Here is a 72089-nt window from a genome sequence, read left to right on the forward strand (position 1 = left end):
TATAGACAATAGCCAAAGTATGGAAGGAGCCCAAATGCCCATCCACGGGTGAATGGATAAAGATGTGGTGTGTATATATATATATATGTATATATATATATATATACCTGGTATACTGGTATATATACCAGGTATATATATATATATATACATATATATATATATGTATATATATATATATATATATATATATATATATATATATATATACAAAACATAAGAGGCTCTTAAATATAGAGAACAAACAGTGTTACTGGAGGGATTGTGGGAGTGGGGATGGGCTTGGCTATTTCCAGCTTGGCTAGAATGAAATTCTCACGTTTTTCTTTAGACTGCTGTTGCCTGTTGGCAGACAACTGACCTCTTCGATAAAGTCTCCAAGGCTTGGAGGAAATTTGATGGTTAGAAACTTCCTTTCCCAAAGAAAGAAGTTGGTCTTTAGCTTTCAGGAGAAGGCCCACGGGAGGCAGCCATTGGGGATGGAGTAATTTTAGGCTCAATGACCCATACTAATTGCCAGAGGCTTTGGTCATAGTATAAAGGAAATGAGAGGCATTTTTAAAGGTGAAGTTCCATCTCAGTGCTAGTTAGAAGTCTCCTATAATCACAATAAAGTCAATCTCCATGTGACCCAGTCTTCACCCAGTGTTGTAGTTTAATAAATTTCTGTATCTAAAAGTAATTTTAAAAACATATAGAGATTAAATTGAGAAAACAACAAAAGAACATTATTTTCCAAATACAAAGAAGAGTTCCTAAAAATTCTATGTCCTCAACTATTTCTCTCAGAATCTGATAGCTGCTTCTTTGAATCCTGTCTTCTTTTGGTAAAATTCCAGAAAATTCTCCATCTTCTTAGCTTGAGTCAAATCTCCTCTCCTTTTTCCAGTCTCCTTTTGGGCACCAGACCCATCAGTGGCTTTCCATATTTTGCAAAAACAAAAACAAAACAAACAAAAACCAAAATGAAGTTGATTTTGTGCCTCTAAAATTTCCTAATCATCACCCTGCTTCTAAACAATGGAGAAACAGAAATTGTGTAGGGATTCAGAATTCTCCTTAGTAGACAAAGAGAAGGGTAAATTCTTTATTTTCTTGTCACACAAGCTAAACCCCAGATTTCTCATTTCTTGAGCAAATGAATATATTGTGTACCTATTGACTCTAAAGTTGCACCAGCCTCATTTGAATTCAGAGCTGCTAATACTGGATATTTGACTTTGGGCAAGTCAGGTAATTTTCTCCTCTCTCAGTGGAGTTATTAATAGCTGCCACACAGGGATGTTGAGAGGATTACATGGAAAATATAGGAAACGATTCTGTTGTAAATGGCACATAGTTAGCTTGCAACAAGAGCTGGTTCCCTTGGAATAGAGTTCTCTGCTTGTGACAGTTGTAACTGGCACAGTAATAATTACTATGAGGGTTAATTTTAACCAAAGTTTGTTTCCGCATATAAGGCAAGTTCAAAAATTTGACCAAAGACATTTCACTTTTACATTTGACCTTGAATTGTATAACACTTATGCTGTAAATAATTTTAAAATTATTAGTATTCAAATACCAGTGGGAAAAACATGGAGAGAATAGATTCTAACATGGTTTTTGGCAAATTGCTTACCATATGTGAAGCTGGATATTTCAATGAGGTGTTTTCTCTTGTTTCATCACACTTACTTGTGTTGACAAGAATCCCTTGAACATGATCAATGCCAAAATCTCACTTTGGATATTAGTTAATATTCTCATGTTCTAAAATTAAAAAATACCTCTATTTCTACTGACATTCATTTGCCTTTGCTTCTTTTTGTAGTTGATTGTAAAAGAGTTACTCTCATAAACATGTCATTACCATTAAGATTATTTGAAAACATTTTTATAAGTGTTTACCTTTGCTTCAAAGGATATAGTCAACTAATTTTCATGTCAGCCTTATCCTCAAGTAGAGTAGTTCCAGGGAACTTTTCACTGAACTTATTTATGTCTAAAAAACAACAACGTGCTGAATCAGTAACAAGAGAAGGAATCCGAAGCTTTTGGAAGTCTTTTTACTGAATTGAAAAATTTACTTTCATTGCATCAGTGTTTTATTAGAATAACTAATCAAATATATAATGCCCAAATTCTTTTATTTATCTATTTATTCATCTACGTATTTCTAAAAATGTTTTATTAGTATTATTTTTTTTTTCTTGAGAAAGAGCATGAGCAAGGGAGGGGAAGAGAGAGAGAGGGAGAAAGAGAATCCCAAGCAGGCTCCATTCTCAGTGTAGAGTCCGATGCAGTGCTCTGTCTCACAACTGTGAGAGCATGGCCTGAGCCGAAATAGAGTTGGATGCTTAACTGACTGAGCCACCCAAGCACCCCAGGAAATTCTTTTAAATCAACGTGTTTGTGTTTTTCTTAAAAAATCATAGTTTGTGTCAAGGTAATTCTAAATTACATTGGATAACCAATTGGGATCAGATGGATTGAATCAGTTTTAGTGTATGTTTCATTCACAAGAACCAATAGCATTCTTCTACTCAGGAATTTAGGGAATGAAGCTATTTGTTTATTAAAACAAAAATAGCAAAAATTTCTCAGAGTAAATACAAACATAAAACAATTTGGAATTGAAAGTGGAAAGTCACTAATAACTTCTTCTTTCCTTCCTTCCTTACTGCCTGCATTCTTTTTTCTCTTTCTTTCTTCTTTCTTTTCCTTCCTTCCTCCTTCCTTCCTTCCTTCCTTCCTTCCTTCCTTCCTTCCTTCCTTCCTTCCTTCCTTCCTTCCTTCCTTTTTCTGTCTTTCTGTCTTTCTTTGTTCTTTCTTTCCCTTTATCCCTTCCTTCCTCCTTCCTTCCTTCCTTCCTTCCTTCCTTCCTTCCTTCCTTCCTTCCTTCCTTCCTTTTCCTGCTTTTATATCTTCCTTCAACTCATGTGAGAAACCCTATCCACAGGGATTTGAGATGGGGAGGTGAGCGGAGAGAGGAAATACATGTAGGCAACTCTTTGCAAATTGTTCTCAGTGGTAGCTTCAGGAGGGGCAGACATGGGCCAAGAAGATTATATTAGAATATACTAGAATATGTTTGTAGGCTACAAGGAAGAAAGAAAAATTAATATTTGTTGATTCACCTAGATTAAACACTTGTCTGACATTTGACATTTAACTGAGGGCAGTATTTCCCTTTGACTGCAGAACTACATGGTAATCTACCCTACACAAACTCCTGTCCTGCCCATAGGTGAAGGAGTGAGAGGAGAGAAAACAGGGGAAATTAGAGTAGCACCTGCAGAACAGTCTGGTGCCTGAATCAGGTATAACTGTTAGTCCTAAAGGGATATACCATCATGTAGCCTGTGTCAGGACTGCTTTCCTTTTTATGGATGAATAATATTCCATTTTATGGATGGACGACATTTAAAAATTTTTATTGATGCAAAGCTTTTTAAAAATTTTAAATTCAAGTTAGTTAATATACAGTGTAGTATTGGTTTTATTTGGGATTGTGTGACTACATAGATCAATTTCAGAAGAATTGACTTGTTAAAAATATTGAGTCTTTAATCCATTACCACAAAATATCTCTTCATTTATTTATGTTGTCTTTGTTTTTTTCCACTTTTTTGAGGTTTTCTGCATATAGATTCTGCATATATTTTGTTAAATTTATACTTAAGTATTTTATTTTTTGAATTGCTATAATATAATGTACATATATTATATTACACAACATATTATATACTAGATTGTATACTATAATATTATACAATATAACCATACTTTGCACCTTTGATATGCTTGCTTTTTTACACAGATTTCTGGGAAGATTTTTTTGGTGAGAGGAATAAATTCTGTAGAATTTTCTTTATAGCCAATTGTATTGTATCTGAGACAGTTTTTTCTTTTTCAATCTATTTATCTTTTATTTCTTTTTTTGTCTTCTTATATTATTCTTTTACTTGTATTATTGTCTTTTTACTTCCAGCACAATGTTGAATATGAATGGAGAGAAAGAACATTCTTCTGTTCCTGATCTTAGAAGGAATATGTTCAGCTTCTCATGATTTAGTATGGTGTTAGCTGTAGGTTTTATGTAGATGTTCTTTATCAAATTGAAGAATTTTTCTTGATTCCTAGTTTTATGTGGGTTTTTACCATGAGTGGATATTGGATTTTGTTAAATGCTTTTCTGAATCAGTTAATATGATCGTAGGATTTTTCTGTTTATGTTAATTATATTGATTAATTCTCAAATGTGAGTTAGCCTTGCACACTTGGAATAAGTTTCACTTGGTTATGGTGTATGACACTTTTTATACATTGATGCATTCAAGTTGATGATATTTTTGAGGATTTTTGTGTCTTTGTTCATGAGAGACCTTGGTTTATAGTGTTCCTTTCTTGTAAAGTCTTTATTTGTTTTGATGTTGGGGCACTGCTATCTCAGAGAAAGAGTTGGGAAGTATCTCCTCTGCATCTTTTTTCTGAAAGAGATTTTAGAGAATTGGTGCCATTTTTTCCTTAAATGTTTGTTAGAATTTACCAATGAAATGATCTGGGTCTGGTGATTTATTGGTTTGGAAGCCTATTGCTTATGATTCAACTTCTTTCATAGATATAGAATCATTCAAGTTTTTGTGTGAATTTTGGTAGTTTGTGTCTTTCAAGGAATTAGTCCATTTTATTTAAATTATCATATTTGTGGCCATAGAACTGTTCATATTATTCCTTTATCATTTTAATCCATGGAATCAGCAGTCATGAGTCCTTTTCAACTCCCATATTAGTAATTTGTGTTTTCTTTCTTTTTTGTATGGTTAGCCTGGATAGAAGTTTATAAATTTTATGGCTGTTTTCAAAGAACTACCTTTTAGTTGTATTTATTTTTTCTATTGTTTTCTTGTTTTCAATTTTATGCTTAGTGCTCTAACTGCATTTTTTTCCTTTTTTCTTGCTTTAGAATTAAACTGATAATCTTTTTATAGTCTTTTAAAGTTGAAGCTGAAGTTAATTGATTTTAGATATTTCTTTTATATCATAAGTGGTAAATGTTACTCATTTCCCTTTAGACACTGCACTGTTTTCACAGCATGACAGTAACTTCAATAAGTTGTATTTTTATTTTCATTTAGTTCAAAATATGTTTTAATTCCTCTTGAGACTCTTATTTAACCCATATATTATTTAGAAATGTTCCATTTAATTTCCAAATACTTGGTGATTTTCTAGCTAAGTTTCTGTTATTGACTTCTAGTTTAATCTCATTGTAGTTGAAGAACATACTTTGTAGTATTTATATACCTTTAAATTTGTTAAGGATGTTTTATGGCCCAGAATGTGGCCTCTTTTGGTTGGTGTTCCATATCAACTTGAGAAGAATGAATATTCAGCTGTTAATGAAGAGAGTATTCTAAAATTATCAATTAGACGAAGATGATTGATATTGCTGTTCGAGTCTATTCTCTCATTGATTTTCTACCTACTTGAACTATCAATTACTAAAGAGGAAGATGTTTTAATTTCCAGCTATAATAGAGGGTTTGCCTATTTCTCTTTTTCATTTCTATTAGTTTTTGCCTCACATATTTTGATGCTCTAGCACTAGGTCATACCCTTTTTGGATTGTTTTGCCTTCTTGGAGAATTAACCCCTTCATCATTGTGTAATGTTCCTCTTTATCACTGGTAATTCTCTTTGTTCTGAGTTTGTCTTGTTGGAAACTAATATTATTCTTCCAGCTTTCTTTTGATGAGTCTTAGTATAATTAGTCTTATCCCTTCCTTTGCATTTATCCTATCAGACTCTTTATATTTGAAATGATTTTGTTTTAGACAAAAATAAGTTGTGTTTTGTTTTTTATCCAGTCTGACAATTTTTATTTTTAATTGCTATATTTAGAATATTTTATTTTATTTTATTTTATTTATTTTAAGATTTTATTTTTTTAAGTAACCTCTATACCCAACATGAGCTCGAATTCACAACTCTGATATCAAGAGTGGTACATTCCACCAACTGAGCCAGCCAGGCGCTCCTTAGAGTATTTTAATTTAAAGTGATTATTGATATGTTTGGATTAATATATTTTTTTAACATTTATTTATTTTTGAGACAGAGAGAGAGCATGAACAGGGGAGGGTCAGAAAAAGAGGGAGACACAGAATCTGAAACATGCTCCAGGCTCTGAGCTGTCAGAACATAGCCTGACGCGGGGCTCGAACTCACAAACCGCGAGATCATGACCTGAGGCGAAGTCGGACGCTTAACCGACTGAGCCACCCAGGCGCCCCATGTTTGGATTAATATTAACCATGTTTGTAAATATTTTTTTATTTCTTGTCAGAGATTTCTTTTTCAGACTTCTTTCATTTTAATTAAGCATATTACACAGTTTCATTTTATGTATCCTCCTAAAATATCAAGGATACATTTTTACAAATATGTTATTGGTTACCTCAGAGTTTACAATACACTTTTTGAGTAACATAAGTCTACCTTCAAATAAAACTATTCTCCTTCTCTTGTAGTGCAAGTATCTTAAGTCCAAGCATTCCCAATCTCTTGCTCCTGCTCCTGATAACATTGGTGTCATTTTACTTTGCTTATGTGTATGCTACTATCACCCAATGCCTTGTTGCTATTATTACTTTAAATACAATTAACTTCTAGATCAATTAAGAAGAAGAAAAGGCCCCTACCTTACAACACTCACAAAAATTAGCTGAAAATGGATTAAAGATTAAGTTAAGACCTGAAACTGTGAAACTCCTACAAGAAAACATAGAGGGAAGGAAAGCTCCTTGTCGTTGGACATCAGCAAGTCAGACTATATGTAACTAAAAAGTTTCTGCACAACAAAAGAGAAAGGGAAGCCTACAAAATGGGAGAAAATATTCTCAAAACATAAATGTGATAAGAGGTTAATATGCAAAATATATAAGGAACCCATATACGTCAATAGCCAAAAGACAAATAATACAGTTAAAAATGTGCAAAGGGGCAACTGGGTGGCTCAGTTGGTTGTGTCTGACTCTTGATTTCAGCTCAGGTCATGATCTCACAGTTTCTGGGTTTGAACCCTGCATCAGGCCCTGTGCTGATGGTGTGGAACCTGCTTGGTATTTTCTTTATTCCCTTTTCTCTCTGCCCCTTGTGTTCTCTCTCTGTCTCTGTCTCTGTCTCTCTCAGAAACAAATATATATTAAAAATAAGAAAATAAAAACAAAAATGGGCAAGGGATCTAAATAGACTTTCCCAGAGAACATATACAAATGGTCAGTGGTGCATGAAAAGGTGCTCAGTATAGCTAATGATGAGGGAAATGCAAATTGAAACCACGATAAGATATCATCACACACCTGTAAGAATGGCCATCAGTGCTGGTGAGGATGTGGAGAAAAAATAATGCTGTGTGCTGTTCATGGAAATGTAAATTTGTATAGCCACTATGGAAATCAGTATGGAGGTTTCTCAAAATATTACAAATATCATATGATTCAGGATTCCACTTCTGGGTATCATCTGAGGGAAATGAAATCGCTATCTTGAAGAGATATCTATACCCCTAATTCACTGCAGTATTGTTATAATAGCCAAGACATAGAAACAGGTGTTCGTCAGTGGATTAATAGATGAAAAAAATGTGATACATATACACGCATGCACACACACACACACACACACACACACACAATGGATGATTATTCCACCATTAAAAAGAAATCCTGCCAGGGGCGCCTGGGTGGTTCAGTCGGTTAAGCGTGCGACTTCAGCTCAGGTCATGATCTCATGGTTCATGAGTTCGAGCCCCACGTCGGGCTCTGTGCTGACAGCTCAGAGCCTGGAGCCTTCTTCGGATTCTGTGTGTGTGTCTCTCTCTCTGCCCTTCCCCTGTTCACACTCTGTCTCTCTCTCTCTCTCAAAAGTGAATAAACTTAAAAAAAAAAGAAAAGAAAAGAAATCCTGCCAGTTAGACAACATGGATCAACCCTGAGGGCATTAAGTTAATTAAAAGAAATCAGACAAATACTGTGTGATCTTACTTATATGTGGAATCTAATAAAACCAAACATGTAGAAACAGAGAGTAAGTTAGTGCTGGCCAGGATCAGGCAGATGGAGGAAATGGGTGAGAGAAGTCAAAGGATACAAACTGCTAGTTATAAGATAAATAAGTTCCGGGGATAATGTACAAAATAATGGCTATAGTTAACAATACTATATGATACACTTGAAAAGTTGCTAAGAGTGTAGATCTCAGAAGTTCTCACCACATACAAACACACAAAAATGGTAACTATTAGGTGGTGGATGTCTTAACTAACCTTATTATGGCAATCCTTTCACAGTATTCTTATATCAAATCATCCCATTATACACCTTAAACCAATCCAATGGTACATGTCAATTATATCCCAATAAAGCTGTAGAAAAAGAAATAAGAAAAATATTTTATTTTATTTTCATTTATTCCTTTCCCACTGTTCTTTTTTTTTTCTTTACATATATCTGTGTTTCTGACTTAATTTTACTTCTCTCTGAATTAACTTCTTTGGGTAGATTTTACAGGGCAGGTCAGCTAGTGATAAATTAATTCTCTGCTTTTTTTTTTGTCTGAGAATCTATTTTTTCTTCACTTTTGAGGATAATTTTGCTAAGTGCAGATTTATAAATTGATTTTTTTTCTTTTAACACTTAAAATATTTTGCTTCGCTGTCCTCATGCTTGTACATTTTCAGAGAAGTCTTCTGTAATTCTTCAAGTTGTTTTCCTGTAGGTAATCCCTCTACCCCTACTTCTTTTAAAGTGGCCCCATAGTCTTTGGTGTTCTGTTGTTTGAATAGGATATACCTCATGTTTTGCTTTTGGTGGGTATTTTTGCTGTTTCTCTGCTGGGTGTTCTCTGGTTTTCCTGTATCTGTGGTTTGATGAGCATCATTAATTTTAGAAAGCTCTTAGCCATTGCTGATTTAAATATTTCTTCTGCTCTGTATATTCTGTCTTCTCTTTCTGGTTTTCCAAATGTTTATATATTAGGTCTTTTGAAATTGCCCTCAAAGTTCTTGGATTTTTTTTCAGGATTTGTTTTTTCTATATTTCCATTTCACTTTTGGAAATTTTTATTGCTATGTATTTAAGCTCACTAATTCTTTCCTTAGCCAATTCAAGTTTATTGATGAGCCCATTAAAGATTTCTTTATTTCTGTATCATGTTTAAAAAAATTTGGTTTCAGCATTTTCTTTTGATTCTAAATTCAAATTCCCATGCCTCTGCTTACAGAATCCATCTGTTATTGTATATGTATCTGTTTTTTTTCCATTAGATCCTTTTAACACATTTATTATAATTATTTTATATTCTTTGTTGGTAACTCCCACATTTTGTCATATCTGAATCTGGCCATGATGTTTTTCCCCATGGTCCATGTTTTTTCTCTTAGTGTGTTTTTCATTTTTTTGGTTTAAATTTGGACTTGTTGTTTTGGGTAATAGGAACTGAGATAAATGAGTCTCTAGTGTGAGGATTTATGTTAATACGGGTAGGTGTTACACTGTATTTTAATTTTGTTGTTGTTGTAGTTGCAAGATATTCTAAATTCCTCTAGTGTCCTTGGTTTTGTCTCTTCATAACTTTGGGCATTTTTAAGTTCTCCTTTCCACAGAGCATTTGCACTTTGCAGGTTTTTCAGCTATAATCCACTCTGATTTAGTATAGTCTCCTGGTATGGTGATAAGGCATAGCGGGGAAGAAGTATTTAATAATCTTATTATTGAATCTCAGCCTTTTAGTGAGCCCATGTCTCTGGTCTGTGACTTTCACATGTCTTTCCTTGTATAAAGTTTCCAAGTAGGGATACCTGGCTTGAGAAGCCCCCCCCCCCATCACCTTTTTCATACAATGCTTATATAGGTAGTTATACTGCCTCTACACAATCCAGTTCATGTCACATAAAGCAATAAATAATAATAGGGAGCAATTTTATAATTTTTACTCTGTGTCAGGGACTAGTCTTAGCCCCTTATATATTTTAACCTAATTGTTCCCCATAAATAAATTATGAAGGGGTACTATAATTATCTGCATTTTGCAGTTGAGGAAACCAAGAGACATGTTAAATGATTTGCCCAGGGTCAGTCGCTAATAAGTGGCAGATCAGGAGTTTGTCACTGAGAAGACTACATCTTGAGTAGTTGGAGACTTGGATGGATGGATGGATGTTGGATAAATGAGCCTTTGTTTTGCCAGATAAAAGCATGATTTTAGCTTGTTAGTTATTACTTTCTTTTGCTCTCATGAAAGGGCATAAAAAGCATAGCGTTTCTACAACCACTTAGTATATTGTTTACCAGTTATTTCTGTGGTTGCTACCTGACAGCAAGTCAATACTTGTTACTTGTGAATGTTTTCATTTCTTTAGTGATCCCCAAATTTATATTCCTCCTGCACTAATCATTGAAGTGTAATCGAGTCTTCACCAGTAAATGAATTAGGTAGGTGAATCTGTAAATGTTTCTGATGAAATTAGGTTTCATTTTCTGTGGAGTCTGGTGGAGTCTAGGCGTTTAATTCAATGAGTTATGAGGACACAGTCTGAGCTTCATTGATTTATTTACCATTATTCCTTTAGTGTGGACTTTGGAAATGTAGTTATAACTATTATATTTCCAATAAAATAGGAAACTGAATTTTCACTACTGGAATGTTGGCATATATTTGGGTTAGTTTCTTTTTAAATGTTCCCTATATTTTATATTTAAAATTGATTAAAATAACCTGTTTTATACATTTATCAACATGATCAAATATATCCTATGCTTTAGGCTAGAAGTTTGGGACGTTTGGCTGCCAACATTTCATCCTGTTCATACCATATTGGCCAACATTATATAAAGCCTAACATTCGCTGGAATTTTAGCAAGTAAAAAGAACCAGGATACAAAAGGTATCTTCTGTAAGCTTAATCTGTAAATTTACCAGATATATTTATTTTCTTTAAGCTCCTGAATAAAGCTTGGATATGAGAATTATGAACCTTTAAAATGTATTTTTATGAAGATAGTCAATTTGGTCAAACAGTTGGGCCCACTGGCCAGCTAACATGAAGAAACATTTTTAGGTAAATATGACGGAATGTAATATCACAGGGAATCTACTCTATGCCTCAAACATATAGAATACATAGCTGGATAAATTAAATGCATAGCTAAACTGGAAATCAAGAATGGAAGAAGCCACAGGCATTTGAAAAGAATCAGAAAAGCAAAGAACACTGAATAGACACCTAGCCAAGATGTCCATAGGGAAAACTAAGGAATATGGGGCTGTACTCCTGATATATACTAATAATCCTGACCCCTGATTCGAAAAGTATAGGAAGCAGGAGTTGAGTTGCCATGAGAAGGCCAGGAACCACACAGGCATATATTGTGAATTGTAACCCAGAAAAATTCCACCCTGGTTGCCACAGGAAAATAGCAAAGGAATTTTCTGTCTGCCATCTGTCTGAATAATATCCTCCCAATTTCATCCTTGTAAACCTTTGTTCTACTTGAAAGGTGAATAAAGGGGACCTTCTCCTGCCACAAGGCCTTTGAATCTATTGTTTCCTCTGCTTTGGATGTTCTTCCAGGGAGCCATGTGTCTCATCACTTTTCTTTGATTGGGTCATTGGTCAAAGATCATTTTGCCAGAATGGCCTTTCCTAAACTGCCTGTCCCCTTTACCTTTCTTTAGATTTCACCATAACACTTATCATCTAAAAGATGACAAGTTGATTTGTTTACTATCAATCTTTGTCTAGTAGAATTAAATGCTATGCTTACAGGGACATGTTTAACCTCTTACTACATAGAAAATCATCTGGCATGCAGAAGATGCTCAGTAGTGGTTGTTATTAAGAATGTGAGGAAGGAAAGGGAAGGGAAGGAGAGGGAAGAAAGAAAGCAATACAAACAGGTAAAGTAAGTAAAAGTTTGCCTCTCTAAAAATAAAGGAGACATAGTTTGGGATTTATTGCTCAGCGAGTTACCAAGCTGTTCTCATTTTTTAAAAAGTTGCAAATATTATGAAGTCATCAGTGATATTGTGTGAGGAAACAGATGTGCATTTGATATTACGAAGAATTAAGACTCAATGTGTTTAAAATGCCAATTTAATAATCATCAGTGCATTACTACCCTCTAATCAAAGATCTAGTTTATGGCAGGAACCATTCTTCTCTATCCTGCTTGAGTTTAAGAAATTTGTCCTCAAGATTGTGCTACTACAGAAGTAGCAAAGAATTTATACCCACATTTCTTTCTCAGTTCATAATCTCTCTTCATGTTTCCTGTATTCTACTCATCTTCACCAATAGATACAATTCTTATAAACTTTATTATATGTCTGATGTCAAGTGGATTTTAAGATCAAAGTAGGCAAATGTGACCCAATGGCCATGTCCAGTCAGTAGAACTCTCCATGGGACAAATGTCTCCATATGGGACAAATACCAAATTTCGAAATCCTTTAGTGCCTTTTCATGATTTTGGTGTATAACTTTATGCCATTCAGGTTAGAAATGCTGACTTCCTATCTAAAAGCGTTAATTTCCCACAATATAAGATGTAAACCTTCATCTGAGTCTTGAAAGGTACTGTGCCTTCTTTGGATCGATCCTGAAGGGAAATATAAAAATCATGACTTTTATCATGTTACCTACTGATTTTTAAGCACTATCCATAAGAATTGCCCTTGGTTATGAATATTTGAAATCTATAGGGCAAACATGAATGACAGTAAAGAGAAAACAGCGTCAAAATGGGCAAAGATTTGTCAGACTGAAGGAGAAGATGTTTTAAGAAAGGTGAAGAAGAAGTTTCTTTGAGAGACCTACAAATGAAATCTAGCATTCTTAAACATTTTATTTATTAACTTGGTTCAGTATCATGAATATTGGATTTGATTCTTTGAGAGGGCCTCTCTTTACATTCCTGTCTTGAATCCAGAAGATGAGCTTAAAGTATAGTGTGGTTACTTACACATCATTATAGGCTTCATATTGTTTTAATGATTCATTTTTTCAGTAAGCATTTATTGTTCATGACTACATGCATAAGCATTTAAGCTGCGGTTGAAATCTATCCCGTTTAATGAATTGATTCAGTATACTACTATTGTGATCCACGTTTATCAGCTTGGGGTCAGAACATCTGGGTAGGCAGAGTTAACAACTGGGAAAGTTAAGACATTCCTCTTCCTTTGCTCTTCATAATAATTCATAGGAGAAATAATGTAGTCATCTCAGTAACTTTTGTTTGTGTGTGGAAGTGGGAGTTGGGGAATGGTGGGTAATAGTGACCATACCCAGATCATCCTCCAGTGTGAAAGAAGCAGGAACAGAACTGAAAGGAAGGCAGAAAGAAGCTCTGTTTCTTTAACCTCCCAGAAGAGTGTGTGATTGGCTAAAAATTTAATTCATTGGCTTACTATAATTACAATTCAAACCAATCTATAAAAACTGGCCACATTTTAATGATGATGGAGCTCTAAAATTATTCTTCTTTAAGAAGACATCATACCTATAACACATGTTAAAATGCTTCTTTGTTATTATCTTAGCCAAAAGTCACACTTGGACACATTTTCTTCCTTTATATTGAGCAACATATGATGGAATGAACCCTTTAAAAGATTCCTTCTGGGCATAATTTAAGACAGAGTTTGTAGGACGTGTGGGTGGCTCAGTAAGTTGAGTGTCTGTCTCTTGATTTCTGCCCAGGTCATGATCCCAGGATCATAGGATCGAGTCCCGGGTTAGTCTCCACACTAAGTGTGAAGCCAACTTTGGATTCTCTCTCTTTCACCCTCTGCCCCTCTCCTCTGCTCATGCTGGATGCAGATTGTCTATGACTAGCATGGTGATTCAATAGTGTTATTAGGGCCCTGTCCTGCTCCTGAGTTTAATTTTCTTCATGTTTAGTGTATGGCTTCCATTTCTGAGGTTTTTCTATGGCCCAATGTAGCTTCTGATGCTCTAGGCAACATATTTATGTCCTGAGCAGCATAAAGGATAAAGATGGAAAGAGAACATGTCAGATACCTCAAGCGGGATACCTCAGAACCTCCGCATTCTCAGCATCCCCACTCATATACCAGTAGTATGCAAGAAATTAGTAACGTAGACATACCTAGTGGGAGGCTAAGAAATTGATCTTGGCTAAAGATCACTCCTGAACAAACGGTAGGATTCTTTTCTGAAAGAAGAGGTAAATGGATACCTGGTATGCAACTAGAGGGTCTGTCACGGAAAGTAGGATGACCAAAAGGGATCACATGTATGCAGGGCTTGCAGTAGCTGGCAGAACATTGAGAGGTCCTTATGTAAATCAGGACCAAAAACGTCATGATTCTTTTATGTCAGACATCAGGAATTCCGTATGAGAAAGGTATACCATTAATAAATAGGGAGGCAGTGGGCTATCATTAAAATCCAATTGGGGATTAAAACAGACTTCTTTCCTGCATTGATGATTTTATATTCTTCATCCTTAAGGAAAATATAATTTCTTTCTTTTTTAAAAAATGTTCATTCACTTTAGAGAGACAAAGTGCATGCACGTGCAAGTGGGGAAGGGTCAGAGAGAGGTGAGGACAGAGGATCTGAAGCAGGCTCTGTGCTGAGAGCAGAGAGCCCAATGTGAGGCTTGAACTCACAAAGAACATGAGATCATGACCTGAGCCGGGCTCAGACACTTAGTCTGCTGAGTCACACAGGTTCCCCAGAAAAATATAATTTTTACGTGGTTAAGAACTGAAGACTTTTAGAAGATTGGCCAGTAAAGATTGAGAATAAAAAGAAGTTTAGCTACAGAGTTTTTTAAAAAAATGCTCATTTCTGGGGCGCCTGGGTGGCTCAGTCAGTTGAGCGTCCGACTTCAGCTCAGATCACGATCTTGCAGTCCGTGGGTTCGAGCCCTGCATCGGGCTCTGGGCTGATGGCCCAGAGCCTGGAGCCTGCTTCCGATTCTGTGCCTCCCTCTCTCTCTGCCCCTGCCCCGTTCATGCTCTGTCTCTCTCTGTCTCAAAAATAAATAAATGTTAAAAAATTTTTTAAAAAAATACTCATTTCTTCTATTTCTTTGATACAGTGGTCAATGAGTCAATGATATGTCCTGTCAAATCTAGTTATTTAATTCTCATGACAGTGAGTTTCTGTTTGTTTGTTTCTTTGTTTGTTCATTTATTGTGTCCAGAGTTTATAATACAAGGACCAGAGCTTTCTCCCCAACTCAGGTTTATAAATTTTTCAATTGGCTTGTGAGGTCAGTAGGGATACTTTTTTTTTTTTGTCTAATTTGGTTTCTGGGAAGACTTTATTCAGGTCCTCAATGCTCATCTGTTCACATGGAATGATGTTCTTCATCTTCTCCAGCTCTTTTTCATATTCCTCATTCCTGGCCTTTGAGGGAGACAAAAACTCAGCACATCTTTTCACATCTTCTTTTTCTTCAGCATCTACCTGGACAGTATATTTACCTCTGGGCATTAAACTTCTCAAAGTCATCTACCAAGCCAGACTTCACCACATTGACCTTGTAGTAAGCCCAGCAAAGGGCTTCTGGCAGGTGGATTCTAGGGGAGAGTAGCCAACCTGGATGGAGGCGAGGGTCTCCTTCCAGGATTTCAGGGAGTTAGCAATGGCCTTTTGGTTTCCAGTTATGGTCTCCCCAAAAGCTACCCAGTCAATGACTTTTAGAGCAAGTTTTTGCCCAGCTATCTTGAGATCTTTCACCTACCCTGGCAGCCCCATGAGTTTCTTATTTTAAGGAGCAATAGTTAAAAATGTGACTCATATCATTTGAGGAACTTAATCCTGGATTTAATAATGCTGGTTGCTGAGCCTGCTCTAGAGATTTGGAGACAGTCTAGCTGTGATGTGGTCTAGGACTTTCTAGTTAGCAAAACCTCAAGGTGGCTCCATCCTGTCTAGAAAGTTTTCTGTTCTTGGTTATTGGATTTTTTGGAGGGAGAGAGAATAGGTCATTGTGGTAGAGAGTAGGCACAGAAGAGTAGAAAGCAATATTGGAAAATTTTCATCAGAGAGATACTGTAATTTGTTTCCCTCAAAGGAGCATGAACCCAGTAATAGCCTGAACAACTTCAAACCACAAACCTTAGTAAACACCTGTTACTTAATTATAAATTTTTACTACTTAAGCTTTCTTTTTGCCTCACTTTCCTCATTTATTAAAAAGCTTATTCAGTTGCATGAGTTTTAAAATATTTTGTATCAGTGAAGTGGTAAAAAGTAAAAGTTACCCATTAAAATGAAAGTATTTGGAATTGGCTGATTTTCTTGTCTTACATACTTATTTGATTTTTCTTATTATTTGCCAACCAGTGTTTTCTAATTTTGGACTTACTGAAGAAAGTCAATAATTTTCTGTGACTTACTGATGGGTCTTTTGTAATTACTGACATATTCAGTCACTGTGAACAATCATTAATTTAATGTTCTCATCATTCCTTATCTAGCCTATTCTACATATTTGATTATTGTTTCCCCTGAGCTCCTCCCCATAGCATATAACATATCCTCAGTGGAATGTAAGCCACATGAAGGTGGCATTTTATATCCATGCAATGCCTTTCTCTTACATATTATAATATCTTGTCATTTTGGAAAATAAAGTAAAAAATGTATCTTTTTTTTTTACTTTTATTTTATTTATTTTTTTATATATATATATGAAATTTATTGACAAATTGGTTTCCATACAACACCCAGTGCTCATCCCAAAAGGTGCCCTCCTCAATACCCATCACCCACCCTCCCCTCCCTCCCACCCCCCATCAACCCTCAGTTTGTTCTCAGTTTAAAAAATGTATCTTAAATGTAGCTGAATTTCAGGGCACCTGGGTGGCCCAGTCAGTTGAGCATCAGACTTCAGCTCAGGTCATGATCTCACGAGGCTTGTGGGTTAGAGTCCCACATCTGGCTCACAGCTGTCAGCCAGGAGCCTGCTTTGGATCCTCTGTCCCTTTCTCTCTCTGCCCCTCCCCCACTCACTCTCTCTCTCTCTCTCTCTCTCTCTCTCTCTCTCTCTCTCTCTCACACACACACACACACACACACACACTTTCTCTCTCAATAATAATAAACATTAAAAATATTTAAAAATGTAATTGATATTATTTTTGCAGTAAGCTAAGTAATATTGTTTAGCTATTCTTCACAGTGGCCTTATAGGCTGGCTGCTATTTATTTAAGGTTAGTTATCTTTCCCCTAGAGAGGATATTACAAAGGGAAGGGCAGATTCTTAAGTTAAAATTGTGTTTCCTGATCAAAAGCACAGGATTTATATGGTTGCTTTACTAAAATTATTGTTGCTGCTTTTTATTTCACTCCCAGGTTATTTGGTAAATAGAAACTAAACTTTCTTGTCAATTTATACTTACCATAATTTCAGAAGCTGTTGAGGTTGAAAGCATGAGCTATATTCCTCTGAATCCAGCAATATGAATTTTTAGTAGAAAGAGAGTAAACAAATTCAAAGAACACATGAACTGTTATTAAAGGTTCCTGTTATCATAGTTGTTAGTTGTAGATTAGCAATGTGGGTTATTTTTAAAAACAACTTTACTCTTAAATAAATCCATAATTATAGAATTAATAAATTTATGTTTATAAAATAAGTTGCCTCAGCTTATTGATCAGCTTACAGAATCATTTTAGAATGTTCACAGGGAAACAATTAGCTTTCCCTTCCCAAAATATATATTCCTTTCTCTCAAAATGTCTTGAGAAGAACATTCCAACTTCTAAAATTTCCATAATTGCTCTTGTCTGTATCTTCTAGTTTACTTTTTTCTAATGACTATATGATTTAGAGAAACTTCATTTCTATAATTCTTAAAATTTCATCAAAACACTTTCCTGAGCTATTCAGGTAAAACAAAAATATATATTTTCTGACTAATTCAAACAATTATTCTAATATTCACTTCATTTTGTGTATACCTACCCTTTTCCTATACATTTTAGACTAAATTTGTTTGATTCTATTCCCTGCTAGTTACAGTTGAGTCTTGAACAAAAGGACTTTGGACTACGTGGGTCCACTTACATGCAGATGTTTTACAGTACCCTACTGTATGTGTATTTTGTTGATGATTTTCTTAACAAGACTTTTTTTTCAAGCTTCCTTTATTCTAAGACTACAGTATATAATACATACAACATACCAAGTATGTGTTAATTGGCTGCTTATGTTATCTTTAAGGCTTCTAGTCAGCAGTAGGCTACTAGTAGTTAAGTTTTGAGGGAGTCAAAAATTATATGTGAATTTTTGACTGCATGGCCCCTAATTGCCCCTAATCATTGCCCCTAATCCCATGTTGTTCTAGGATCAATTGTATTTTCAACTTTTACAACATTAGCCAAGATTTGAGAAAGTGTAGGAAGAAAGAATGTACCTAATCAGTAACCTGAAAGTATAGCTAATGAATATGATCACTACATAAATAGCTGTCAAAACATGGATATTTTTTAAAATGAACGGAGGTGCTAACCAGGCCAGACACAAGGATAACTGTTCAAAATAACTGAGGCTGTCCTGGGAAAACTGAGGCAAATGTTCATACTGGTGATAAATAATTCACCACAAGAACTTGCTAAAATTCCCCACATTCTGTAAATTTATTGCAACATGCACTAGCTAAGATTTCCCATATTCCGATGCATATATTTTTACTTTTGGGGAGGAAACTTTTGACATTTTTCATTAAACTGCACTTAGTTCTTGGATGGGAGTGAGGTTCTGAGGCTCAGCACTGAAGGAAACACATCCCACCATGTTGGTTCTCAAAGCATGCATATCAAGCTTTCCTGTTAAATAGAGGTATTACCATTTTATGGTATCTCAAATGTTTTAGGATGTAGTACAGATAAGCTGTAATTAAGCTGTCATATTTAGGTACAACTGTGTAGTAAAACTGCTTTTAAAAACAACATAATTTAAAGGAAAATCTATGCTTTCAAATGCCTGGTGCTTTTTTAACTTTTAGAGCTTATCTTAGGAGAACTAGTAAAGTGTAGGAGCATCTTTAAAGAGAAAACAAGTATTAGATGAATGAAGTCATTAATCTGTGGAAATCTCTTTGAAAGACAGAATGTTTAGCATAGCAAGTGGTTAAACAGTGATAGAAATGTAAAAGACAGAAACTAGAAAAAACAATAACATTATTACAGTTAAGGTTGCTTAAAATCAGTTTAAAGAGATTTAGAATATCTATTCCTTCTCTTCCTCAGAATAAATTCATTTAATATTCTGCACGGTTCCTGGTTTGTACTCTGAATTGGCAGGAACAATCATTTCCAGATAGATCTGTGTTTACCAGTGGTAATGAACACATCTATTCAAATTCTCCTTCTAAGTGGAGAATTCACCTGGGTGGCTCGGTTAAGCATCTGACTCTTGGTTTCGGCTCAGGTCGTGATCTCATAGTTCTTGAGTTCAAACCCTTCGGTGGGCTCTGTGCTGGTATGCAGAGCCTGCTTGGGATTCTCTCTCCCTCTCTCTGCCCCTCCCCCCCTCACACACCCCCCCCCCAAATAAATAAATAAACATTAAAAGAAATTCTCCTTCCATATTTGATTAGAAATACTGGTGTTGCCTCAGTAATAGAAGTTTATTATAAAAAAATTACCAGTTGTTGAACTGAGTAGTACCCACAGCAATACCATGTTTTGTTGTGGAGACGTCAGTTTTGGTACTAGATCTTTTACTGCTTGACAGTGATTACTTATGTAAATAACTTTTCCTCTTTGGACTTAACCATGTGTGTGAACAGGTTGGAATTAGCCTCAAATGTCTTCTACCTTGAATGTTTGGTGAGTGGTTTTTGTTTTTTTTTTTTAACATTTATTTATTTATTTATTTTTTTATGAAATTTATTGACAAATTGGTTTCCATACAACACCCAGTGCTCATCCCAAAAGGTGCCCTCCTCAATACCCATCACCCACCCTCCCCTCCCTCCCACCCCCCATCAACCCTCAGTTTGTTCTCAGTTTTCAACAGTCTCTTATGCTTTGGCTCTCTCCCACTCTAACCTCTTTTTTTTTTTTCCCTTCCCCTCCCCCATGGGTTCCTGTTAAGTTTCTCAGGATCCACATAAGAGTGAAACCATATGGTATCTGTCTTTCTCTGTATGGCTTATTTCACTTAGCATTACACTCTCCAGTTCCATCCTAAATGTCCATCAACTGATGAATGGATAAAGAAATTGTGGTTTATATACACAATGGAATACTATGTGGCAATGAGAAAACATTTATTTATTTTTGAGAGAGGGAGAGAGACAGAGCGTGAACAGGGGAGAGGCAGAGGGAGAGGGTGACACAGAATCCAAAGCCGGCTTCAGGCTCTCAGCTGTCAGCATGGAGCCTGATGCGGGGCTCAAACTCACGAACCGTGATATCATGACCTAAGTCAAGTTGGACACTCAACTGACTGAGCCACCCAGGTGCCCCTTGGTGAGTGTTTTACTTTAATATTATAATAGAATTTCTCAACTTCTTTCTCTCATTATTGTATATTTTCCATGTTCCTTCTATTGTAGGGTTTTCTAATTTTCCTTTCCTTTCCTTTGGAGAGAAGCTTCTGAAGGAATAGGTTCATGCATTTTTCCACATTTATAAATGTTATAACTCTGATTCACTAATACCTCAACTTTTTGATATGGCTTTTCTCTTACCATTTAACAGATTAATTATTATTTTTTAGGTCACCAGAGACATTTGTGTGACTAACCCAAGGTGAGCATAGGAATTCTTATCTCATGTAACATCTCTGCAGGATGTGACCTTTTGGGGCACTTTTGCCATTTTGAAGTTCTCTCCATCATGGTATTTCATGACATTTCTTTTTACTTTTTTTTCCTTAACTTCTCTAGCCACTCTGTTTTTTTTTTCCTTTCTTTACCCTCTTCTTTAATATTGGTATTCCACGAACCCTTGTTCAACTTTTCTTTAATTCTACTTAAACCTATAAAAATTTATCCAAATCCGTAAGTTCAATTTCCACTTATTATGTACATAAATCTCTCTTATTAGACCAAATCTTTTTTAGGTCTGTTTTACTACATACCTAACATTCATCTGAATATCCAACAGATACCTCAGGTTCAACAACTGTAAAAAAATAAACAAAACCAGTTTAGCATTCTAATACAAATGTATTCCTCCCAGAGTATCCCTTATCACTACATATACTAGTTGCCCAAGTCTCTACCTTTTATCAGTTTTATCTACTTAAAAAATTATCAAACTCTTCTTTCCTCTTCATATTCATTACAAATGACTGTGGGTTAGCCTTATTATTCTTTGCATTTATGTATTAATAATACAATAGCCTACTGGCTAGTCTCTTGTTCTTCACCCCCAACCACTGTCTAAAATTTTGGCATAGATACAGCTTTCTGAAACAGTGAATTTGTTTTAGTTCTTGTCTGCTTGGAACCCTTCAATGTGTTTTCATGGCTCTTAAGATAAAGCCAGAATTACTTGGGGCAGTGGATTCAGCAGCCGACTTCAGTTCAAGTCATGATCTCATGGTTCATGAGTTTGAGCCCTGCATCAGGCTCTGTGCTGATGGCTCAGAAACTGGAGCCTACTTTGGATTCTGTGTCTCCCTCTCTGTCCCTCCCCTGCTCATGCTCTGTCTTTTTCTCTCTCAAAAATAAACATTAAAAAAATTTTTTTAGAAAAATAGATAAAGCCAGAATTACTTAACACGGAATAAGAAACCTTCCTGAGTTGGCTCCTGTCCATCTAGTCTCATTATCCTGCTATATAGCACTCTATAATTATTTATATATTTATTTCTTCCCTTGAATTATGTGTCCCTTGATGGTGAGGACTGTGAAATATCTCATGAGCTCAAACTCATGGAAGTGTGTCCCACATTTGAAATATGTTCAGATGGTATTAATTATTTGATTAAAAGATTATCAAGTTTAATAAAAGTAAAATAGGATTAATATGTTCTCAAAGTTATACAGAGTTAATACCTACATGGAAGAATTAGAAACCTAAATTCTAATCTTCAATCTCTATTAATTAGTTGTGTAACTTTTACCAAGTCACATAACTTTCCTGGTCCTCAGTTTCTTACCTGTAAAGTGATTTTGTAGTGTTAAATGATTTCTTAAGCCTCTTCTAGTTCTGACTTTCTGTACAACCTGGTACTGTTCCATGGTCATAATTTAATGAGACACATTAACTTTTCTGGCCTCTAAGGAACAATTTCCTTAACACTCAAATATAGTGTTTCACCCTAGTTTCTGTCCTATATCTAAGTATGTTTTGCCCAAGGGAAAACAGGCTCAGAGTGCTGTGATGGTGGAGAACAGTTTCTCATTTCCATTTGTTTTATATAAAGGGGAGAAAATGGTGTCATAACTCCAGTGGATTTATTTCCTGCTAACTTTAAAAGCTACGAAATGCTTGAAAATATATCCTCAATGTCACTGATTAGAACGTCCTGTGGAGACAAATTAATTTTCTCTAAATGACATTTGAAAACTTGTTAAGGGCAAAGAACAGGAGAATATGGCTATCCGATGAGTCATTTCATAATTTCAGGATGAAGTTGACTACCTTGTATGATAAGTTTTTGTGGAGCAAACAGGACAAGGTGAGTTTTACCCAGCTATGAGCAAAGTACCTATTACTAATTTAGAAAAGGGAGGGATAACAGTCTGGAAAATTATAGGCACATTTAAATAACTAAATGTGCTATAAAGATATATGCCAAGATTTTGGTGACAAGACTTAGAAGAGTTATGGGCAAATTAATACACAGGGACCAAGTTGGATTTATGAGGCATGAAATAATTACAGACAGTATGAAGAAGAGTTTTATGTTAATGCAAATTGATAGTGATACTGAGACTCTGGTGTTTGCAAATTCTGTTAATATCCTGGAAGTGTGTAATAGAATGGAATAGAAATAGCTAAGCTAATATTAAATCATGTAAGTTTATAAGTCTTGTTTTTTTGAAGAAGATATTATTGTAGCAAAAAAGGTTGTATATTTATGGTGCTAAATACCCAACATAAAAAATGTAGATAATGGAATGCTACCTAATTGGAAAGACATAGGTATATGATTGAGGTAACGGTTCTTTTTTTTTCTTCTTCTTCTTCTTGTAGACTGGCTACATGTTGAAAGTCATTTTTAAGTAGCTCCTACTTGTTTTACTCTTTTTCTTATTTTAACTTTTGTGATTAAAGAATGACTTAAGTCACCAGTATGACACATTTTAAATAATACATTCTCAGTCATGGGGATTTGAACAAATTTAGGAGTTGCAAATTTAAAATGCTGATGATAGTGTATTCTTACCAAGTCTACAGAATATTTGAGTGAGATGCATGTAATCCTTTTGACTGAAAATATTAACATTTAAAATTTCACAGAACTAAAAACAATGTTTCAAACATGTCCATTACCGGTAGAGTAGTAGTTTAGACACTCAGAATAGCTCTCCTGCAAAACAACTAAATCTTACATTACAAACACATTGCTGAATTTCAAGAAATAAAGGAAATCTTCAGGGGCCCAAGCAAGCAAAGAGCAAAGCTGTAAGTTGAAACCTTACCAGGAAGCAGTGAAGAATAAGTAACGGGAAAGCTGAGTTGGTCCAAGGTATAAATAAATACCCAGGCTAACCCTGTGATTAAATGCTGTTATGAGGATGTATCATAGTGTGCAGGAGCCTAACCAGGAGCGTTAAAGAAACCCCAAGTAGGTACCAGAACCTGTTGGATAACAGCAGAAGCAAACAAATCCTTTTTTGTTTGAAGTATCATACTTTTAGGGCCTTATGATTCCCACAGAGTAAGGTCAAGAAAAGAAATGCTTATAATCAGAGACCACAAAACACAGAAGGAAAGAAGACCCAAGGGTAAGTATCAGCGTAAAGAAGAAATATTTCAGATGCTTTTTAAAAAGTTTTTGTTTTTAAAGGGCACTTATGGGGTGGCTCAGTCAATTGAGTGTCGGACTCTTGATTTTGACTCAGGTCATGATCCCAGGCTCATGGGATTGAGCCCCATGTCAGGCTCTGTGGTGAGTGTGGAGCCTGCTTAGGATTCTCTCTCTCTCTCTCTCTCTCTCTCTCTCTCTCTCTCTCTCTCGGGGTGCCTGGGTGGCTCAGTCAGTTAAGCATTCAACTTCAGCTCAGGTCATGATCTCATGGTTCGTGGGTTCAAGCCCCACATCGGGCTCTGTGCTGACAGCCCAGAGTCTGGACCCTGCTTTGGATTCTGTGTCTCCCTCTCTCTCTGCCCCTTCCCCTGCTCATTCTCTCTCTCTCTCTCTCTCTCTCTCTCTCTCTCTCTCTCTCTCTCTCACACACACACACACACACACACACACACAAACACACACATACACAAATAAATAAACATTAAAAAAAAAGATTCTCTCCTTTTCTCCATCTACCCCTCTCCCCATTTGTGGTCTCTCTCTGTGTGTCTGTCTTTAAAATAAAAAAAATAACGTTTTTTTAAAGTATAATTGATATTCTTAAACAAGGAGAGAAAATGGAATTATATAAAATGCTCAGTTAAAACCGCAAAAGGCAGAAAAACTGTGGAAGACAAAAATAAGAAAATGGGCAAAAAGAAAAAAAAGTAACAAATATGGTATATATCAATCCACCTCTATCAATAATCATTTTAAACATCAATAGTCTATGCACCAATTAAAAACAGAGATAGTCATGCTGATCAAAGAATAGGATCCCAGTATATATTGTCTGTAAGAATCTCAATTTTATTAAAAGGACATCTTTGAATAATAATAGTAAAGCGATGCTGAAAGATATACCACACTAACACTAATCAAAAGAGTGAACATCTATATTAATTTCAGCCAGAACAGACTTCAGAGCAAGGAAAGGTATCAGCGATAAAGAGGGAATTGCATAATTATAAAGAAGTTAGTGCTCCAAGAAGACATGATGATCCTTAATAAATACATGTCTAATAATAGAACATCAAAATATGTGAAACAAAAACTGATAGAACTACACAGGGAAGTAGATGAATCTACTATTATAAGTGAAGACTTCAATGCTCCTCCATCAGAAGTGGACAGATCCAGCCGCAGAAAATTAGTATGGACATAGTTGAACTCAACAGTGCCATCAGTTAACTGGATATAATTGACATCTATTGAGAATTCATCAAACAAGAGCAGAATACACATTCTGTCCATGCTCACATGGGACATTTACCAAGATAGACTATGTTCTGGGCCATAGATCACGCCTTAAAAATTTTAAAGGGCTGAAAGTTCTAAGCTTCTAATCCTAGCTTAGTCTTTTAGTGACTGGCCCTCATTCAGGACTATTGCCTCACCAACCATTGCCTCATAAGAACAAAAGACACTCCTATCACCCAGGAAATTCCAATGGAATTTGTTGTATAATGCCACCTCTACATATATCCATTTTCCAAATGTGTGTATTATTGGTGAGATTTCTAGTCAGTTCCATTTGTCTGACCTTGTGCTAGTTTATCATTCTGTCTAATTTATCATAGTCATTTAATTGTTAATGAGGTAAGTTCTTATCAATCCCCTACCTGTGCTTCTTCTCAGGAAGTATCCTATATATTCTGGAATCATTTTTTAGGCCTAGTTATTCTAACTCAACAATCTACTTTCAACCACATTGCCATCATCATTTGATATTACATTTGACAATTAACAAATACGTATTTGGCATCTACCATATGTATATACATGAGCTATGTTTGGAGATGTAGCACTGCACTGTGCTGTTAAGGCTCCTAAACGACAGTAGCTTATGGACTTACTCTGGATTTCATTTACCATGCTCAAAGCTAGCAAGCAAGCATGTTCTCTTTTAAAAGAATGTGAAATTCAAAGTGGAAGAAAATATGACCATCCTCCCCCTGATTTTAAGAGATGCAAAATAAAACTAAAGCTAAGGAGTTCATGCCTAAGCATAACTGACTTCCAGCCAATTCCTAATACCTATTTAAAATCCGGCAGGTCTGCACATCTGTATACTTTATTCCACATTGGTGAAAGTCTGGAAAGTTGGTGAAAGTTTGTTAAAGTAAAATTAGAAAATCTAACCTTCAAAGTAAGTAGAGAAGGTGTTTCCTTGATGTGATGCATGTGCTTGTAAGAAGGAGCTGGTCTTCTAAATAGTCACTATTCTGAGTTCATGGCTACATTATAATCATTACAGAAATTAAATATTTAGGTACCAAGATTATCAACTGCTCTAATGCAGCTAGTACTTGCACTATTTGTGATGGTAGGGAGTATTTTAATTAAGAAAAGTCAGACTTCTGAGGATTAAATCATCTGTCACTTACCTTCCAAAATGGCAACTAGCCAACTGAGAACAAACTTCCCTAAATAAAAGGGATAAAAAAGATGTCTAGGGAATTCTTCCTTCTGAAGCCAGGAAGCAAATGGAAGACCATGGGGGAGGCAGAGGAACAGCAGAAAGAAGTGACAAACCAGAAAGCTCACATTTTCACTTCACCTATCTCATTCCTGCTGTTTACACTTAGGATGTGATTTTATGGAGTACTCTGTTCTCAAAGAATTTTACCAATCCGGACAACACTGGACCCAGAGAGAGTGCTGAAACCAGAGGCCACATAAAACTGGAAGAGTGCAGATGGGATGGCAGAAGCTTATCAAGAGACAGAAGCTTGTTTAAAACATGTTTTTAGAAGACAGTATGTTACCATATAGCAACAAAAGGTACTAAGTTCCAATTGAGCAAAGTATTAAAGAGCATAAAGTGCTATATAATTCTGTCTGTATTCAAAGCCAGTGAAAATGAAGTCAGGGAAGTTATGGGAATTAATTTAAGTTGAAGTGGGGTAAGGCAGCAGTTTATATGATGGCAATTGCTGGTGCCTGTGCTAGAGCAACTTTTTGAAATCTCAAGTTTCTTTCCCATTTGTATGTAGGGATAGGCCCATCAGAAGACCTGGCTCCAAAAGCCCATTGCCTCACCAAACTCTACATATATTGTGGATGCATCATACTTTTCAAAACCCCTGAAGAGGAGAGAACAAAGGAGCAAAGAGATGCCACTTTAGTACACTTCTGGTTGATAATAAATTTTGCTTTTAATGCTAAGTCTTGTTAGACTTACACAGAATGAATATCTATTAGATTTCTTTTTAAGATCCCTTCTCTAAGCTCCTAAGTATATGCAAAAGGTCCTAGATGGAAATTTTTGTTCGACTAGTTCTAAAAAAATGTGGATTTCTTTCCTTTTGTTCTTTTTCCTTTTCTTTCCTTTTCTCTTCCTTCTTCCTCTCCTCCCTTTCCCTCCCCTCTCCTTTCCTCTCCTTCTGTCTTTTTTTTTTTTTTTTGCTTCTTTTATCTATCAGATTTAGAGCACAAGTGAATCACAAAAGGAGGCAAAGAACCCAGATGGGACAAATGATGCCTAGCAATAGGCCACATGTTTGAGTCTGTAATATGTTTTCACTCTCTCTTCTAAATTTTGAATATAATCCCAGTTAAAAAATAAAAAAGCTTCACAGCTTGCATACCTGACTCCTCATTCTCTCTTCTATTTATTATTTCTAAATGGCTCATCTTTGAGGTGATTTTAAAGGGGTAGTGTTATAGAACTTACGTTTCCTTATTTATGGAAGAATTAATCAAGTGTGTTTAACATTATAAGTGCCTAGAAAGTCAACTTTGACCACTCTGATTACATTGTTAACGTAATACTGAATTTCTTTTTTTTTTTTTTATTTTATTTTATTTTATTTTTTTTATATATATGAAATTTATTGACAAATTGGTTTCCATACAACACCCAGTGCTCATCCCAAAAGGTGCCCTCCTCAATACCCATCACCCACCCTCCCTTCCCTCCCACCCCCCATCAACCCTCAGTTTGTTCTCAGTTTTCAACAGTCTCTTATGCTTTGGCTCTCTCCCACTCTAACCTCTTTTTTTTTTTTTTTTCTTCCCCTCCCCCATGGGTTCCTGCTAAGTTTCTCAGGATCCACATAAGAGTGAAACCATATGGTATCTGTCTTTCTCTGTATGGCTTATTTCACTTAGCATTACACTCTCCAGTTCCATCCACGTTGCTACAAAGGGCCATATTTCATTTTTTCTCATTGCCACGTAGTATTCCATTGTGTATATAAACCACAATTTCTTTATCCATTCATCAGTTGATGGACATTTAGGCTCTTTCCATAATTTGGCTATTGTTGAGAGTGCTGCTATCAACATTGGGGTACAAGTGCCCCTATGCATCAGTACTCCTGTATCCCTTGGATAAATTCCTAGCAGTGCTATTGCTGGGTCATAGGGTAGGTCTATTTTTAATTTTCTGAGGAACCTCCACACTGCTTTCCAGAGCGGCTGCACCAATTTGCATTCCCACCAACAGTGCAAGAGGGTTCCCGTTTCTCCACATCCTCTCCATCATCTATAGTCTCCTGATTTGTTCATTTTGGCCACTCTGACTGGCGTGAGGTGATACCTGAGTGTGGTTTTGATTTGTATTTCCCTGATAAGGAGCGACGCTGAACATCTTTTCATGTGCCTGTTGGCCATCTGGATGTCTTCTTTAGAGAAGTGTCTATTCATGTTTTCTGCCCATTTCTTCACTGGGTTATTTGTTTTTCGGGTGTGGAGTTTGGTGAGCTCTTTATAGATTTTGGATACTAGTCCTTTGTCCGATATGTCATTTGCAAATATCTTTTCCCATTCCGTTGGTTGCCTTTTAGTTTTGTTGGTTGTTTCCTTTGCTGTGCAGAAGCTTTTTATCTTCATAAGGTCCCAGTAATTCACTTTTGCTTTTAATTCCCTTGCCTTTGGGGATGTGTCGAGTAAGAGATTGCTACGGCTGAGGTCAGAGAGGTCCTTTCCTGCTTTCTCCTCTAAGGTTCTGATGGTTTCCTGTCTCACATTTAGGTCCTTTATCCATTTTGAGTTTATTTTTGTAAATGGTGTGAGAAAGTGGTCTAGTTTCAACCTTCTGCATGTTGCTGTCCAGTTCTCCCAGCACCATTTGTTAAAGAGGCTGTCTTTTTTCCATTGGATGTTCTTTCCTGCTTTGTCAAAGATGAGTTGGCCATACGTTTGTGGGTCTAGTTCTGGGGTTTCTATTCTATTCCATTGGTCTGTGTGTCTGTTTTTGTGCCAATACCATGCTGTCTTGATGATGACAGCTTTGTAGTAGAGGCTAAAGTCTGGGATTGTGATGCCTCCTGCTTTGGTCTTCTTCTTCAAAATTCCTTTGGCTATTCGGGGCCTTTTGTGGTTCCATATGAATTTTAGGATTGCTTGTTCTAATTTCGAGAAGAATGCTGGTGCAATTTTGATTGGGATTGCATTGAATGTGTAGATAGCTTTGGGTAGTATTGACATTTTGACAATATTTATTTTTCCAATCCATGAGCAGGGAATGTCTTTCCATTTCTTTAAATCTTCTTCAATTACCTTCATAAGCTTTCTATAGTTTTCAGCATACAGATCCTTTACATCTTTGGTTAGATTTATTCCTAGGTATTTTATGCTTCTTGGTGCAATTGTGAATGGGATCAGTTTCTTTATTTGTCTTTCTGTTGCTTCATTTTTAGTGTATAAGAATGCAACTGATTTCTGTACATTGATTTTGTATCCTGCAACTTTGCTGAATTCATGTATCAGTTCTAGCAGACTTTTGGTGGAGTCTATCGGATTTTCCATGTATAATATCATGTCATCTGCAAAAAGCGAAAGCTTGACTTCATCTTTGCCAATTTTGATGCCTTTGATTTCCTTTTGTTGTCTGATTGCTGATGCTAGAACTTCCAGCACTATGTTAAACAACAGCGGTGAGAGTGGGCATCCCTGTCGTGTTCCTGATCTCAGGGAAAAAGCTCTCAGTTTTTCCCCGTTGAGGATGATGTTAGCTGTGGGCTTTTCATAAATGGCTTTTATGATCTTTAAGTATGTTCCTTCTATCCCGACTTTCTCAAGGGTTTTTATTAAGAAAGGGTGCTGAATTTTGTCAAAGGCCTTTTCTGCATCGATTGACAGGATCATATGGTTCTTCTCTTTTTTTTTGTTAATGTGATGTATCACGTTGATTGATTTGCGAATGTTGAACCAGCCCTGCATCCCAGGAATGAATCCCACTTGATCATGGTGAATAATTCTTTTTATATGCTGTTGAATTCGATTTGCTAGTATCTTATTGAGAATTTTTGCATCCATATTCATCAGGGATATTGGCCTGTAGTTCTCTTTTTTTACTGGGTGTCTGTCTGGTTTAGGAATCAAAGTAATACTGGCTTCATAGAAGGAGTCTGGAAGTTTTCCTTCCCTTTCTATTTCTTGGAATAGCTTGAGAAGGATAGGTATTATCTCTGCTTTAAACGTCTGGTAGAACTCCCCTGGGAAGCCATCTGGTCCTGGACTCTTATTTGTTGGGAGATTTTTGATAACCGATTCAATTTCTTCGCTGTTTATGGGTCTGTTCAAGCTTTCTATTTATTCCTGATTGAGTTTTGGAAGAGTGTGGGTGTTCAGGAATGTGTCCATTTCTTCCAGGTTGTCCAATTTGTTGGCATATAATTTTTCATAGTATTCCCTGATAATTGTTTGTATCTCTGAGGGATTGGTTGTAACAATTCCATTTTCATTCATGATTTTATCTATTTGTGTCATCTCCCTTTTCTTTTTGAGAAGCCTGGCTAGCGGTTTGTCAATTTTGTTTATTTTTTCAAAAAACCAACTCTTGGTTTCGTTGATCTGCTCTGCAGTTTTTTTAGATTCTATATTGTTTATTTCTGCTCTGATCTTTATTATTTCTCTTCTTCTGCTGGGTTTGGGCTGCCTTTGCTGTTCTGCTTCTATTTCCTTTAGGTGTGCTGTTAGATTTTGTATTTGGGATTTTTCTTGTTTCTTGAGATAGGCCTGGATTGCAATGTATTTTCCTCTCAGGACTGCCTTCGCTGCGTCCCAAAGCGTTTGGATTGTTGTATTTTCATTTTCGTTTGTTTCCATATATTTTTTGATTTCTTCTCTAATTGCCTGGTTGACCCACTCATTCGTTAGTAGGGTGTTCTTTAACCTCCATGCTTTTGGAGGCTTTCCAGACTTTTTCCTGTGGTTGATTTCAAGCTTCGTAGCATTGTGGTCTGAAAGTATGCATGGTATAATTTCAATTCTTGTAAACTTATGAAGGGCTGTTTTGTGACCCAGTATATGATCTATCTTGGAGAATGATCCATGTGCACTTGAGAAGAAAGTATATTCTGTTACTTTGGGATGCAGAGTTCTAAATATATCTGTCAAGTCCATCTGATCCAATGTCTCATTCAGGGCCCTTGTTTCTTTATTGACCGTGTATCTAGATGATCTATCCATTTCTGTAAGTGGGGTGTTAAAGTCCCCAGCAATTACCACATTCTTATCAATAAGGTTGCTTATGTTTATGAGTAATTGTTTTATATATTTGGGGGCTCCGGTATTCGGCGCATAGACATTTATAATTGTTAGCTCTTCCTGATGGATAGACCCTGTAACTATTATATAATGTCCTTCTTCATCTCTTGTTACAGCCTTTAACTTAAAGTCTAGTTTGTCTGATATAAGTATGGCTACTCCAGCTTTCTTTTGGCTTCCAGTAGCATGATAAATAGTTCTCCATCCCCTCACTCTGAATCTAAAGGTGTCCTCAGGTCTAAAATGAGTCTCTTGTAGACAGCAAATAGATGGGTCTTGTTTTTTTATCCATTCTGATACCCTATGTCTTTTGGTTGGCGCATTTAATCCATTTACATTCAGTGTTATTATAGAAAGATACGGGTTTAGAGTCATTGTGATGTCTGTATGTTTTATGCTTGTAGTGATGTCTCTGGTACTTTGTCTCACAGGGTCCCCCTTAGGATCTCTTGTAGGGCTGGTTTAGTGGTGACAAATTCCTTCAGTTTTTGTTTGTTTGGGAAGACCTTTATCTCTCCTTCTATTCTAAATGACAGATTTGCTGGATAAAGGATTCTCGGCTGCATATTTTTGCTGTCTAGCACCCTGAAAATCTCGTGCCAATTCTTTCTGGCCTGCCAAGTTTCAAAAGAGAGATCAGTCACGAGTCTTATAGGTCTCCCTTTATATGTGAGGGCACGTTTACCCCTTGCTGCTTTCAGAATTTTCTCTTTATCCTTGTATTTTTCCAGTTTCACTATGATATGTCGTGCAGAAGATCGATTCAAGTTACGTCTGAAGGGAGTTCTCTGTGCCTCTTGGATTTCAATGCCTTTTTCCTTCCCCAGTTCAGGGAAGTTCTCAGCTATGATTTCTTCAAGTACCCCTTCAGCACCTTTCCCTCTCTCTTCCTCCTCTGGGATACCAATTATGCGTATATTATTTCTTTTTAGTGTATCACTTAGTTCTCTAATTTTCCCCTCATACTCCTGGATTTTTTTATCTCTCTTTTTCTCAGCTTCCTCTTTTTCCATAACTTTATCTTCTAGTTCACCTATTCTCTCCTCTGCCTCTTCCATCGGAGCCGTGGTGGTTTGCATTTTGTTTTGCATTTCCTTTAAAGCGTTTTTCAGCTCCTCGTGACTGTTCCTTAGTCCCTTGATCTCTGTAGCAAGAGATTCTCTGCTGTCCTGTATACTGTTTTCCAGCCCAGCGATTAATTTTATGACTATTATTCTAAATTCACTTTCTGTTATATTATTTAAATCCTTTTTGATCAGCTCATTAGCTGTTGTTATTTCCTGGAGATTCTTCTGAGGGGAATTCTTCCGCTTGGTCATTTTGGATAGTCCCTGGTGTGGTGAGGACCTGCAGGGCACTTCCCCTGTGCTGTGGTGTATAACTGGAGTTGGTGGGCGAGGCCGCAGTCAGTCCTGATGTCTGCCCCCAGCCCACCGCTGGGGCCACAGTCAGACTGGTGTGTGCCTTCTCTTCCCCTCTCCTAGGGGCGGGATTCCCTGTGGGGTGGTGTGGCCCGTCTGGGCTACTTGCACACTGCCAGGCTTGTGGTGCTGGGGATCTGGCGTATTAGCTGGGGTGGGTAGGCAAGGTGCACGGAGGCAGGGGGGGCAGGCTTAGCTCGCTTCTCCTTAGGTGATCCACTTCAGGAGGGGCCCTGTGGCAGCCGGAGGGAGTCAGATCCGCTGCCGGAGGTTTGGCTCCGCAGAAGCACAGAGTTGGGTGTTTGCGCGGAGCGAGCAATTTCCCTGGCCGGAACCGGTTCCCTTTGGGATTTTGGCTGGGGGATGGGCGGGGGAGATGGCGCTGGCGAGCGCCTTTGTTCCCTGCCAAACTGAGCTCTGTCGTCCGGGGGCTCCGCAGCTCACCCTCCCTTTGTCCTCCAGCCTTCCCGCTTTCCGAGCAGAGCTGTTAACTTATGACCTCCCAGACGCTAAGTCGCGCTTGCTGTGGGAACACAGTCCGTCAGGCCCCTCCGCTTTTGCAAGCCGGACTCGGGGGCTCTGCTTGGCCGGCGAGCCGCCCCTCCGCCCCGGCTCCCTCCCGCCAGTCCGTGGAGCGCACACCGCCTCGCCGCCCTTCCTACCCTCTTCCGTGGGCCTCTCGTCTGCACTTGGGTCCGGTGACTCCGTTCTGCTAATCCTCTGGCGGTTTTCTGGGTTATTTAGGCAGGTGTAGGTGGAATCTAAGTGATCAGCAGGAAGCGCAGTGAGCCCAGCGTCCTCCTACGCCGCCATCTTGGAACTTCCCCCTGAATTTCTTATTTAAATACTGATTATTATTTTCCACATGATTGTATCAAATAAAAGCAATTACTATTGCATTTTGACTACATTTATTGCCAAATAAATGAATGTCTTGAATTTTTAAGTCAGGTGCTCTGTTCATTGAACTGTTTACAGAACAGAAAGGTAGTTAATGTATATGGCATTTCCCCAAACTAATTCCATTTGCCACAGAACAATTAAAATATCCAGAACACAGCCTCACTTTTACTAATTCATCTGGTTTCTGTAATAAATTGTGTGTACTAGTGTTGGCTAAACTAATGAAAGTATGTTTTGCTTGTGAAAAAATAATTCAGTACCATATGTTCATTATTTATATGATGGGTGTAAATTATTCAAAATGCTTCTCTTTATTATAAATTTTTTTAAAGTTTTCACATATTTCAGATAACTAGTATTTTTTAAAAAAACAGTTGTTCATATAATATTTTAGTGTATAGTTCAATGTATATAGCTGCTTTCATTCAGCCTTGAAAATAAGATTTTTTAAATGAATCACTTATTCTCATAGAAATTTATGTTGTATATATAACTTCTGAGCTAAAATAATACGCAATTGCCACAAAAAGGCAAATTAATTACAGCATAAAAGGTCATTTTTAAGTTTTCTGACAGTGTAGAACATTAGAAGGACAAAAATCAATGGCACATTGTTCTATGCTGGAAAACATCTTGATTTAATCAAGACACTGTGTAGGCTTTTATGATTCAAAATAATTGTACTTTCTATGAAATCAGACATTCAGATTTGTAAGCTACTGTTTTAATAAGAAATGAATCAAAGATTAGAGAAACATTGCATTTACTTTCTTATTTTCTCTTACAAACAAATGTAACTTTCCAACACAAAGGCATTTCTTTCTATTTACTCTTTAAAGTTATATTTATACAATTGATGTATATTTTCAACATTAATGAAATAGCTCTCAAAATGTATAACCACATAGAAGTATAACAATTGTAAATTCAAGGATAACTTATCCTTGAAATTCAGGTTTTTATCATCTTTCATTGAATGGAAATTTGAAATGGTCTCTCTGGGGAATTATTTTCATTAGTACTCTCATCACCAATTCCCCCCAAATGCCCTTATTTAAAAATGAGTCATTGCCTTATTTCAAAAATACGTTTTTTCTCTTTGCTTTTCTTTCTATCCTGAAAGCAAATGAATTTTAGGATTCAAAACATCATTGGCTAAACACTTTAACACTATTAACTGTGTGCTCATAAGTGAAAATCATGAGTAAATTTTATAAGAGGTAATGTATTTTATACTGTATTATACTGAAAGACTATGGAAATTGGTGCCAATAAACATGAGTTTGAATTCTAATTTTCCCACATTCCAGCATTTTGAGAATAGCAAATCATTCTCTGCATCTTTTTTTTAATCTGTAAGAAGACAATAATCTGATTTAAAAAATCATATTTTTGTGGGTGCTGGGGTGGCTCAGTCGGTTAAGCATCTGACTCTTGATTTCAGCTCAAGTCATGACCTCATGATTTGTGAGATCGAGCCCTGTGTCAGGCTTTGAGCTGACACTGTGGGGCCTGCTTAGGATTCTCTCTACCTCTCTCTCTATACCCCTCCCCCACTTGTTCCCTGTGTCTCCCAAAATAAATAAATAAACTTAAAAAAATTAAAAATCATATTTTTGTAAGGAATAAGTAAAACTCCTTAGATGAACATATTGATGAACCATAAAATACCATAAATATCTCTGTTATTATGTGAAACCAAAGATAAAGCAGTCATTGAGAATGTAAATATGTAAAACCAAAGATAAAGCAGTCCTTGGGAATGTAAAAACAATATGGAGGTTCCTCAGAATATTAAAGATAGAGCTGTATGATCCAGCAGTTCCACTCCTAGGCATATATCTGAAGGAAGTGAAGTCACTATTGTAAAGAAATGTCAGCAACCCCATTTTCACTGTAGCATTATTTGTAATAGCCAAAATCTAAAAACAGGTTAACCTAAGTATCTACTGATGGATGGGTAAAAAAACACGCGCGCGCACACACACACACACACACACACACACACACACACACACAGGAATATTCTTTAGCCATAAGAAGAAAGAAATCCTGCCATTTGCAATGCCATGATTGGATTTAGAAGGCATTATACTAAGTGAAATAAGTCAGAACGAGTAAGATACTGTATCTCATTTGCAAGTAGAATCTGAAAAAAAAATCCCATATTAGTAGAAACAGAACAGAGCACTGGTTGCTAGAAGTGGGGGACATGGGAGGGAGGCAAGATAAAGAAGGCCTGATTATTTAGACATTGGAAAAATTATTTTACTCTGAGAGCTAAATCATAAAATCAACATAGCATACATAACTAAGCACAGTCATCAAAAATACAGAATGGCTAACAGACATGATAGGAATTAAAATAATATAATAGGACATTTCAAAAATAAAACATGGTTAAAAGCCAACTTATTCATAAAGGGTGTTGGTAGCAAAAGACACTTAGGAAATTCAATTATCAACTCTACAAACTCTCATTTGACTCCAGCTTGATGGCTTACCATGACCTTTAAATTCAATTAGTATTTAATTAAAATTCATTCTACTTTCATTTAATATAGCATGGGAGGCCAGTTTTCTCCTTCAGATCTCCAGGGATTTGGGGGGAAAAGATCTATTTCAAATATTTGTCTACAATTCAGTTCTTACATCAAACTCCATTTTGTCTCCTGCTGAGCTATCATTCTTCTTTATCCCTTTCCCACAGAACCACCCAAATGAGAATGAGTGCATAACAATATAAAATTGTGACCGAGGTTCCAAGGGTGGTATGTGGGTAACATTTGTAGCACAGCACAGAACAATATAGAACTTGAAAGTCATTCAGCAGCCATATCTAATCACTGAGTAATTTCAAAATTCACCTCTCCTTGAAGAGCCTCACCTTTGTAGGTTTCTTATTCCCATTCATTCTGGTTGTCTCTCCCTAAATCAAAAATCTCCCCTCTCTCTACAATGGAGAACAATTCAGTACCCTCCAAATTAACTGCATGTCTTCTTTGCATAGTCAGAGTTTATTAGACTGATTATTAAACAAAGAACCAAGGAGCAGTTGTAGAATCTCACACTTAACTGTGTTAGTTTCCTAGCGCTGCCTTAACGAGGTACCAAAACTTAAAAGTCATGAGGCTTAAAACAACAGATGTGTATTCTCAGTTCTGGAGGCTTGACGCTAAAAACTAAGATGCTGACAAGGTTTATTCCTCCCAAGGAATTTCTGAGGCAGAATTGTCCTTTGCGCCTCTCCTGGCTTCTAATGGTTGCTAGCAATCCTTGGTGTTCCTTGGCTATGGATGTATCTATCACTCCAGTCTTTGCCTTAGCCTTCACAGTGGCTTTCTTCTCCGCTGTGTCTGTTTTTAAATTTCCCTCTTATAAGGACCTCAGTCATTGGATTCAAGCCAGCCTTAATCCATTATGACCCCACTTTAACTTGATTGTATCTATAAAGACTCGGTTTCAAAAGAAGGTCATCCTCACAGGTTTGGGAGTTTGGATTTCAATATTTTTTATTGAGAGACGCAATTAGATGCATAATGTGGAGCAAATGGCTTATGTAGGAAACTTAAAACCAGATTTTTCTCTATTGTCGACCAGCCCCAAGATTTGGCATAGCTGTTAGTCTCTAATAAGAAACATCCCACTTTGTAGGGTGCTCAATATTTTTGTGTTTTGTAGGGTGACAAAATAAGTCACCCAAAAATATGGTATTTTTGTATAAGACTTATTTTGAGCAGAAAGCAGTTGAGAAGAAGCAGATACAAGAAAAAGCTGTCTGCTGTCCCCTATTTGCCTGAAAGCAGGACATAAATTTATAAAGGTGCCCTCTTCTCCTCTCTACCAGGAAGGACAAAAGTTAATCACTGGAGACAACTTAAGACTTTTATCAACTTAGCGACAGCACCAGAGGAATTTACATAATAAACTTTATTAACTAGCCTTGTCTGTCATTAATTTCCCATATATTTGCCTTCCCACAATTTGCCAGCCTTGGAAACCCTTTTTGTTTGTCCTGTCACTTCTCTAAAAACATATTGTTCCTTTGTTAAGATGCTACCTAAGCCCAAGTTCTAACCAAACCTCTGTTACTCACCTTGTGTACTCTTCATGTGTTATATGCACAATGCATGTTAGTAAATACTTGTTTTTCTTTTGTTAATTTGTCTTAGGCCCATCTAATTTATAGATCCCCAGCTGGAGAACCTAAGATGGTTAGAGAAAGAGATTTTTCTTCCCCTCTAACTCCTATAAATATATTTTAACTTTCTTATGGGATCAAATAAATTACTTGGGAATAGATTGATCCATTTCAGGTCTGTCTTTTAAGATTTGTTAGGTGGGAACACAGCAATGCTCAATTTAGGACTAATTATTCCTCCACATCAGAGGCAAGGCTACCCAATACCTGAATCATGAGGTTTTCCAGTTGGCTTGGTGGGAATGGGCACTATTTCCAGTTCTATGTGAATTCCAGCACCTTTGCTTCTAGGCTTCTGGGTGGTTCTTTCCCTGACTTTGGGTAGTTTCCTCACAGACACGTATTGATCAGTGCTGAGAGGGCTCATCTGCAGGTTTATAGATTTCTCTCTTTGGGCAGCTTTCTTTTCATCAGTGGTCTGCCCTGTGAACTCTACTTACTTTGCTCTACCAGTCTCTCACCTTTATCTTCTCCAATTAGGGGATCTGCTGAGCTCTGGTTGGGTCCTCCCCCACGTACTGCAATCTTGTGTGACTTTACATCCTCCTGTGTGTGAGCATTAGATTGCTTCCAATATCTTGCTGTAAACAGTGCTGCAGTGAATAACCTTGTGCTTATTTTCATATTGTTAGAGGTTAATTTAACAATAAGATTTCTAGAAGTGCAATTACTGAGTGAAAAAGTAAGTGTACGTGAAGATTTTTTGTGTATTGCCAAAATATTTCCCTGGAAAGATTGTATCACTATTCATTCCCATTAGCAATGAACCAGTGTGCCTGTTTCCCTAATCCCCACGAACCAAAAATATTGCCATGTTTTTAAATTGTTGTCAGTCTGATAGTGGAGAAATGGTATTTTAATATCATTTTCAGTATCGTTTCTCTAGTTATCATTGAGTTTGAACATCTTTTCATCTGTTTGAGGACCATTTTTATGTCTTTTTTTTTTGGTGAATTTTCTGTTGAAAATTGTGTGTGTATATATATATTTTAACCTATTAACTACAAGAATTTACTACATTCCAGGTTCAGATAACTCAAAAACAACCTTAGTTTGACATAGTCTGGAAAAGTTTTAAATCTTGAAGATTTAAAGAATCTTATAAAGATCCTATAAAGAAAATGAGGTCATAAACACCCATATTTAGTACTTTTGATATTGACTAAGTTACCATATTTAGTACTTTTGATATTGGCTAAGGCCATGAGTTCTGGGTTTGTGAGACTGAGCCCCACATCAAGTTCTGCTGATACCACAGAGTCTGCTTGGGATTCTCTCTTTTCCTCTCTCTTTGCCCCTCCCTGGATCATGTACACACTCTCGCTCTGTCTCAAAATAAATGACATTTAAAAAAAAGTTACCATCTCCCCTTTATAAATTCTCACTCTTTTGGTTATATATTTTGTTTGGTTTGAATGTGAATTTGATATACTGAGAAGTGAGAGTTCAATCAGCTATCAAAGTTGAGATATTTAGGCAGGGAATCTACAAAAAAGGAATTCAAAGGAAAATACGAAGTTAAAATATGAAATTAAGCATAATTAGTCTATAAATAGCAAGGCTCAGTGAGGTCATATATAGCTTATAGATGGCCTTTAATCATCATTTGTTAATTAATTCATTAATTAGTAGGGGACATTCCAGATAGAAAAAAGAAAAGGACTTAGAACCAAGACTTAGTTCTAAGGACTAAGAAACTGCAGAATTCAGAGGTTAGGTAGGGAAAGAGAAGGCCAAATAGAAAAGTAAGAAGTGATGGGCCAGAAAGAGCAATATTATGAGAGAGGAGAATTGTCAGAAAGCTAAGTGGGGAAGGCATTTCTAGAATTGAATCATAAACTATAGAATTCTTCTAAGATGTCAAATAAAACAAAGATATACTATAACACTTCCTAATGAGCATTGATTGCTTCATCTGCCTGCTTTAGGCACCAAAACTTCATGTGCAGTAGTTAGCTAGATCTAACAGTCTAAATTTGAGTTTCTAACTAGAAGAGCTTTTCTAACCATTATATAACCTCAAATTACTGCTATAATATGAAAAGGTAAATAGATTGTCTGAAAAATCTTTCTCTACAACATCACTAATCAAACTTCAGAGCAGTAACTTCAGGGCAGTGGGGAGATTTAATCTTCCATGAAATGCAGTGCTAAATAAAGAAACCTAGTGACCATTTGCAAATAGAGACATTCATCAAGTATAGATGGGATGAATGTCAGGAAGTTGAGCACTCGTTTGGTACATACACACTATATAATTAAAAAAGAAATTAACTGCTACTGGAAATGTCATATTTGAGAAATGGTTTTAAAATTCTACAAAGTCAGATTTAGGAGAAGAAACAAAAAGTTATTTTAAGTATTTTTAGAATGTATTATATGGAAATTTTTTTGAGAACTTGTATGTGTATGACAGAGAGTATGTTTTCATAGTCATATTTTTATACTGGAGTATTTATTCATATTCAGAAGTGTTAGATAATTGATATAAGCCTAATGTCTCTGATAGCAATAGAAATTTGAAAACAAATTTGAAACAGTAGAGAAATTAGTTTATTTGGACAGGTTCTTGATAATTCAGGGAGAATTATGGACTCAGCATTTCCAAAGCCAAGATTGTTCATAAATTATCTTTGTGTGTTTATTTTTTTGTTTAGTACAACAAGACAAAAAAACCCACAAACCTATGTTTTGGAGTAAGTTTAAAAAGTTCCATCACTTTTTGTTAATGAACCTACTATCTCTCTGCATAAATTGGCAAAATTTTTATCAGATTGAATCCTGATTAAAAAAAAATACTGGACACTTGGGTGGCTCAGTCGGTTAAGCCTCCCAACTCTTTGTCTCAGCTCGGGTCATAATTTCACAGTTCCTGGGATGAGTCCCACCAGGTCTGTTTCTGCTCTGACAGTGTGGAGCCAGCTTGGAATTCTCTCTCCGAGTGCAAGTGCATTCTCTTCCACAAAATAACCTTAAGAAAATTTTTTTAAAAAAGTACTTCCTCTGCAAGAATTGAGCTTCAGTGGGCTAAATTTTTAAGATAGACATTAAAACTCCTTTTTCACTATAGAAAGTATATTAAAGAATTCAAATTTCATGTTTAATTATTATCCTAATAGTACAGTCTTGGAACAAATGAGGCCAAGTCTGTTAATAATTTAAAAATAAACTTTTTTTAATGTTTATTTTTGAGAGAGAGAGAGGCAGAGTGTGAGCAGGGGAGGGGCAGAGAGAGAGGGAGACACAGATCATAATTTAAAGTATGATTTTAAAAATTGGCGGTATAGTTTAGTTCTTATGGATGGTAAAACTTGAGTGATTATATTTGACCTTTTTAATCAAGTCAAGCATTCAACTTTGTTTATTTTTTGTTAATATCATTTTCATTAGTGACCTTTGCACTTGATTTAAGTTTAATTTTCTTCCAGTCTTATAAAACTTAATCGTAGATATGGAAACAAAAAGCTTAGTCAGTATTTTCCAATGTGTTTACAATTATTTTTATCAATAGCCAATAATCTGCAGTCTGTTTGTATGTTATTAGATACTGCCATGTTGTTTTTCAACTTTGTGTGTACTTCTATACATTATCAACAGTTTGTGAGAGTGATCTTTACTTTATATCTTTAACAAAAATTTGCATTGTTAAACTTTATTTATTGTTTTTTTTAGTTTTCTAGGAAATACATACACACACATATTTTCTATTGAGTTGCACATACTTTTCTTAATTGCTTATAAAAAGTATGTAATTTGGGTAGAAATAGTTTTTCTTTATGTTATACATATTTCTCATATTTGAGGGTCTATTATTGAGAAGTTCTTAATTTTAGTGTAATCAAATTTTTCAGCTTTTTAAATTATGTATACATTTTGGTGATTTCTTTGAGAGATATTTTACTATTTCTAGATAAATAAGATGTGCCTGATATTTTTTTAAGGTTGTATTCTTCACATTTTTTATTTTCAAGAATGTGGAATAGAGTTTTGCATACAAAAAGGGTTATCGTTTAGTGGTTGTTTTCTCAGTTCATTGCATTGGTCAGAGGTTTTGTAATGTATAAAATATCCATTTCAAAACTTTGTGAGGTTAATTTTTAATGAAGTTTCTATGTGTGTTTATTCTGTAATTATTGACAGTACAATTCTGTGTATGTTCACTAAATGGTGCCGTATTGTTAGTAATTTGTAAGTGATGTGTTGAAATAACCCATTGTGATCATGGGTCCCTCAATTTCTGTTTTCTACATATTAAGGTAAGATGTTTAATTAAATGCATTTAAATTTAGAATTTTAATTTCTTTTCCTAAAATTGTGTTTCTTTGAGAGAGGGAGAGAGTGTGCAAGCAGGTGAGGGGCAAAGGGAGAGGGAGAGAGAGAATCCCAAGGGGACTCCATGCTCAGCACAGAGCCCAACATGGGGCTCAGTCTCATGAACCTTGAGTTCATGACCTAAGCCAAAATCAAGTCAAAGAGTCAAACACTTATCCAACTGAGCCAAGTGCCCCAAGAATTTTAATATCTTCTAAGTCAATTAAAACTTTTACGTTTCTGTAGTCACCATTTTTATCTCTGATAATTCTTCTGACCTTAAAATCTCTTTTGTTTTATACTAATGACAGTTGGTCAGCATTTTATAGTTGCCATTTTTCTGTATGTGTTTCCAGACCATCCCTTGCAGTCTTTCTATATTCTTATATTTGGAATAAACATCTTATAATCAGAAAAAGTTGGAGTGGATTTTTAATCTAACTAAACAATCTCTGTCTTTCAGTTGAATTATTTTACTAGCATTTAAGATAATTGTGAATATATTTGAATATATTTCTACAGTCTTATTTTATATTTTTTGTCATCTTCCTTTTTTCTGTCTTTTTCTCCTTTCATACTTACTTTTTCAACAATCATTTTTTTCCCATTTAGGTTTTCTCCTTTGTACTAGACACGAAATTTTTCATTCTATTTATATTCTTAACTAGCTATACTTGAAATCCAACTATGAATTTTATTATTTGTACGGTTAATCAGTGTCTAATTTCCTTCTGAAGAATTCAGTGAACTTAGTATGTTTTCATTTTGACCATGTGTGCACACACACACATCATCCCAGTTTACATGGACTTAATGACCAGCTATTTAGTTCTTTTAAGTTTATTTTTAATTTAAAAATATGTCTAATATATTGACTTAGTATTTCCATAACCAGTAAATAATATATATCTAACCCTATATTAATTTTCCTTTTTCTATACAATGTTCTTCTAAAGATAATTAAGTTTTAAGTTTCATTGTTAGCTCCATTTTGCATGGAAAGAAACCTTTGTGTCACCAGTTTTTACTGGTGTTGAGGACTCTTAGCTGTGATAATACCATAGGTCCTAGCCATGTGTGGTTTTAAAATTTAAATTAGGTAGAGCATGTGACCCTTGATCTCTGGGTTGTGAGTTTGAGCCCCACATGGGGCATAGAGCCTACTTAATAAAAGAAAAAGGGGAAAAAAAGTGAATTAAACAAAATTAAACATTTAAATCCTTAACTGTGCTAGGCATATTTTTTATTATTTATTTATTTTTTAAATTTACATCCAAGTTAGTTAACATATAGTGCAATAAGGAGTCCAGGAATAGATTCCAATGATTCAACCCCTACATATAACACCGAGTGCTCATTCCAGCAAGTGTCCTCCTTAATGCCCCTTGCTGACTTAGCCCATGCCTCCACCCACAACCCTCCAGCAACCCTCAGTTTGTTCTCTATATTTAAGAGTATCTTATGTTTTGCCCCTCCCTATTTTTATATTATTTTTACTTCCCTTCCCTTATTTTCATCTTTTTTTAATCTTACATTCCACATATGAGTGATGTCATATGATATTTGTCTTTCTCTCACTAATTTCGCTTAGCAAAATACTCTCTAGTGCCATCCACATTGTTGCAAATGGCAAGATTTCATTCCTTTTGTTTGCCGAATAATACTTCATTGTATGTATGTATGTATGTATGTGTGTGTGTGTGTGTATATATATATATATATATATATATATATATATATATATATACACACCACATCTTCTTTATCCATGCATCTGTCGACAGACATTTGGGCTTTTTCCATATTTTGGCTATTGTTGATAGCACTGCCATAAACATTGGGGTGCATGTGCCCCTTCAAAACAGCACACCTGTATCCTTTTAGATAAATACCAAGTATGCACTAGGCATATTTTAAGTGCTCAGTAGCCTCATATGGCTAGTGGCTATTGTATTGGTAGCACAGCTGTAAGACACTTAAACATGGAAAGTCCTATTGGATGGCACTGCTGGAAGGCCTGGGTGGGTCTCACTTCTCATTATTCAAGAATAGTTTCTTTTTTCCCAAATGGCCCTTTAACTAGAGCTTTGAGAGTTGAGCGTCTTAATTTTCAGTGCTCTAGTTTTCCAATTTGGATATTTGTCCTTTCTTAGTATTTGCTGTTTTCAATTTGCTACCTCTATCTAAGTAGGTTCTTTGGGATTTCCCCTGATTTTTTCAAACTTAGACATACATCTTAAAAATGCTTATTGTAATTTATTCAGTATCTATGAGTTATCAGAGGGCAGCAGACCACTATGATACTGGAATAAAAGACAAAATTAGCTTATTTTTATTATTTCTGTGTATATTCATACATATTTTCTTTTTCTGTGAACTGTCCACTGTATTGCTCTTTACAAATTATCAATTAATTTCTGAATTTTTTATGGACTTGAAGGAACTCTGAAGGAAACAGCCCCTTTGGTACCAGATGTTCTTTGGTGATGTTGCTTTTTTTCTTGTTTTTGCTTTGTTTATTTTTGATGTTTGGTTTTGACTCTGTAATAGTATATATTGCCAAAGAGGCTACTTCATTTTAATTTACACAACTTTTTATGGCTTCTCTTGTTTCATATGAAATTTAGGCAGGTCTTTTCCACACTGAAGATATACATTCTTCTTGTACTGTTGCAGTTTATTTTTAATATTTACATCTTAAACCCATCAGGAATTACTTCTCATGTAACCTTCAGATGGTAGTTTTATATATCCTCAAGATGTATGAGTTTTTGCAACACTATTCATTGAACAATGCATTGTTTTAACTGATAATAAAAAAATCGTAGAAGTTATGCAAAAGTCCTGTGTGTGTATGCGTGTGTGTGTGTACGTGCGCGCGCGCGTGTATGTGTATGGTAATGAAGGTCTAATTTAGGGCTATTTATTTTCTCCTTCCTTATGGTTTGTCTAATATTGCATGAGTAACAGAATAATAGGATTTCTAGAAGTTTACAGTTGTTGATATTCCTTTGTTATTTTTAATGTCTGTGTAGAAACTTTAGAATTCACTTGTTTAAAAAAATTACATTGTGGCTTTTATTGGTAACAGATAATGCTTTAAATATTAATTTAGAAAATTTAACATTTTTCTTACTGAGCGTTTCTAGCCAGGAACAGCATATTGCCTTTTAATTGATTCAAATTTTATTTTTATGTCCCACAAGAGAGTTTTAAAATTTACTTCATATGAATCTTGAACATTACTTATTAAATATATTTCTGTAGGTTTAATCCTTTCTTGTTTCTATTGTAAATGAAAGTTTTCAAACTGGTTTTGTTTTTGATAGAGGAAGGCAATTTAAATTTCAACCTCTAAGACAATGCCCTTATTTTTAAAAATATTTTTCAGTTGATTTACTTAGTTTTCCAGGCACACAATATTGTTTTGGTAAATAATGATGATTTTGCTTGTTTCTTACCTTATTTCTCTCTTTTGTCAAGTCATGTACGCTGTTATATCAAAAACAGTGTTAAACAACAGTGGTCATAGTGTATATCCTTGCACTATTTGTAAATTTAACAAGAACACTGATTTGCATGCAAAAATCTGTCTCCACATTAAAACTATAAATTTTAGATTTATGTCTAAATACGTGTTTAAACTTACATCTATTATCTGTATTTTCTAATGTCTAATAAATATCCAGGATTTTAAACTTGTTATGTACTATTTACATCAGATGTGGATGTAAAATTTTAATCAAATACCTTTTTACCATTTAAGAAGTGATGATAAATATTTTACATTTGTATTGTTATACAAATTATATTAGTAGATTCCTTCTCTTTTTTTAAGTTTGTGTATTTATTTTGAGAGAAAGTGAGCAGGGAAAGGGCAGAGAGAGTGGAAGAGAGAGAATCCCAAGTAGACTGTGCTGTCAGTGCAGAGCCAGATGTGGCACTCCCATCTCACGACTATGAGATCATGGCCTGAACCGAAGTCAAGAGTTGGATGTTTAACCAAGTGAGCAACGCAGGTGCCCAACAATATCAGTAGATTCCTTCAATATTTAAAATTTTCTTTTTAGAAATATTTTTTAACGTTTATTTCTTTTTTAGAGAGAGATAGAATGCTCGTGGGGGAGGGGTGGAGTGAGAGGGAGACACAGAATCCAAAGCAGGCTCCAGGCTCTGAGCTGTCAGCACAGAGCCTGACATGGGGTTCAAACCCATGAACCATGAGATCATGACCTGCGCCAAAGTTGGATGTTTGACTGAGCCACCTAGGTACCCCCTTCAATGTTGAACTATACTTGGGGGAGCCAGGGTGGCTCAGTTGGTTGAGCGTGTGACCTCAGCTCAGGTTATGATCTTGCCCTTCTGGAGTTCAAGCCCCACATTGGGCTCTGTGCTAACAGCTCAGAGCCTGGAGTCTGGTTTGGATTCTGTGTTTCCCTCTCTCTCTCTGCCCCTCCCCCACTCATGCTCTGTCTCTCTCTCTCAAAAATAAATAAAAATTTAAAAAAATTTAAAAAATACTGACTTATACCTGAATCCAGTAGACTCTAATTAATAAAATATTGTTCTTATTATTTATATTAATATGCATTAATATATGATTATACTCCTATATTCTGTCTGCTAATACTTAATTTATGATTTGTGCCAGTAGTGAAAATGTATTATTTTCTTTGTCTTTCACTTTTATTTAGATTTGCTAAAGATGCCCTTGAACAACTTAAATAGTATAAATTTTATGTTGCTTAAATAATTGGTAGAATTCCATGAATTTTCTGAGGAATCTGTAATTAGTGCTTTATCTTGAATGGGTTTATGTGTTCAGAGGTGTGGGAGGTGAGAGGTTGTTTGTTGACAAGTTTCTCTATTTCTTCTGTGGTAATCTGTATGTTTCAATTTATGCTATCTTGAGTGAGTTATCTTCTATTATTTTGTCTACATATGCAAATTAATTTTCATTGTTTATTTATAATTCTTTACTATCATCTTTGAAAATTTACATCTTCTGGGGCGCCTGGGTGGCTCAGTTGGTTAAGCGGCCAACTTCGGCTCAGGTCATGATCTCGCAGTCCGTGAGTTCGAGCCCCACATCAGGCTCTGTGCTGACAGCTTGGGGCCTGGAGCCTGTTTCAGATACTGTGTCTTCTTCTCTCTGACCCTCCCCCATTCATGCTCTGTCTCTCTCTGTCTCAAAAATAAATAAACGTTAAAAAAAATTTAAAAAAAAATTACATCTTTGCATCTTTAACCTTTTTTAAAAGATTAAAGATTTATCTGGTTTATTCTTTATTTTAACTATAGATGCATTTCTCAGAAATTAAACTAAATTCAACTTTTTAGTTCAATATGGGCTATTTATTACTTTTTCAATATAGTCTCCCTTTATTGCTCTTTAACTTTTTAGGTTATTGTATTTATTTTTTGCTTAGTAATGTAAATCATTAAACTATTCAATATTTCTCTAAAGACTACTTTACATGTGTTAAATAGACTATTGAATGTAATATTTCCATTAGTGCTCATTTCTAGGCAGTCTGTTTTGGTTTTAAACCAAGAACTATTTGAGAGATTTTTTTTTTTTTTTTTTTAAAGTCTTGACAAGATTAAAAGAGTTCTCTGCTCTCTTTTTTTAGATTTATAATGTTTTGGACATTCAACTAATATATTCTGGTGTCTCATTTCATTCTGATAATAAACCTGAGAAGTAGACATTTTCCATATTTTGAACAATGCAAAGGGATCCTACAGTATTTAAGGAGTAGGATACGTCATGGAAAAATAAGACTGAAATCTAAAATTAAGCCTTGTCCAGATGTTGGGTATTTCTTTTTTCATGTACATATTAAAAGAATTAATGTCTTTATTTATTGAGTAAATGAAAGAATGTGATTAAATGAGACATAGGACGGGGCGCCTGGGTGGCGCAGTCGGTTGAGCGTCCGACTTCAGCCAGGTCACGATCTCGCGGTCCGTGAGTTCGAGCCCCGCGTCAGGCTCTGGGCTGATGGCTCAGAGCCTGGAGCCTGTTTCTGATTCTGTGTCTCCCTCCCTCTCTGCCCCTCCCCCGTTCATGCTCTGTCTCTCTCTGTCCCAAAAATAAATAAAAACGTTGAAAAAAAAAATGAGACATAGGAGTCTGATGTACCACAATAGTAGGATCAGTCACCCTTTTGGTGGGATGTGCAGCTTGAAAGCATTAAGTGATGTTAGTGGAAATGGTGGAATTTCGAGACAAGTTCAACAGGGCACCCTGCTGCAGTATTAGATAAAGATTTCAGATTTTCTGGCCCCAAGTCACAATGCCATCTTGCCATAAAACTGTGACACTTGCTAGTTACCATTTTTTTAAGTTTATTTATGAGAGAAAGAGAGAGAGAGAGAGAGAGAGCAAGCAAATGAGGGAGGGTCAAATAAAGAGAGAGAGAGAGAGAGAGAGAGAGAGAGAGAGAGAGAGAGAGAGAGAATCCGAAGCAGGCTCCGTGTTGTCAGCTTAGAGCCCGAAGTGGGGTTCGATCCCATGAACCATGAGATCATGACCTGCGCCCAAATCAAGAGCTGGAAGCTTAACTGACTGAGCCACCCAGGTGCCCCACCATTTTGTTTTTTATTTCCCTGGTTAAATGTCTTACAACATGATAGGATGGAATCTGAAAACTGGATACTAAATAATACTTTCACAATATGTTGTCTTAATGATCTATTGCAGATAAGTATCATTTAGGGATTCTCTTATTTACAGGATGAGTAATAAAAGCTCCAAAATTACAAATATAATTTCATTTGTAATGAGGAATCCCATGTCTCTTTTAAGCTTTGGTTATTTCCTTGAGAATGCACAGAAGAACTCTGATACTTACCTTGCAAATCAAAACCTGAATCTCTAGCAAGCATTTTATAGTACTGTAGCTTAAATGCTGTGACTAGAAGGTTCTGTGGTATCTAATTTACACCTCCCTTTCCCCCAAGAGAAGGTGAAGACCTGAAAGTCAAGCTGTTCTTTTTGACCTAGAATGTAGGGAGAAAATCTAGACCTTCCTGATGGCAATCACCATCACACAAAACTCTATTGTAATGCCCTGGAAACGTTGCAAATAATTCTGGTTGGGTGATAGGGCTTAGATATACTTGTGCTTCCATAGAACACCTCTAACCTTGGTCATATGTTACAATAAAAATAAGTCTGCTTCAGCAGAACATTCTGGGAATAACAACACAGATTGTCCCAGCAAGAGAAATGTGTTAATTATTTTATTTCATTTAAGTCAATAAGTGGCTTGTCTCTTAAATGACTATTAGCCCAGAACTGAGGTATCCTGCTTATAAAAATTTGGTTGACAAAGCTTGTCAGTGTCTGCAATTCCGTTTATTTTATGTACATATGAGAAAAAATGTAAAAACCCCATTTGAAACAGCATCTGTCCTCCTTTGAAAGCAGAGATCATCCAGTTTTGTAGTGGATTTGTCTTTTTTAAGGCAGCAAAATTACCCTGTTTGTTTTTACCACAACCTATAAATGTCAAATATTCTCAGTGAAAATGATAAACACATAATTTAACTGTCACATATATGCTCATAAAGCAGGAATGTGTTTTTGGTGAAACTTGGAGATGGGGTTTAACTTGGATTACACTATTGTAAAGTTATGAATATATATGGAATATGTATTTATTGATCTTCAAAACAGTATTGTTATTTAATTATTAACATATTTTAGAAATAATCACTTATGCTCACTATTTCCTAGCAAAAGTCTTCTTTATTACTTTGAAATAAGTTACATATGTTTATTTGGGATTATGTTACTGGAAATAGGTCCACAGTCAAGCTTCATATAGCGTATGCCATGACACTGAATGTAAGCAATGACTTAAAATTAGATGTGCTACTTTACAGGGTGTGGAGTTGAGTCAGAGTACAATACTAATAGGAATCTAGTCCATAAAAAACGCTATTAGAGGCTTGGGGATGATTATATGGTTATTTATCTATAAACATTGGATTTTTGGAAATAAATGATGAATTTCTACTACTGCCATACATTCCCATATATTCCTATTTTCCAAAGTACTGATAGGTCATATATATTTATTTTTGATGTTAAATAGAGAATATCTGACATATATTAAGAATTTACTGATATTTGTAGACTTATTTCAATCTTTTCCTTTTTCAAAATGGCACACATCTCCTAAAATCCTTATGAATTGCTGACGTTATATGATTTTGTTGAATGGATTGGCTTACTCCTCTATAATAATGTAATCATATGAGGTGGGAGGAGGAAACTAAGTTAAACTAAACTTTGTACTTTTTCTAGTAGAGGAATAATTATAAATCTATAGAAAATCATAGTCATCCTGTCACCAGAGTACTAGCTGTTGTACACACATGAGTAAAACAGGCCATGAATGTAAAGGCACTGCCTACATCATTTTCTTGTTTTAAAACACTTCTTTCCAACCTATTTCCTGCAATTCAGAACCCAGACTAGAAATCAGTTAGTCATCCTTAACACCTCCTTCTCATGCACTCTCTCACATGTAGTCTATTAGCAGTGGTGTTGACTTCACTTCCTAAATATTCAGGACTCCATCATTTCTCCCTGCCACCATTCTACTCCTCATGCTAGCTGACATCTCAGTTCTCTGCATCTCTTCAGTACAAGTGAAAAGTGCTACTTCCCAGGTCAGTCTGCTTCCACTTGTTCCCTTCTCAATTTATTTTCTATTATGTCCATGTCACTCTCATGTTTTCAACCCTCAGTTGTGATACGAATGTCAAGCTAAAGTCCATGTTAAAGCCTAAGAGCCTGAATGACCTCACCTATATCTAACTCCCCAACCTTAACCGCATCTTGCACTATTCTCTTGTCCTTTCTGTTCTCCCTTCTTACAATAATCCATAGTTACTGTCATGTAATTTTCTACCCAAGGGTCTCTGTATATGTTATCCTCATTGCCTGGAGCATAATTTCTTCCCTTCTCCTCCACTTCCTAACTGAAGAAGGAGTCTGAGACATTTCTCATGTCTCAGATCAAGCAATGCAGCCTTCCCTGACTTCCTTGACAAATATATTCTCTTGCAGTTTTCCTTCCTAGCACGTATGATAATAGCAATTTGGGTAATTATTTGGTTAATACCTATCTCTGTCACTAGACTATAGTTCTGTGAAGGCAAGGTGGTGTTAGTTATTGTTAACACAATAATGTTATTATTTTATTATTTTTATTTAGTATAATGCTTGCTACCTTACTGAATATTTGCTGAATGAGGACTGTGAATAATGAGTGACAAAATTCAGTTTAAAAGACTAAAAACAATGAAAGAAAGGTAACTTTGGAGCTGGGATACCTGGGGAAGTAGGTCAACCTAAACAGAATTTGAAATTGGGTCACATTCTTCTGGTGGCAGGTCCTACTCTAAATAATTATAAACCTAGTCTTACAATAATAATCAAAAATGAGTATCATTAGTTGAATATTTACTATGTTTCAGGAACTGCATTGGGTTCTTTATATAGTGCCTTAAAAGATTTGAGCCACGATTTTAAAAAGCATCTACATAATAAGGAGATGTCAAATGTTCCCAATTTCTGTGACATTTTTGTCTTTAGCAGGCAAAGATATCTGCTGAAAAGACATCAATTTGAATAAGTATGTGAGGATAATGTTTTGAGATGTAAACAGATGGAAGCTTCTTTTTTTGATATTTCCAACTATTCCATATGGCAGAAGGATTAGATTTTTTTTTTTTTTTGATCAGTCAACGTCAGTTTTTTCTATCCGTGAGGTTAAAATTTCTGCCCTGTCTGGGATGAAAGAGAGAGGAGAATGAGAGAAAAATCTAAAGATTGAAAGCTAGTGTGTCTTAGAGTTCCCAGGAGAGATATGATAGAACCCCTATGGCAACTAGATCAGAAGAAGCCTCATGCCACTGTTGTCTGATGGGGCCAAGAATGCAGCAAGATCCCAGAGTTTACCTTTTCCTGCGTGGTGTGGAAGCAGAAGAAATGTCTGTCATATATGTAGTCCATGTAATGTTTCTGAGTCAGTAGACTCTACTCTCAAGACCTCCTCATTGTTGAGATGTTGCTAGAATATCTATTCATTTGACCCTTTACCTTGTGCAAAAGAGAGCACATTTGCATTTAGCTTCCTTCTTGGAAATTTGTAAATTATTTTGACTACTTTATGGTTTTGTTTAAATAGAAACCTTATTTCCTAGGGGAGGAAGAGAGGAAAGGAGAACGGTATTAGCCAGAGGGATCCAGAGAGATGACAACTTGAAAATCTCGAATGACTAATACTGCTGTTTAGTATCACAGGAATAAAGTGCTTTATATAGACATAAGGAGTCGATGAAACTACATTACTCATAAGGCAAAACACATTTTAAACAAAATTCCATAGGCCAAGAAAGCCAGTTTTCTTAAAAAGAACTAGATTTGCTGTAGCCTCTGGGCAAGACAGGAATTCTTATTGCCTGTGTAAGAGCAAACACTTCCTACAGTCTTTTGAATTTTATGGGTATTTTCTCAGGTTTCAGAAAAAAAAAATATATATATATATTTTAGAACATAGAAGTAAAAGCTTCTTTAGAAGTACTTTCTCTTTTTTAGATAATAAATACATGAAGCATGCCTTTTTTTCAGAGATAGAGGTTGGTTTGAAAGCCTTAATGCTCACAAATCACATTATTGTCATTATATATTTTTGGGTGTTTTTTTTTTCCAAATAGGTCAATTTGTAGGTTCAAAGAGACTTTTCAAAATTTGTATCAGTAAAAGAAGAACATGATATGCTTCAGAAGTACTTTGCTATTTAGTTTTTCTTCTATCACCACCATCTTTGCTGGTTGCTATGCAATAAAAATTTGATTGCAATATGGAAAATTTAAAGAGTTTTTTTCAATAAGCAAAATCAAAGGTTTCTTTTTTATTATTTTGCTGAATTCTAGTGAGAAACCTATTTTAATATTCAAGATATTCTATTCTAGGATCAAAGGTCTAAATTTTTCTTGGAGTCCATGTAGTTTATATGTGGTTTTCTATAAGTTATTTATCAATGCAGAATTTGTTCTATAGAGAGCAAAATGCTGTGTACATCGTATCAGAGTATATTTGATTTACCTGTGATTTGAACTATTATGTTTTTCTTCTAGCTATAAAAAGAATGCTGACTGTCCAGTAGAAAGGTCAGCAGGCAATGCAGCAGCATGGTACCATTCAAGAAGCACCAGCCTAGGAGACAGAGGACAAGGGACAAGGTACTCCCTGACTGTTTTTAATGATCTTGTCTGTGCTGAATGCCCATTAGTTTTGAGCCAAAGAAAAATAATTATTTCTTCCACATACATAAACGTGTATAATTTTTTGTTTCCCTCTCCCAAATAGGAGAGAAATCTACTCCAAGTTAGCAAGATTAAGAGATTATTGTATGCATATGACCAATCAGCATGAGCAACAACCTACAGCCATTAATTGAGTTTATAATAATTACCAAGAAAGGCAGTGTGGTTTAATTGAGAAAATAACAGGCAAACCTGAGCTGATATTTTAGTTTTAGTACTTATTAGCCATGTATACTTGATCAAATTCCTTAAATTTCTGGGCCTCATCTACAACATTAGGCTAACAGTGTTTACCTTCCTGTGTTGCTATAATGATTAAATAAAATAATTGACATATGCAGTGTATATCACACAAAGTAATTACTCCATAAATGCTTATTTTTATACTGGAAAAACTCTGATGTTTCACCATCACCAGTTGTAATGTGTTTCTTCTGATAAGCCTCACATACCTGCCACTTACTTTGTCCTCTTTGGACATTTGGTAAGGATTTGATGGTTATTCAGCTCTCCACCAAAAAGATCTTTATACAAAGATCACTATACCTTATATCATGTGGCCCTGCCATTCTGTCCAGCATTTAATTGGTCTGTAACCAGTTGACTGAGCAAACAGCTAGTAGCCTAGGGCTTAATATAGGATATATCAAGAGCCCAAAGGGGCATTTATCTCCCTTCAGTGGGGAAATTTGAATGTGACATTGCAGATATGTATCTTCTCTCCTGTTTCCTGTCTCCTGTCTTCTGTCCTGTCAAAATAAACCTGCATTACTCACATTATCTGAACATGTCTCTGTTCATTGAGTGCGAACCAAAAAGTGATACATAACACAGTTCTCCCTTTCATTTCACCAGTAATATGACACCTAAGTGATACTTTCAGTGGTAAACATTTTTTCTTACTAAAGAACCGGGTATAAAAGACTATCGTCCAGTTTATTTCCAAGGAATAGAACTCCATCCACCATTGAGACCCGCTCCAGAAGCACAAGAACTAGAATATGCAGGTCAAACTGTTCACTGGTCTCAGTCCTTGATAAAATTACTATTTAAGTGTCTAATGCTTATTTCATTTAGTATCAAAGTAAATGGTAATTGGGGAGAAAGTGATGGATTAGTTTAGTTATGAAGTGTAATAGTTGCAAAATTAAGTACAATGCCACTAAGTAGAAATTTTAGGCATAATTACTTCCAAGGGAGATAAAATTTTCAAATAGCCACTTTGGAAGATTACTAATTCATGTTTATAAATTATATTAAAGATGAAAAGCATTATTTAAATGTTAGGGTATGATCTAATGTGCCTCAAAGAATTTAATTTATGTGCAAAATGACAATTACCAGATTCTAATTAAATAGTAAGAGAGAGTAATGGTCTAATGCTTTGATGATAGGCAGAGTCCTAATCATCTAGATTACTAGAATCTAGTTCTAAGTTTGTTGGTCTTAGGCAATCTGTATTTTTTCTGATGAAACTTAATGAAATTTTTCTTTTCACGGGAATTAAAAAAAATAGAGAGCGCTTGGAGTTGGTCTGACATTTTAAATATCATTAATTGATTTTGATAGAACTAATCAATTGACTTCTTTAACTCTTAAAAAGTTAATTCTTGTTTTCTTTAGCTCTTAAGGAATAAGATGATGTAGACATATATACATGAATAATTATGATTTTTTTCCTGAGTAAAATTATTATAATCATTCATATATATATATAATTTATATTATATATTCATATGTATATATATAATTTATATTATATATATTCATATGTATGTATGAATATGAAAAATAATTTAAACTGGGATGTAAAAATTTTTGTATATTAAACCATTTCTTAATTAATGATCTATAAAAAGCTCTACAATGAATTTCATGTTTCCGTTTAGCTGTGGAATTAATATAATATTTCATAAATCTATCATCTAACAATTATGTGCATCATAGCCTTATTTAAGGGTCAACTTAGAACAAACTAGACCTGTATTTAATTTTTTTTTTTCCAACGTTTATTTATTTTTGGGACAGAGAGAGACAGAGCATGAACGGGGGAGGGGCAGAGAGAGAGGGAGACACAGAATCGGAAACAGGCTCCAGGCTCTGAGCCATCAGCCCAGAGCCTGACGCGGGGCTCAGACTCACGGACCGCGAGATCGTGACCTGGCTGAAGTCGGACGCTTAACCGACTGCGCCACCCAGGCGCCCCTAGACCTGTATTTAAACTGAAGTCTTGATATTTTCTTACCCTGCATTCATGCTTATTGATTTTCAGTGTTCGTAGTCATCCAAAGTCTTCATCATTCATTCATCTATTATTCATTCATCAAGCTATTACTGAAACTCTTCTATGTGTTCTGGATGTTCTGCTAAATTTAGAGAATGTAAAGAAAGTTAGAGCTCATCTTCTCCTTTAAAAAATTTCTTCTCCAGGGAATGGGATAAATAAGTAGGTCAAGTACACCAATGCATCAAGTTGTAAAGATAGTATATATACTGGGAGACTAAATCAAATATGTACACAAATTGATGAAAGAACAGAGAAGTCTTCCTGTAGTTTGTTCTCTGAATGGAATATTAAAGTATAAGTAGCTATTAGCCAAGGAAAGCAAGGAAGGGATGTGGTGACCCCGTTCCCTGAGATGGAGCTGATTGAACAAAGAAGGGAAGATACAATGTTAATTGTGCATGTCTATATATAGTGTGTGCTAAAAAGGGGACCACTAGGAGGGGAGCTTAGAAAGGAGGCAGGGGCCAGGTAAAGGTAAACCTTGCAGGCTAAGTGAAGGAACATGGATGTAATCAAATAAGTCAGGAGGGGCCAAGGTTTTTCCTGCTTAAGGAACAACTTGTTCCATATTTCTCTGTACAAAAGCATTCAGTACCCTGTATTGTATACCTTTGGCCCTTTGGCTCTCAAGAGAAGAGGATCTGTACAATATGGCTTGCCAGAAAGTGTGTATACATCCCAATTAGGGCTCTCTACTTAAAGTTACTTCTCATATTTCCTTAAAGTACATCACAATTGGCTATGTAGTGCTATTAAACACTGTCTCTAGGATAAGTACATTCATACTTATATGTATGTAGTAACAGATTCAATGAGGTAATTAATGGCCAAGTCCAGTAGAATAGAAACTTTGAATTATCTATGTAAAGCAATAATATTTCTGTGTTTAAATAATTAGGCAGTATATATTACATATAATATAGTATAAATAAATCTCAAGGCACATTTTCACTGTGTGACTTCCTGACTCACCCTAAGGAATCAGAAAACGGTGGTTAACTTTTAGAATAATTTATCTACACAGGTCCTTTGGGTAAGAGGAGAATTCCAATAGTAATTAGCATCCTCATTATCTAGGATGCCTATACATTAAGTTTAGGATATGAAGTTCCTGGAAGAACCTAAAAGGAAATGGAAGCTTATTCCAAGTTATGTCTTACCTTCTGAGTTTTCTCACTCTTAATTGGGGGAGGCATTGCCTTCTGCACAACATGAAGTTCCAATAAATCTTCAGGTAGAGTGTAAATAATGTATGTTAGCTCCATTTATGGAATAATATAAATGGCTAAATTTGTGTGAAAGTAAAGCAAGAAGCTTCATTTCATGACCTTTCAATTTTTGTCATGTTAAAATAGTCTTCAAGGAATCAATTCATTTCCATATCTGGAAGGAGGATATATGTCCCAGTTATTTCTTGTGGCAAGGTAATTTATTGAGATGTAAATTTGTGAGTATGAGGATGGGGCATACTATTTTTTCCAGTGTCCTTGAAGAACCCTTACCCTTCAATTCCAAAATTCCTGTCTTAGGAGCTCTTTCCAGTGGTAAGCATAGACTGCTACCTACGTTAGGATGACCACATATCTCTTTTTTCCTGGGTTCATACGAGGGCAACAGATGATGCCCATGCTCTGCCCATAACCCCTCAGATTTTTTTTCATGGAAGTGTGTCTTCTGTCCCAACAGTGGGCCCTTCTGTCTTTTTGTGGGAAGGCTCCTCACAGATTCCTGTGACCCACTTTGGCAGCACACAGAGAACTGGAAATATCTGGGAAGTTATTTATATTCATCTAGAGCTGCACTTACTGACTGATGGGTGCAGTGGTTTAAATATTCTAGCTCCCTTGTCCCCTGGCCCTCTTAAGTGTGACCCATACCTTTTCTCTCTCCAGAGACGTCTTAGGTAGGGTTGCCAAATGTAGCAAATAAAAATACAGGATGTCCAGGAAGAAATTGTTTTTAAGTATGTCTCATGCAATATTCTGAACGTATGTATGCCAAAAAATTAATTTTTGTTCAACTTGAAATCCAGTGTAACTGGATGTGTTGTACTTGATCTGGGACCCTCACTTTTGTGGGACTTGACTGGAAATGGCATTCTTGCTTGGCTTCTCTCTTAGACAGTTCTACCTCCGCACTCATCTACCATGTTTCCTTGGGAATATATCCGAAGAAATCACTTTAATACAAATCAGAATCTGCTGGGGAGCCTAATCTAAGACAACCAGCTTTATCTGTTGCCTTGCCATGATTATTAATCCTTTCTCAAAATGTTCTGGTTTGAATGACAAATTTTATGATCACTCAAGCTATTATAAAAACATAACTTACTGGGGACGTTGTACTGTGTTCTCAAGGAATATACAGAGACATGAAGTAGAGACTATGAGGTGGGAAATTGGAAACATCATAGAGAAAAGGTTTTTCAACCACAGGGCTTGATCTAAAGTTTGTGGTTTCCACAACAAGTGGGTATAGTGATTCAGACCCTTGAAATACCCTGGAGAGGTTAGAAGATTTATTTGCCTATTTACTGTGACTAAAGGTGTCCTTATCAAAGTTCCCTGTGCCCAAATATATCATAGAAATAGCAGAACAATCAGACCATAGGGGCTATGCAGGTTTGGATAATATTCCGTATTAGCAAACAAGGACTTCTGAAGCCTGAAGTTAAGAAACACACTTGGGGCCTTCACATGGCCCTGAGCTGCGTATGTATCAGCCCTAATAATGGTGAAGATTAAATTCTCTATTAACCCCAAGTGATGAAAATAAGTCATATTTAATTTTTTTTATTTTTATTTTTAAAAATTGAGGATAGTTTTTATTTTTTTTAATGTTCATTTATTTTTATTTTGGGGGGGGTGTGTGTGTAAGGAGGGGAGAGGCAGAGAGAGAGGAAGAGAGAAAATCCCAAGCAGGCTCTATGCTGTCATCCCAGAGCCCCACAAAGGCCTTGATCCCACAAACTATGAAATCATGACCTGAGCCAAAATCAAGAGTCAGACGCTCAACCGACTGAGCCACTCAGGTGTCCTTTATTTGATTTAAATAAAATAGCTTTATTGTGGGGTACATCTAAGTTTGTGGCTACAAATTTCTAGCATCACATTTTCTAGAAGTGTATAATAAAGCTAATAATTACTTACTACCTCTTTAAGTTTTAGTTATAACTTCGTAAGTACTCAAAATGGCCACCCAAAACGTTTTGTGTTTATTTGAATCTAATTTCTAGATTTATATACAAGATCATTTCAATATTAACTTTCAGTGATCTCAAATAATACCCATAAAAGTGAGACAAATATTTCATGAAGAGAATTGTACGGGTTAGCATGTGATGTCATTTGTAGGATTTCAAATTAAATATTACAATTAAATTGCAGTCACCATGCTATCATGCATTCGTAAATCAAAATATCACATATAAATCTGAAGCCAGCTACTAGATTCACCTTTACTTAATGGATATAGAAGTTGTATGAATGGTATGGTATTAAACATATAAAACCAAAGAGTATATTTTCTATTACTTTAAAAAATGATCTGTGTTAATCAGTTTCTTTGGCTGAATTAGTATGGCATGACCCTAGCTTTGAAATGTACTTAATTTTCTATCGTCAGTACTTTCTCAATGAAGAAATAAAATTTAGAAATTGGAGGACATGATAAATAGCCTTTATTCTAAGGTCAGACGTAAGATACTCAAAGCTAATGGCGAGCATCATTCTAAGCCACAGCAAATGAGCCCTACCAACATAACAAACTGCTGATATCAGCCTGGAAACCATCTTGAATGTCAGGGATATGCTCTTCATTTGCAGCATTTGATTGTTCATATAAATATTTAATGAAAATATTATTAGACTATTCAGCTGAGTGAAATAAACTGATGGCACAAGGAGCTAGAGACGCTTACTTAATATTCACTAAATGAGATGGCATAATAATTTATTTTGCATATTATAGAAGTCTTTGGAGAGGTTTTGTACTTTTAAACTTTTTAGCACTATTTAAAAGGCATCCTGACTGCCATCATTATGAGTTTTTAATGTATTTTTATGGTTAATGAAAATGTAGCACACATTTTATAGGGAGAAAGAAGACCATCATCCACATAATGGATGATGGAAATAAGGTACCTCTGATTCTGAAGGTTGACTTACCTTTAATATAGCTTCACTGAATCTTACCATAAATGTTAACTTTATACCACATAAAATTACACAGTGGGTTTCTCAAGAGTAGAACTTAAATGATTAAATGGATAAGGTAGAAAGCTTTTTAACTATCATGTGAGCTTTGAATTTTCAGGAAAATTGGAAGTCGCCTGTTCTGAATCATGTATATTTTAGAACGCTGTTTTAGCGAGGCAATATGAAGAAATATTTGGCAAAACAAGTTTTAGAAAACTGTTATCAATCAGATCATATATTTACATATAAAATTTCTCTAATTCTGTCTAAATGATGCATCTATTAGTTATTTTGAAAAAAATATTACTTGAGGTTCATGTATATGTACACAGGATAATAAAATGGGTAGAAAAAGAAGACATGTGTTCTAAAAATATGTTCCTTGGAAAGTCAGGAACAAAAAGGTGATACCTACTTTTAAAAAGTTTGTAAAAAAAAAGGTAGCACTAGAGGATAAACTGTATGCATGTGTACATGAATGTGCTCACATGCTTAGGGTGTTTTCTCTCCAGTTTACCCACAAGTTATAGAAAGAATAAATCCTTTGCATTATTTCTTAAGTGTGAGACATAAAAAGCATTTGCCAAGCTTGCTTTTATTCTTGGTATTTGTAAGGAAACTAAGATAGTGAATACACATAAGCATTAAGAAAAAATTCCCCAGAATACTGCTGAGTCGGGGTGCCTGGGCAGCTCAGTCACTTAAGCATCTGACTCTTGATTTCAGCTTAGGACATGATCTCATGGTTCCTGAGATCCAGCCCTGCATTGGACTCTGCGCTGAGCATGGAGTCTGCTTTGGGATTTTATCCCTCCATTTCCCTCTGTCCCTCTGTCACTTGTACCCTCCCAACCTCAAAAAAAAAAAAAAAAAAAAAAAAAAAAATACAGCTGAGTCAGCAATAAATGTTAAATAAATGTAACATTTATGTCCCTCAGACTTCAGCAGTTTATGGTATAAACAAGTCATCCAATCTGATGGGTATGAACAGAAATATACAAGCACATTTCAAAGAGCCATCCACAAATAATCAGCATACTGTGTGTATACTTTAGAATATCTTCTAGGACTGTGAAGAGTCCGCAGCAAATCCATTAAATAGAAGTAGTTTAAGAGAACTTGCCTATGAACTTCTCCTCTCCCACAAAGAGTTTATTGAAAAATGCAATTTGGGAAACATAATTCTAGAAAATTGTACCAATTAGCATTTTTGTAAGGTTAATTTTTAGATATAAGAACACCAACAAAATACATCTTTAAGGCAACCTCTTCTCATGCCATAGAGAAAACTATATCTTCTTTTTAAGTTTTTTTTTCAAATTCTAATTAGTTAAAATGAGTGTAATATTAGTTTCAGGTGTACAATAGAGTGATTATGCACATCCATTAAACACCTGGTGCTCATCACAACACATGCCCTCCTTAATCCCCATCACCTCTTTAACCCATCCCCTACTAACCTCCCTCTGGTAGCCATCAGCTTGTTCTCTGTAGTTAGAGTCTGTTTCTTGGTTTGCATCTACCTTTTAGGAGTATAGTTTTATAGGGAATTTTTTTGTTGTTTGCTTTTGTTTTTCTTTTACTACCTCTCTTCCTTTTATCTATTTAAAAATTACACTTAACTTTAGATTAATGGCAGCCTAGGAAATTAGACTTAAAGAGAAATTTATTAAAACTAAGCTTGGGGACACTTGGCTGGCTCAGTTGGTTTCATGTCCAACTCTTGATTTTGGCCCAGGTCATGATCACAGGGTCATGGGATCAAGCCTTGCATCAGGCTCCACACTGAGCATGAGACCAACTTAAGATTCTCTCTTTCTCTCTCCCCCTCTCTCTTTCTCTCTCCCCCTCTGACTCTCTCCCATGCTCTCTCTCTTTTTAAAAACCAAATCAAACCAAACAGACAAAACTAAGCTTGAAGGCATTGCAGAGTTATCAAGGCAATGAGGAATAATGAAGTCAAGATCTAGGAAAATAAAGAAATCCATTGAGTTGAGCCCCATATTTGGGGTGGCTGCTTTTTTCCAGATAAATTTCAAAAATACAAGCAGACTTTTTATAACCTCAGAAGACTTGGGGACAAAAATTGGTTTTCAGAGAGCATCATGGAGGGAAGATACTGGTGAATGCCCATACACCCCAAGTAAGGGTGATGTGGAATATATTGGCACTTAAAGAAATTTCAGTTTTGGACTTTCTCAATCCCAAATTAGATCAAAATGGTTTGGGTTGTTGTGCCCTTGCCCACTTGCTAGTAGCAAGCATAAGTCTTCTTTGTGTGAATATGATATTTTCCTAGGCTTCAAATTATTTCTTTATTTTGTGAAATCAAAAGGAACTAGGCACATGAGGAGATGAAATGAGAGAGTAAAAAACAAACAAAAAAATAGAAGAGAAAGAAGGGGAAAAAGAAGGAAGAAGAAGAGAAGACAAGGGGAAGGAACAATAGACTCCAAGAAAAAGATCCCAAGGGAATCTGTTTGATGGAGTTCTCAGACACAAACTATCTAATCACAATTATTTTTTTAAAAAAAAGATTTTAATTTTTTAGCAAGCTCTACACCTAGTGTGGGCTCAAACTTACAACCCTGATATCAAGAGTTGCATGCTCTATCAACTGAGCCAGACAGATGCCCCTCTAATCGATATTCTTAATTCAAAGAAATAAAACACAAAATTATAACTTCAGCAGAGAATATATGAGAGATGTGTATGTGTGCATGTATACACATACATACAGAAAAATACATTAACTTAATTGCAACTATGGAACTGAAAAATAAAACAACTTAAAATTCAGGTCTAAATAGATTAGTGTAACTCCATAGTTGTTATGAATGAAGAGGGGATTAGTAAATTGGAAGAAGGATCAGAAGAACATAGGTAAAGAAAAGCCCAGAAGCAGAAGATGATGGATGGCACAGAAGAGAAAACTATTAACATGGGGGCAGTAGTTGAGTACTCTATCACATATGCAAATAGAAACACAAAGGAGAGGAAAGAATAGACAAGAAAACACTACTTGTAAATGACACAGGAAAAAAAAATGTGCGTGTGTCTAGAAAACCTACCTAATCTTAAGAGTTTAAAGTGATTGAATATAAAATTAATTTCCTCCAACAAATAAAACTACAGTTCTTATTGGTTTAAGCCTATGGTTAAGAAGGAAAGAACACTCCTATGATAGACAAAGAGAGATCTTTTACTATTATTTTATGAGGGAAGGATACTCTTTGAAACTACACCCATTGGTAACATTATAAGAAAGGTAAAATGGAGGACAACTTTAAGCATAGATTAAAAAATTATAAGCAAAATAAAAGCATATCAGATTCAGTAGTATATAAAAAAGATGATGTATCATGATCAACTTAGGTTTATTCCAGGAATGTAAGGTTGGCTTGACCTTCAATAATCAGCCAGTTTTATTATTCATATTAACAAAATAAAAGCACAAATATATAACCACTAAATCAGTATGGAGAAGGTATTTGGTAAAATTAAACATATATTATGACTTAAAAAAAACTTCTAACAAATTATGAATAGAAGAAACATCCTTATCCTGATCATAGATAGGCACAGAAAACATAAAGGAGGTTTTGTGTTCAATGATGAACTATTGAATGTTTTCTTTCAGAGATTAAGACTAAAACAAAGATTTCCTCTCTTAGTATGTCTAATAAGCATCATGCCTGAAGTCATAGCCAGTACAATAGGCAAGAAAAGAAAAAAAGATAAGAACATGGAAAAGGAAGGGAGAATACACATATACATTATTATAATTAATATGCAAATTGACAAAGGTGTTGGATACAATGTCAAAAGGTAGATATGAAATTATATATATTTATATATGGCCTTTGCAGTAACATTAAAATGTTTCAAATACATTGGAATAAATCCTGTGAAAATCTGCCACAGAAAACACTAGAAATATTGTTAGATAGATTTAAAAAGACCTAAATAAACGGAAGCATATACCTGGTCCAAGGATGAAGAGATTTAATAATTTAAAGATATCAGTTCCCCCCCACCCACCCACAAATAGATTTTTATATTCAGTACTATCCCAATAAAAAAACTGGCAGATTTTTATGTGACTATTCGTAAGGTGATACTGATTTAGTAATACAAATGGTATTTCTAAGCCAAGACACTGCTGAAAAAAATAAAAGGTGATAGAACCTGTCCTATCATATAGCAACAATGACTATGAGAGTTGGTATTGGCTAAGATAAACAAGTACATCAGTAGAACAAAACTCACATATCAGAACAGCATTGTGTATCTATAAATCTTCATAGGGTGCAACAGTGACCTATGGGTGGGCAAAGATTGTTTCAACAAATGGGACAGTGTCAATTGGATATCTGTATAGAAAAAAAAGAACTTGACCTTTTTTTCATGGCATATATAAAGTACCAATTGCTTGTACACTGCAGAATTTGGAAGGCAAAACATGAAATATTTTAGAAAACATGGAAGAACTTTATGACCTTGGGTAGAGAACTATTAATGTTTATTTATTTTGAAAGAGAGACAGCATGTGAGCAGGGAAGGGGCAGACACACACACACACACACACACACACACACACACACACAGAATCTGAAGCAGGCTCCAGGCTCCGAGTTGTCAGCACAGAGCCTGATGTGGGGCTCAAATTCACAAACTGGGAGATAATGACCTGAGTGGAAGTCCATGCTCAACTGACTGAGCCAACTAGGCACCCCAAAAGAAGTATTTTTAAACAGGATTCCTAAAAACATTAGCAATAAAAAAGATTATTAACAAATTAGACTACATTAAAATTGTGTTTCAAAAGTAACCATTAAGAGAGAAAACACATAATGAATGAAAATATTTATAATCCATGTAATCTAGAAAAGACTCCTATCCAGAATATAGAAAAAGTACAAATCAATAGGAGAAACAGAAATTCCAAAAGAAAATGGGATGGAGACTTGAACAGGCACTTCACAAAACAGGATATCCAAATGACTAATACAAATACAAAAAGGTGTGTGACTTTATTAATCATTATGGGAATGCAAATTAAAACAACTACCTTACTCCACTCACCACTCTCCTGAATGTCTGTAAAGGTTAACAGTACCATTTGCACAAGAGTTTGGTGCAACAGAGTCTCTCATACACTGCTGGTGAAGTAAAATTTAGCATCAACACTTTGGAAAACCATTTGCCATGATCTGGTAGCTTTCTATGATTTTAAAATTCTACTCTATTTCCATGTGGGTGTACATGTGCAGCAAGACTTAACAAATGTTCATAGAAGCATTATTTATAATTGCTAAAAACTGAAAGTAACATAAGTGGTCATCAAGAATGAGATAGGACAAAACATAAGAGACTCTTAAATATGGGCAACAAACAGAGGGTTGCTGAAGGCATGTGGGAGGGAGGATGGGCTAAATGGTTAAGGGGCATTAAGGAATCTACTCCTGAAATCATTGTTGCACTATATGCTAACTAACTTGTATGTAAACTAAAAAAAATAAAATAATAAAAAAAGATTGAGTTGGGTAAATGATTATGATATAATTATCCGATGAAACCATCTATTGCACTGAAAATCAGCAAACTTCACTACACATACCACATGGATGGAGTGTATAAACATAATGCTGACTAAAATATGCTAGACACAAAATAAAACATTTTGTATTTTGAGATTCAAGGGACCTATTTCAAAGGACAAAACACGTGCATATGTTCCAGATTAAAATGTTTTCCAAAATATATACTTCTCTTAATGTAACATATTTACCTATGAAATTATAAAACCTAGCAAAGTTCACTGCATATAACATATGCTATAGAAAGACTTGCCGACTGGATGAATCCTTAATTGTTTTAGTGAATGATTTCTGTTCTTCTAATTGGACGACCTGCTGTATTAACCAAAATTTATTCTTCCTGAGCACTTTTCCATTTTGGAATAGATGCAGTTAATCTGAAGGAGATAGAAGAGGAAAGAATAAAACAAAGAATCTGTTACAAACTTGATGACATTATTGGTCTCTTGAAAGAGTTCATCATGTGCCCGGCTAGCTCAAAGTCTTGATTTAGTTAGGGAAGAATAATTGTTTTTCTTAGACTACAATCATTAAATCAGAAAAGAAGAACACTACAAAAGATTATGTAGACACAAGTGCCAGTGCTAGATTTGATTGGATGTGTCTAGAAGATATCATCACAAACACTGGTAATGGTTCAGTTCAACTGAACTATGTCATTAAGCCTGATTCTCCCTCCTAAGGTGGAGAGAGGGGTTACAATGATCAACCCAGACTTCTAGTCTAGATCAGTGTTTTATGGCAGTGAGAAATAAAATTTAAGAGACTGCCTTTCTTCATGACTTTAGGGAAGGTGAGTGGAGACGTTGGAAAAGCATTTCAGCCTTTTTCTCTCAAAGTCAAACTTTTTGGCTGGATATTACTCTATAGTGTTGCTCTGTCATACTAACCAGTGTATGGTCAAGGGTAAATCTCCTGGGGTAATGAGTCTATTGTTCTCTTGGTACAGAAAGAATTGAATTGAAAGTACTAAAGAAAATCAATATACTGAAATCCAGGTAAAGAACTCATAATTTGTTCTTCAGAAATGTCAAAGCTAAAACAGGATACTGAAACTTTCCCTTAAGCTTAAAAACAGTAATCCTGTAATATAGAATGTGATCTATGCGGATAAATGAACACATTTATTCCTTAAAAGAGAAAGCTGAGACTAGCATATAATGTAAGTTTAATATTTAAACATCAATTTTGACCAAAAATGGGATTTTTTTTTTTAGTGAGGTTCTTGTAATTAACTGTCTTTCTGTGGAATTCACTGATAAAATCCTAAATGTACAATGTCATGTTGTTCTCTCTTTCCACTGAGGAAATAAATTTAACCTACAGCAGTATAAACTCAGTCACATGTATTGAGGACTGTTTTGATAGCAAAGGTCATTGAATTCAAGAATGGACTATTTGGAAGAGAATTCATGGATTCTGCTACTGTGTAGTTATTGAATAATAAGACACCTGTCTAGCAAGACTCTTAGGCATTTCCAGCAGAAGCCAAAAGGATGAATCAGATACACTTTCAAGGACCTTTGCCATCCTATAATTCTACAAGACTGATGCAATATATTTTAAGAAGCATAATTCAAAGGTCAGAAGGCAGAGTCATATGTAGCATTGTTGCAAATACAAATCACTTCTGCAATATTTACAGATATTGATAAATGGTATATAGTGAGATTTATCCTTTAAATTTTTTTTATTATTATTTTTTTATATTTGAGAGAGAGAGGGAGAGAGGCAGAGAGAGACACAGACAGAATCTGAAGCAGGCTCCAGGCTCTGAGCTGTCAGCACAGAGCTCAATCTGGGTTTGAACCCGCAAGCTATGAGATCATGACCTGAACCGAAGTTGGATGCTTAACTGACTGAGCTACCCAGGTGCCCCAAGCTTTTTCCTTTCTTAACATTTCTCAATCTCTGATGAAGAATGTAAAATTCCCAATACATTGTTATACTCTATTATGTGAAACAATTTCTAGTATAGTAATGAAATAATTTTTGATACATTTTGTTTGGAATCAGAACATTTTTGAAATATCAAGAAATCCCACTTCATTTGTAGACAATTATAAACCATACATTTTGGTATCCCCAATATTTAATTTGATTTGTTCAAATGGTTTCCAGATCCTCAAGGTCTTTTTTAAAAAATGTAATGAAAAGTGAACCGTCTAAAAAGGCTTTTGTGGTACAATTAAATTAAATCATACTCTCCCATAGGCTTGGTATTATTCTAATTCTTACCCTAACATTGCTGTGATTTCATCACCAGTCTTTCTGGTACTAATTTATTAGCTGTACAATGAAAGAAATATTGAAGTCTGTATTTTGATGCATTATGTCACATTTTCCTTGGTTTTCAAATATCTGTGCTATTTGTCTTAAATTATACTTTTTTATGGTACATGGCATTTCTTTTCTATTTTCTTTGTGAACATCATGAAAAGAATACTAAGAATATGCAACATCAGAATATCAGTGTTTAGAATAAAACGTGAAACTAAGAAGTACTGATAATTTTCCTTATGTAATAAACTCAAACTTGTCTTTTTCTTTATTAATAAAAGTTTAAAAATCCCTAAATATCAAAAAAAGAACATTTAGAACACTCAGGTGATGAGGTATTGATTGCACCAACAAAATCAGGAAGGACATGTTGAATGAAGAAATTCACACAGACGATATTCATTTATAAATTAAAGCAGAGTTATCCCACAGTGCTTATTTTTACCTCTCTTATCCATCAGGAACTTCACCATTATGTCACTGTATTTAGAGTGGAGGTCTTTTAGCATCATCCTCGCTCATCTTATGTGTCTGTCTGTAATTTGAAGTAATTTCCAGTAGATGGCAATATGGGTACCAAATCCAAGAGGCCACTCATTTTATAACAGATATGCCCACTACACTAATGGATATTGTGGAAGATCAAGGAAAGTAGCATGAGTGTAGAGCATAATGGAGAATACTATTTATTTTAAAATTGAACATGCGACTGAACTAACAAGAGCAGGTTGATATATAATGAGAGATTGGCAAGCAAGGATTTTAATGACAACAACAAAATACTCTGAAATCTATTTCTATATCAGACACTACAATAAATTTGAATTTTCTCACTAGAATATATATTGGATCATAGCTGAAGCTTCACTGCATTTTACTGCATCCAATTTTATGGATTTCGGTCTTTCTTGTTGCCTGTTTATCCTGACTTCATACCTTTGATCCAGCCTGACCCTGTGAAACTTGCTGCCTTAGCAAAGAACAGTAACCAGTCACACTTGCATTAGCTGTTTTGGGTCAGCCTTGCTTTATACTCATACCACTACCCTTCTATTTCAGAGATCCTGGCCCAGCTGTATCCGCATTTTTCGTATCCTCTTCCAGTCTTTGGATTTGTACACTGGTTTTCTGTTTCTGGACTTAATACTAGTGTTCTCTTAGGATGCTGGCTGAGTAACATCACTGTTCTCTCTTAGCTCCATGAGTGGGATACCCAGCTCCAATTCATTCTCTTGACCTGTCATTGGACCCCTGGCAGGGTCTACTCAAGTCCCCAGATGAGGACTGTGTTCAGTGTTAGCTGCATAAAATATAGTACAACTAACAAATGACGTTTTTTATTTCTGGCAGAATTCTTAGACACTCTAGCTCCATAGGTGGTGGATTGAACACTCATTACATGAGCATACTCAAATGCAAATGTCTCACTGATATTTTGGAGGGCTGGGGAAATCTGCCAATGCATTGCTGTTACCACTTAAACATTTCTGATTTTAAATTCAGGAAAGTACCTGCAGACTAGAGAGCTGAGAAAAGAGATAGCTTTGTTTTTTCCAATGAAGCATTCCATTTTCCAGCTTTAATTAAAACAGATGTCTTATGTGAAGATTCTTTTATTTATGTAGAATGCACTGCTAAAATGTACGCTTTCACCCTCTGAAAAGCCTTCACCGACCAGGAAAATGAGGCCAGGATAACCCAACTTCATTTAAGTCCTTTGAAATTTCAAACATTTCAATTTCAAGTGCTCTTCACAGAGTCTTTCATGCTAAGCTCTATGGGTAGGTCTGCACAGTGCCAAACGAATTGCCAGGAGAGGTGAGAGAATGACAATTGACCAACCCTTGATTTTTATTCCTGAATCTGTCAAGACTACTCATTGGGAAGTGGATTAATGTTCACAGAAGCCTCTCAATGTAAGTCTCAGAGGCTACAGGGCTAACACTATGAATCCTCTTAGAAGGTTTGCAACATTTTTCTCTGAAAGCTCCTAAGGTTATATTTTCAAGGTTGGTGGTGTGTGAAGATTTACTTATTTTGTGAAACCTATTTTAAGGCTTCTTTCCCCTCTCATTATTGATAGATTGATGAGTTATTTATGCTATGAAGCATTCCTCTGCTTATATCCTAAGTAGAGTCTAGGGAAGGGCATCTCCTCTTTTGTTTGTGTTCCTTCTTTTACTAAAAGTCTCATTAGTTTCATTTCTTGTCAGTACTATTTCTTCCCACTCAGATACCCAAGGTAAGAAATCATTTTCTTCTTTTTGGCTCCTATCATGCTAGGATTTCACCAATTATAATGCAAAAACTTTGAGGAGTAGGTTTCCCTATTATTTCCTTTTGAAACATGTAGTGCAGTATTCCACATAAAATGCATATCAGCAATTTTATTTCAGATATTGATTGATTGACCTCTCTTTTCAATATGAAGTGATGCAGCAGCCTTATGAAATGTTAGTGTTCATTTCCCATATTGCTTTTCTGACAGAACATGCATTATACGGGGTATTTCTTGCACTTTAATTGAAAACAGGTGTTATAGATCACCCTTAGAAGATTGTAAGTGTGCATAAATTCATACATGTTCGGTGAGAATTCTTCTTTGCTGGCTAAAGTTGGATAAAATGATTTCCATTTGTTTGGAGGAGGAAAAGAAAACAAAAAAATCACTGCATGCATCATGATGTATGTTCAATAAATAGTAAATATCAAGAACATCCTGTTTTGAATAAATATTTTTAATTGTGGTGTCAGGTATAAAAATTCAAGTTTCAGATTTAAAAAAAAAATATTCTTTACCAAATTGTACTCAAAAAGACTTCCTCTCATAAGCATTTAAAATACCTGCATAAAGATAAGCATATAATTGTAAATATTATCAACAATGATGCTAATACCCTTGGCAAAACTAATAGGAAGGAAGTTATATATCGCTTGTAGGAAGGCACACAATGACTTAAAGAATTCTCTGGAGATCATTTCTTTCTTTAAAAAGGGAATACATGTTCATATGTAAAGTAAAGAAAATTGATGATTCTACTATCCTTGAATAAATCTGAATTGCTGATTTTAAGGTATCAAAGTTATCTTTTTTTTCTGGGATTTTCACCTCAGGATTGGAAATTATTCAAATTCAAAACTTTATTCAATTTAAGCAGAAATGTAAAACTTCCCTTGATATCTAACAAAGGTGACTGACATTAAACATTAGATATTTTAGATATTCCAAGATAAAATATTCAGGTTTAACTTGAATAATTTAGAAGTTCTCAAACTAACTAGAGATGTGATTTATAGGCAGACCTGTAAAAATATATTTTGCAAGATACATGGTAACACTCTACTTTTTCAACAAACTCAATTCTATAGAATAAGCTTAGAACTGACAAGGAAAATGGCTGAAACTAAGTCCTAATGCTGCCTTATTAGACTCCATTTTTAGTCATTATATCAAAAAATATTTATTTTATTTTTAAGACTGTAGTAGATGCTTTTTTCCTCCACTTCATTTTTTTTTCTTTTTACTTATTTATTTATTTTATTATTTTATTTTTTAGAGAAGAGAGGCAAAACAAGCAGGGAAGAAGGGCAGAGTAGAGAGAGAAATTCCTAAGCAGACTACATGCTCAGTGCAAACCCTGACATGGGTTCAATTCCATGACCCTGGAATCATGACCTGACCTGAAATCAGGAGTCAGACACTGAAACAAATGAGCCACCTAGGCGCCCCTCCTACTCCAGTTTTTTGGACCAGCAAGATGAATGTTCGCAGCTGAAGGCTTAAATGCTTTCACTGGAGAATTTCCTTCAGCTAAATAAAAGGAAAGCTTCGTGGAAGGTTATATGTCCCACCCCAAAACTGCCTACCTCCGTTGCCTGGGAGAGCCGTCGGTCGATGACTGACTGAAATGAGGATCACAAACCTGGCCCGCTTTGCCTCCGCAGAGAACATCTTTGTGATTTCGTTTATGTACCAGAGCATCTTGTGGAACCAGGCTGAAGTTAGCCTCTGCTCAAAACTGTATCCTTGCTTGACTTGTT

The 72089-nt window shown here is 35.5% G+C and overlaps 1 pseudogene; it reads right to left on the bottom strand.

Moving 5' to 3' along the window:
* Positions 1-15204: 15204 nt before the first annotated feature.
* LOC115501780 lies at positions 15205-57237 on the bottom strand (annotated as a pseudogene).
* Between the last annotated feature and the right edge of the window lie 14852 nt (positions 57238-72089).

This window comes from Lynx canadensis, chromosome A2 (assembly GCF_007474595.2).
Source record: "Lynx canadensis isolate LIC74 chromosome A2, mLynCan4.pri.v2, whole genome shotgun sequence".
Taxonomy (NCBI): Eukaryota; Metazoa; Chordata; class Mammalia; order Carnivora; family Felidae; genus Lynx; species Lynx canadensis.